Source organism: Archocentrus centrarchus, chromosome 4, assembly GCF_007364275.1.
Source record: "Archocentrus centrarchus isolate MPI-CPG fArcCen1 chromosome 4, fArcCen1, whole genome shotgun sequence".
NCBI classification, from domain to species: Eukaryota; Metazoa; Chordata; class Actinopteri; order Cichliformes; family Cichlidae; genus Archocentrus; species Archocentrus centrarchus.
Genome location: NC_044349.1, coordinates 16,811,701 through 16,883,789, shown reverse-complemented (window position 1 = coordinate 16,883,789; position 72,089 = coordinate 16,811,701). Strand labels below are relative to the sequence as shown.

Below are 72,089 nucleotides of genomic sequence, written 5' to 3'. Positions count from 1 at the left end.
TACCCACAGTTGCCGGAGGGGTTAGAGGTGCAAGAGAGTGTAACCCATTTACAGCAAGGCACTAGGTCCCGTATCACCCTTCCCGTCACTAATAACACAGCTTATGAGATCAGACTACTACCAAGAACAGTGCTAGGACAGACTCAGAGGATTCGAACCATTTACCCAGCCAACATGAGACCGCTGGAGTTAAGACATGTTGAAACCAGACCACCCACTGAAAAAACAGCGGCCCCACTCACAGAGCAGGTGCTAGGGCAGGAAAACAAAACAGATCGTGGTCATGCAGGTGCATGGGACCCGCCAGTCCCCCTGGATCACCTTTCTCCAGCACAGCAGCAGCAGGTCAAACAGCTGCTAAGGGAGGAGAGTAATGCTTTCGCTCAGGATGAAAAGGATGTGGGTACCATTCCCTCACTGCAACTCAAGATCCGCCTGAGCGATCCCACACCTGTAAAAAGGACCTACATATCCATTCCAAAACCACTTCATAAAGAAGTAAAGGAGTATCTGGAGGATTTGTTGAATAGAGGGTGGATAAAAAAATCAAGATCTTCTTACTCCAGCCCAATTGTATGTGTGCGAAAAAAAGATGGCAGTCTCCGCCTGTGTTGCGACTACAGAGAGCTGAATATGAAGTCAATTCCGGACCGCCATCCCATACCCCGCATACAGGATATGCTCAACACCCTGAAAGGCAGCTCCTGGTTTTCTGTTTTAGATCAAGGGAAAGCATATCACCAGGGCTTCCTGGAAGAGTCAAGCCGCCCTCTCACGGCCTTCATCACGCCATGGGGTCTGTATGAGTGGGTAAGAATTCCTTTTGGATTATCGTCTGCACCTGCAGAATTTCAGAGGTCCATGGAAGAATGTCTGATGGGGCTGCGAGATGAGGTATGTCTGCCATACCTGGATGATAACTTGGTGCACTCGGGAACGTTTGAGGACCATCTGAGGGACCTGAGGTGTGTACTGCAGCGTTATCAGAGCCACGGAGTGAAATTAACACCCAGAAAATGTGAACTTTTTAAAAACCAGGTGAGATTCTTGGGGAAGTTAGTCACCAAGGATGGCCACACTATGGACCCTGCTGACATTGCCCTTGTGCAAGCTTTAAAACAAAGGAACCCCACCACCATTGGAGAAGTGAGGAAGCTGTTGGGATTCATCTCATACTACCGTAACTACATTCCCAACTTCTCGCGTATAGCAAAGCCGCTGTATGACCTTCTCTCCACAGGAAAGGCTGTTTCCAATGAAAAACACCCAAAAACTAAAGCTAACAAGAAGACACAAAGCAAAGGGGGTCAGTTGCCATCATCTCACACAGTGGAGTGGTCAGCCAAACATCAAGAAGTGCTATGCCAGTTGGTAGACTTTCTGATTCAGCCTCCAGTCTTAGGTTATCCTGATTTTGAGCAACTATTCATCCTGCATTGTGATGCTTCTCAGGAGGGGCTCGGGGCTGTGCTCTACCAGAGACAAAATGGAAAGTTGGTGGTAATAGCGTATGGATCCAGAACGTTAACTGCCCCAGAGAAAAATTACCACCTTCATTCAGGGAAGTTGGAGTTCCTCGCCATGAAATGGGCCATATGTGAGAGGTTCAGAGACTATCTCTACCATTCACCACCTTTCATGGTTTATACCGACAATAACCCTCTCACATATGTGCTGACAACAGCCAAGCTGAATGCCACTACCCACAGGTGGGTAGCTGAGCTGGCCGACTTCCAGTTTTGTATTAAGTATCGACCTGGCAGAGCTAACAGGGACGCGGATGGCCTCTCGCGCATGCCTTTGGACATGGAACAGTATATGCAAACCTGCACTGAGGTGGTGACATCGGAGGCCCAGAACAGTGTGACTCAGGCTCTGACAGTGCAGATGCAGGCAGGTGAGCCCTGGCTTTGTCCCCTGACTATTTCAACCGCTATAGCTGGACAAAGTAAGGAGGTGGGGACCCCGGGAGTGGAAATCCCAAAACACACGCTGAGAGAGGCTCAGAAAGAGGATCCTGTAATTGGGGAAGTGCTGGAATATGTTATCTCTAACAAATGGCCAAAAGTTGGAAAGCGGACACACAGTAAGGCTATGGCTGCTCTGATAAGGGAAAAACAGAAACTGCATCTTGATGAGGAGGGGTTACTGTACAGGAAAACTTCCAGCCGAACACAGCTACTCCTGCCCAAGAGGTTCCACAAGCTGGTGTATAGAGAACTTCATGAGGAGATGGGTCATCTGGGAGTAGAGAGAGTCCTGGCCCTCATCCGGGATCGCTTTTACTGGCCTCATATGCAGAGGGACGTGGAACACTACATAACACAGGTGTGTAGCTGTCTGAAAAACAAGCGCCCTAACAAGCCAACCAGAGCACCCCTGACCAACATCGTTACAACTTACCCGTTTGAGCTGGTCTCCATCGATTTCTTGCATTTGGAGAAATGTAAGGGGGGATATGAATATATCCTGGTAGCAATGGACCACTTTACACGGTTTGCTCAAGCTTATCCATGCAGAGATAAAAGTGCCAAAACAGCCGCAGAAAAGATATTTGGAGATTTTGTTTTGAAGTTTGGGTTTCCAACGCGGCTCCACCATGACCAGGGGAGGGAGTTTGAAAACAAACTGTTTGCTAAACTTGAAGAATATAGTGGAGTTAAAAGGTCCAGGACCACCCCATATCACCCCCAGGGAAACGGCCAGGTGGAAAGATTTAACAGGACACTGCTGGCTATGCTCCGAAACCTGCCGGAGGGAGCAAAAGCAGACTGGAAGGCATCCTTGGCTAAAGTGGTTCATGCTTACAATTGTACGCGCAGTGAAGCCACGGGGTATGCACCTTATTTTCTGTTGTTTGGGAGACACTCCAGACTCCCTATTGACCTGATGTTTGGTCTCACAGCAAAGGATCAAGGCTCATCTCACAAAGATTATGCAGAGCAGTGGAAGGCTCGCATGGAGGATGCTTATAGGCTGGCTTCAGCAACAGCCCAAAAGGAGAGAAAAAGGGGGAAAGTGCTTTATGACAGGAAAGTTCATGGGGCAGAGCTACACCCGGGATGCAGAGTGCTGGTCCGAAATTTCAGTGAAAAGGGAGGACCAGGGAAGCTGAGGTCATTTTGGGAGGATCAAGTGTTTGTGGTGACACAAAGAAAGCAAAATGACAGCCCAGTGTATGAAATTAAGCCAGAGAATGCTCAGGGGAGGGTCAGGATCGTCCACAGGAACCTCCTGCTACCATGCGACTTCTTGCCGGTGGAAAAGGACAACTTACCTGCAAAACTGAGAAAGAAAAAACGGACACACAACAAAGACAGTCACGAGCAACCAGCACGAGAGTACAGTTCGGAGGATGAGAGTGAATGGAGAGGAATCGTTGGACTACCAGTGGAGCAGAGAGAGCAGGGAGAACAGCGTTGGGGGACAGAGACACCAGAGGTCGACTCAGAAAGAGGAGCAGGGGCTGTAGAGAATCTCAGTGAGGAGTATCAGAGTGATCAAGAGGGGGAGATGACAGCGACCGTGGAGAAAAACAAAGATGCTCAACACACTCCTCTACTTGAAAATGAAGGCAGTGACCAGGAGGATGCTGAACAGTCACATGTCAACGTGAGAAAGTATCCTTCTAGAATGAGAAAACAAAAGTTAACATTCACCTACCATAAGTTAGGACAGCCGATGATGGCGCAGGAATAGGTAGTTCAGGCAAAATTACCACAAAACTAAAGTTAAGTATGACATTTAAGTTGTTTACAAGTAAAGGAAAAGTTTAGAAATGTTATTGTTATTTGTTAAATGGGTAGAAATTCTGTTGGAAATGTTGTTCCTAATAGGGTGGAAAACACATAATTGGGGATGGTAACCTGTCATGTAGATTGCAGTCTTTGTTGTTTAGTTAAGAGGCTACGTCTAAGTGGTAATGCCTTACTCAGAAAAGATGCAGATGCCCATCATAACGATGGAAGAGGGCAGTGGACTGTTATCGTGCACAAGATAAGATAAGATAAGATAGTGTTTATTTGTCACATGCACAGTTATACACAGTACAATGCACAGTGAAATGTATTTTGTACCTGCAACCTAATAAACACACACATATAAATAAGAAGAATAAAAAAAAAAAAAAAAAAAAAAAAAAAAAAAAAAAAAAAAAAAAAGTAATTCACACTATACACTATACTCTATATACTATACACTATACACACTTTTTAAATTATAATATTTACACTGTGCAATAATGGTCCAGTTAGGGCTCAGAGTTGAGCAGACGGATGGCTTGTGGGTAAAAACTCTTCTTCAACCTTTCAGTCTTAGTCCTCAGGCAGCGGTAGCGCCGGCCTGATGGGAGCAGGGAGAAGAGAGAGTGTCCAGGGTGGCTGGGCTGTTTTAGGATCTTCATGGCCCTCAGCCTGCACTGCTTGGTGTAAATGTCCTGCAGGTTGGGGAGGGTGGTTCTGATGGTCCGTTCAGCTGAACGAACCACCCTTTTTAGGGCCATGAAGTCCTGCTTGGTGCAGTTTCCCATCCAGGTGGTGATGCTCCCACGCATGATGCTCTCGATGGTGCAGGTGTAAAAGTTCCTGAGCACCTTGAGTGGGAGCTTGAAGTCTCTCAGCCGCCTGAGGAGGTAGAGACGCTGTCTGGCCTTCTTCACAGTGATGTTTATGTGATGAGTCCAGGACAGGTCCTGTGAGATGGTCACTCCCAGGTATTTGAAGGTGTCCACTCTTTCCACCTCAGCACCACTGATGACAAGTGGATGGTAGTCCCTCTGCTGCTTCCTGCTGAAGTCCACGATCAGTTCCTTTGTTTTGCTGACGTTGAGCAGGAGGTGGTTCTCCTGGCACCAGTTCTCCAGGCGGGAGACCTCTCTCCTGTAGGCTGTCTCCTCATTGTGAGAGATTAGTCCCACAACAGCAGTGTCGTCAGCAAACTTGATGATGACGTTGGACTCTGACGTGGCCTCGCAGTCATGGGTGTACAGTGAGTACAGCAGAGGGCTGAGCACACAGCCTTGGGGGGATCCAGTGTTGAGGGTGAGGGAGGATGAGGTGAGGTGACCCACTCGTACCACCTGTGGTCTGCTGGTCAGGAAGCTGTGAACCCACCTGCACAGGGATGGGCCCAGGCCCAGGTCCAGCAGCTTAGAGACCAGCCTGGAGGGAACTATGGTGTTGAATGCTGAGCTGTAATCTACAAACAGCACTCTCACATAGTTCCCCTTACCAGTGTCTATGTGTGAAAGGGTCTTGTGGAGGAGGAAGGATATGGCGTCGTCTGTGGATCTGTCTGGCCGGTATGCAAACTGTAGTGGGTCGAGGGTGGTGGGCAGTGAGGAGGTGATGAATGTCTTGATGAGTCTCTCAAAACACTTCATCACCACAGAGGTGAGCGCTATGGGCCTGAAGTCATTGGGGCTGCTGGGGTGTGGTTTCTTTGGGACAGGGACTATGATGGACTTTTTAAAGCAGGTGGGAATCACACACAGTTTCAGTGAGAGGTTGAATATCACTGTAAACACAGGTGCCAGCTGGTCAGCGCAGGTCTTAAGGACACGTCCACTAATACCGTCTGGTCCAGCCGCTTTCCTGGTGTTTACACGTCTAAACGCCCTCCTCACGTCGCGCTCCGTCACAGTGAGTGTCTCCGCCCCTCCGGCCGGGAGCGCAGCGGGCTGTCGGCTTCCCGACTCAAAGCGCGCAAAGAAGATGTTGAGTTCATCAGCCAGAGAAGCGTCGGCACTCACCGGGTGTGTGTGTGGTGCTTTGTAGTCCGTGATGGTGCGTAGTCCCTGCCACAGTCCCCTGGGGTCAGACTGTTGTAGTTGCTGTTCCAGTCTGCGGCCGTAGCGATGTTTTGCCTCTTTCACCGCTCTGCGGACGTTGTATGATGCAACCTTGTAGTCCTCCATGTTCCCAGAGGCGAGGCCGGAGTTGTAGGCAACGGTGCGGGACCTCAGGGTGTCGCGGACAGATTTATCCACCCACGGCTTCTGGTTGGGAAAAGTCCTGATGGTCCTCCTAAGTGAAGTGTCTTCAACAACTTTCCCAATAAATCCCACAACAGTTTCCGTAAACTCCTCGATGTCTCCGCCCGCGCTGCTGCGAAACATGTCCCAGTCGGTTGAATCCAACGCACCCTGCAGAGCGGCCTCTGTTTGATCAGACCACCGTGTCACTTCTCTCACAGCAGGGGGTTCCTGCCTGAGCCGTTGTTTGTATTTCGGCATGAGAAGTACAGAGGTGTGGTCAGACTTCCCAAAAGGCGGAAGAGGCTTTGCTTTGTAGCCATCTTTGAATGGAGAATAGCAGTGGTCTAGGGTCCTCTCTCCTCTGGTGGGGCAGTCGATGTGTTGAATCAACTCCGGTATCAGCTTTTTCAAGTTTGCACTGTTAAAGTCCCCGGCTACGATGAGAGCCGCATCACGCTGGTTAGCCTGATAGGTGGAAATCGCCTCATGTAGCTCGGATAGTGCAGTGTTTGTGTCCGCCTGAGGTGGAATATAGACGGCGCTGAAGATGACTGACGTAAACTCGCGGGGCAGGTAGTGGGGACGGCATTTCAGGGTTAGGAGCTCCAGGTTAGGTGAACATGATTGTTTCAGAAGGACAACATTCCTACTGTCACACCAGTTGTTATTAATCATTAGGCACACACCTCCTCCTCTTGATTTTCCAGACTCACTCGTTCTGTCCGTGCGATGAACACTGAAGAACTCCGACGGCTGTACGGCGTGGTCCGGTATGAGGGGAGTCAGCCATGTCTCCGTGAGACAGATGATGTTGCAGTCCCTTATGTCCCTCTGAAACTGTATCCTGGCCCTGAGTTCGTCCAGCTTGTTATCCAGTGACTGGACATTAGCCAACAGGATGCTCGGCAGTGGCGTTTGGTGCGCTCTACGCCTCAGCCTCTCTCTTACGCCGGCTCTTTTCCCTCGGGGCCTTGTCCGTGACCTGGTCCGTCCTTTGTTTGAGCTGGCCCACTGGAAACGCAGTATGTCCTGAGGCCAAGTCGGGTCGGGAGAAAAAGGTGTCAGAATACAGCCAGAGTGCTGTATTCTGATATTAAAAAGAGTCTGTCTGTCATACGTGATATGACACAGAGCAGGCGGAATTATAAAGTCCAAAATTAGAGCTAAACCTAATATATACAAACAAAGCGTAGGAGCAGGTACGACGGCTGCTGACCTCACCAGCGCCATCTTGGAAAAATGACAATGACACCTACTGCAAGTATATGGCATGAAAGGGAGATACATGTCATGTATTTCACTGTGATCAGCAGCGATGCAACTTCATGGACTTTACCAGACTCTGACTCCTGTAGAGATGTAACCTTTCTAGATGCAATGTTGTATTGCCATACAGAGACTGACAGTATTATACTGGCGGGACGCCATTACAATTTGGAGGGGAGAGTGTGAGGGAGCGTAGGTAAAGGAAGCCACCCCCCCCTCAAAATTATTTGACTTTATTATAAATGTTGTAGGAGAACAGATGTTGGGTCTCTTGGCTGTATACAAACAAACTGTGTTCCAGCATCAGACATGGTACGACGCAAGCAGCTATTCTCCTGCTGTGCCACAAGGGGGAGCATCCTCATGGCGAGCAAGTTACGCAGGGGAAAGAGGGCTGGGCCACTCCATGTAGGCAGTACGCCTAGAGTGAACCCAGAGGGAATGTGAGCTGCAAGTAACTGTGCTGTGTCTGTGTGTTTACAGGTAAATCTGTACAAGTCAATGTAGTTTTATGGTGTTGTTATGTTTGTCCATAAAATTGCGTAAAAGGTGGGAATGTTGGCCGTGGTATCCCCGAATGTATATCTATGGATCGAGGCGAGTAATGGTGTAAAGCGGCCGTGGAGCTAACGATTAGCTGCATCTGCTACTTCACCACCTCGCCGACTTAGATAGAGGCCTGAGGGCACGGTAATGATCTTGTACGAGTACCTGACTGTGATTACAGCAAACTGAGAGAATTGCAGTGATGATTTGTGTACAGTTGTTCTTGTGTTTTTGGTTATCTGATGTTTGAGGGTAAAGAGGGCTGGGCCACTCCATGTAGGCAGTACGCCTAGAGTGAACCCAGAGGGAATGTGAGCTGCAAGTAACTGTGCTGTGTCTGTGTGTTTACAGCATTAAAGATGGGCGTACTACAAAACACACTGTTTTATGGACTTTAATTCAAGTGTGCAACACTATGACCAGTTCTTTTGTTTTGGAGGAGTTCAGGGAGAGATTGTTTTCTGCACACCACTCAGCCAGTCCCTGGACTTCATCCCTGTAGGTGGTCTGGTCTCCACCAGATATGAGTCACAGCACAGTCGTGGCATCTGCGAACTTAATGATTGTGTTGCTGGAGTGGGTGGGGGTACAGTCATGGGTGTAGAGTGTGTAGAGGAGAGGACTCAGCACGCAGCCCTGTGGAGCTCCAGTGCTGAGTGTTAACCTGGATGAATGATGGTGACCTGAGTGATGGTGTAATCTATCAGACTGGGTGTGGTTTGTTAAAATGTTCTTAATCCAGATACAGGTGGGTTGGGAAAGATCAAGGTCTGTGAGTTTGGTCACCAGTCTGCTGGGGATGACCGTATTAAAGGCAGAGCTAAAGTCTATAAATAGCATTCTCACATAACTTCCCTGGTGTTTCAGGTGTGTGAGTGCTGTATGAAGGGCAGTATTGATGGCATCCTCAGTGGACCTGTTTGCTTTGTAGGCAAACTGATGCGGGTTGAAGCTGGGTGGGAGAATGGTTCTAATGTGCTGTAGAACCAGTCTCTCGAAACACTTCATTATGACTGGTGTGAGTGCGACTGGACTGCAGTCATTGAGGTCACTGATGGTGTTCTTTTTTGGCAGTGGGATGATGGTGGCAGACTTCAGACATGGATTTTGAAAAGGACAGGTTAGGAAATTTCTGTTATTACAACAGTAAGAAAATAAAAATTAAAAATTAAAAAATTATATAGAGCAGGAATAAAATAAATAGAAAAAACCTATAACAATAATACTATACAGCAATAGAAGAAAAATGTACACTATAAGGTAGAATGTTAAATATAAGTAAATATATATGCATGTATATATGATACAAAAGATACAGTTAGTGTGGAAAAGACTGGAAACTTGTCTGCCGGTGCATCAAAGGCTGATCTGGAACATCATTGGCCGGCTCGCCTGCCAATCATAATCAGCATCGACCAATCAGCGCTTCAGGATTCCGGGACTTAGCAGAGCAGCAGCACAGGACGGCGATGGAGTGCAGGAGGACTGTGAGCGAGCAAAACCGGACTTTCCAGTAGCTTTAAGTTGTTTAGGCCACTCAAGAGAGCTTTGTGTGTGCGTGCAGCTAACTGTAAGTAGATGACATTTAAGAGTTGATATTATTTGGTAGCGTTGAATTGGTAATAACTGAGTTCAGTGGTAATTAGCTAATTTTGTGTAAGACATTGCATGTTTACCTAGCGAATGTGGAAATAAGCTAACGGTAGGCGCCTGCAGACGCCATAGTCATGTATGTAGCCGTTAATTATCTTCTTTATCTGACCTACTGAAGTTACTTTGGCATTTAGGATGTAGCTTGCTACTTATTATCTGTTTGAACTGTATATAAGTGATGGAAGAAGATTACTGAGCATATTGTGCAGGTTTATAATTTGAATCCTGATTAGTGTATTTTCTTGTTGTGTACTTTATAGAAACCATGCACAAAGGAACTGTAATGTGAGCAGAACTAAAATAAACGACAAAAGACAAGTAACGCCTCATCCTTGACCGGATGCCCGCAGCCTTTCCCCCTAAGAGTAACCAAGCCTTTAGTACAATTTGGTCCTTCGAGCCGGATTAAGGGAAAGACTGCAGGAAATGGCAACCAGTGCTCAAAGTGGAGATGAAGATCGGCCTGTAGTGAGGCCCAGACGAGTTATATGCCAACCAAGCTATCTGTCAGATTATCAGATGGATGTTAGACAGCCCGGGCGTCAGTCTGCTTCTAGAGCACAGATACCTCCTTCTGATTTCAGTGATTCAGATGCTGAAGATCGTTATAGTGCACCCGTCAGCCAGCTACTTAGTCCTCCCGATTGGAGAGTGATGGATCAGTGGGAGCATTCTGATGATGAGAGAGAAAAGGAGCGTTTACGCTATGAAAATCAGAACCAACGGCAAGCTATTTTGGAGCTCACAAGAGATAGAGATGAATTATATCACTACAACAGTGAGATGAGGAGAGAGTTGCAGGAGCTGCGGAGAACAGCATCACAGTTGCCTACAGTACTGGAGTCGTTAAAGGTGATGGAACACAAAATGGAGAAACTTATGGCTAGTGAGGCCGAGGATAAGTTTTCTGCTCCATCACCACACCGAGTACACTCAGCTGAATTTCCTGTCCCAAAGCCCAGGATTCGCACACTACAGAAAGCTCGGAGGGAAGACGTAGAGCATCATTCACTTTCAGCAAGGATACGAGATGAGACGGCAGTCCCTCACAACGTTGAGCGTGTGCAACATGCAGACCAAGGCTATACATATGGGAACAGAACATACCAGGAAAGTGCATCAGCGAGTCTACCAGAGTCTCTAAGTCCTGCACCACGACGTTCAGTGGAGGCAAAGATCTCCACACATCCAGTGCCAGCTCCTAGAAGGTTAGTCCCTCCCGGATCATCCAGGTTGAACTGCACAGACACTGATGTGCATTTGGGAAGAGAAGATCCTTGTGCCTCCAGAATGATTCCTAGCTCGCCGTCTGCACCTAAACCTAAGCATGAGGGCACATATAGTGGTCCCGCTCCAACTATTCCCTATTTTGTGCATCCCGATCCACGGGAGTTCTCCAGGCTTAGGATTGCTCTTGACAACATCCTACCTGGGGGTGCCTCTGAACATTTTAAGTATCAGGTTCTCACAGACCATCTTAAATTAGAGGAAGCTCAGCTGATAGCAGATTCCTTTTGCAACTCTCCACATCCATTTACAGACACAATGGATGCCCTGTTCAGGCAGCTTGGCCAGCCACACCAGCTTGCCTTGGCCCGCATAGCTGAACTGATGGATGGACCAGACATCCGCAGTGGGGATGGAGAAGCGTTCCACATGTTTGCTTTACGAGTGCGTTCCCTGTTAGGCATGTTAGAGCAGCTAGGAAGAGAAGGCAACATTGAACTCCAGTGTGGATCTCATGTTTCTAGGTTGCTAAGTAAGCTTCCACAGGAACTCAGAAGCAGTTTCAGAAGGAGAGTTCATCCCACTGAGGTCCCCATTCCAACGCTGTATGATCTTGGAGAGTGGCTGGATTTTGAGATGCAAGTGTATGAAGACAACACCAGGTTCTTGACTCCTACCAGAGACAACCAAAGGAAAAGAGGCATGGATAAGGATAAGAAACTGGCTTCAAGAACTACAGCATTACTTCTTAGTGCTGGGAAATCAGGAGACATCAAAGTTTCGGAGCTGCCACAGACTGCCAATACTTCTGAGAAAACTAAGAGTAAAATGTACTGTTCCTACTGTGACCACTCTACTCATTTCTTGAATGGCTGTCAGGACTTTCAGCAGCTCACAAAGGAACAGAAAGTGCTGTGGATAAGAACAAATAACCGCTGCTGGCGCTGTGGTAGAGGACATCAGTCTGCCAAATGTACTCTCAGAGTAACCTGTAAAACCTGTGGTCGTAGACACCTGCTGATATTACATGATGTTAATGAGAAGTGGCAGGGGAAGGGGGACACACCGGAAAAGGGGAAACCTCCAGAACAAGGAACCATTGTGGGTGCCTGTCTGACAAGCACTCTGGACGATAGTTTTTATGTTGGACGTTCCCTAACGAAGCGCAAAGTGTTACTCAAGATAGCCAAGGTCCGACTGAGTAATGGAAGCAAAAGCATGGACGCCTTTGCCGTTCTGGATGATGGTTCAGAACGATCCATTCTGCTTCACAGCGCTGCACGTGAGCTTGGTTTGGAAGGTGAGCCTGAAGCCCTTGTACTCCACACAGTGAAAAGGGACTCACGGGTCATTCATGGCAGCGCAGTCTCATTCTCGGTCTCCCCCATAACTCAACCAGCGAAGACATTTGGGATCAATCGAGCCTTCACAGCTAAATCTCTGCACCTTGCTGAACATAGTCAACCCACTGAGGCTCTTCAGAGAAAATACAAACATCTGCAGGATCTTCCACTTCAACCAATAAACACGGTGCAACCACTCCTCCTGATTGGATCTGACTTCCCACATTTAATCACTCCTACCGAACCTGTCCGCTTGGGAAATACAAGTGGACCAGCAGCAGTCAGGACTCGTCTAGGTTGGACATTACAAGGTCCTGCGGAAGGAATAAAACCAGGATCAGATGAACAACAATGTCACTTCATTTCATTTCAGTCTCCCGACACTGAGTTGCATCAACAGATTGAAAGACTCTGGCAACTGGATGTTCTTCCATATCGAAGCTCCAAGGTAGTAACAAGGTCCCGCCAAGATAGTGAGGCTTTGCGTATCCTGGAAGAGAAAACCGTCAGAGTCGAGGTTAGCGGGATACGCAGATATGCCACTCCAATGCTTCGCATTAAGGGCGCAGAACCACTGCATACAACTCCCGAAGCAACTCTCCCCCTTCTCAGAAATATCGAAAGGAGACTGGTGAAAACTCCTGATCAAGGGGAAGCATATAAGTCTGAGATTAAGAAACTGGAGGATGCTGGATACATACTTAAACTGCAACCTGGAGATGTGGAGAAGTCTGAGGAAGCTTGGTACATTCCACATCACATGGTTCAGCATAACAATAAGAAGAGAGTGGTATTCAACTGTTCATTCCAGCATCAAGGGAAAAACTTGAACAAACTGCTTCTACCTGGTCCTACTTTAGACCCATCCTTGTTGGCTGTACTTCTTCGCTTCCGCGAACATACAGTGGCCATCTCCAGTGACATTAAGGCGATGTTTCATCAGGTGAGACTCCTCCCTGAAGACAAATCATTGCTGCGGTTCCTTTGGAGAGACTTGAAGAGAGAGGAACCTCCAAGTGTCTACGAGTGGCAGGTGCTCCCTTTTGGGACGACCTGCAGTCCGTGCTGTGCCACCTATGCCCTGCAAAAGCACATTCGAGATCGCAGCCAGCCTGGAGAGGACATCCGTGAGGCAGTTGAAAAGAGCTTCTATGTGGATAATTGTTTGCACAGTTTCAGCACCGAAGTGGAAGCCAAGATGTTAGTCGACAAGCTACAAGCTATCCTTGCTGATGGAGGATTTGATTTAAGACAATGGGCCAGCAACGTACCTTCAGTGATCAGTCACCTCCCAGAAGATGCCAGGTCCACCAGCAGCAATTTGTGGATAAATCAAAATCAGCTTGACTCATTCGAATCCACACTTGGTCTCCACTGGCATTGAATCAGAATCAGAATCTTTATTGTCATTGTACACAGAAGTTGCACAACGAAATTTAAAATGCATTCCTTTTTAGGTGCCTCAGACAATAAATAATAAAATAATAAAAATATGAGTGATAAAAATGATTACTAAAATACAGTGCACAATAGTAAATTAAATTAACAGACGAATCTAGCCCCAATACACACACCAACGCACGCACACAGTCGGCACTACCACCCCACATCACTGTCCAAACCACACAGAGTTCAGTTCAATGATAGCCCTGGCATAAAAGCTGTTCCTCAGTCTGTTTGTTCTGGCCTTCACTGTCCTGAAACGTCTGCCTGATGGCAGTAGCTGAAACAAGGAGTGTCCAGGGTGTGAGGGGTCCTGGAGGATGTTCTGTGCCCTCCTCTGGCAGCGGGCATTGAACAGTTCCTGGAGGGAGGGCAGGGGACAGCCTATGATCTTTTGAGCCGTGTTGATGATTCGCTGGAGTGTTTTCCTGTCTGCTGCTGTGCAGCTGTTGAACCACACATTGTCCTACAGATCTGCTGCACTACAAGCATCTTCCAACTAGGGACCACTCAGTGACAATGCGAAGTATTTACAGAACTTTGGCTAGCTTGTATGACCCCTTGGGTTACATTATCCCTTTCACCACCCGAGCTAAGGTTGTCATTCAGCGTCTTTGGGACAAGAAAAGAGAGTGGGACGACCCAAGACTCCCTGAAGACCTGCTGCAGACATGGGAAATCTGGCAAGCAGAGTTGCCTGATTTGGAGAAGATTTCTTTACCCCGATGCTACACCACAGCAGCGTTAGATATGCCGGACAGCAAAAGGGACATTCATGTGTTCTGTGACGCATCTGAGCAGGCATATGGCTCAGTTGCCTATCTAGTCACAGAAGCTCCAGACGGGCTCAAGGAAGTCGCCTTTCTAGCAGCAAGGTCACGAGTTGCTCCACGAAAGCAGCTGTCCATTCCAAGGCTGGAATTGTGTGCAGCTCTTACTGGTGCCCAGTTAGCTCATGTGCTAAAGACTGAACTCAACGTACCTATCCAGAGAGTTTTTCTGTGGTCAGACTCCACCACTGTTCTAACTTGGTTGCAGTCTGAGTCATGCCACTTTAAAGTGTTTGTTGGAACCCGAGTGGCAGAAATCCAAGAGCTGACATCACCTCACGACTGGCATTTTGTGCCGTCGAGGGAGAATCCGGCAGATGACATCACCAGGGGAAAAACTCTAACGGAATTATCGTTCATCTCCAGATGGTCACAAGGACCACCCTTTCTTCAAGATCCTGTTGACAAATGGCCGCTCAGGCCCTCACTTCCAACACTAGATGGCGAAGATGAGTTAAAACGTTCGGCGTTTTGTGGAACCATGTCAGACATTCCAAGATCCACCATCCCTGATGTCACACAGTATCCAACGTTCAAGGATCTTGTCGAGGCCATGGTGAGACGCGTTCATGGGGCGGCTTACATTCCTGGCACCTCCACAGCAGATGATTATCGGAAGGCTGAAATGGAAATATTGCGTCAAACTCAAGAAGAGAGCTTTCCTACTGAGTTTCCCAAACTCAAGTCAAATCAGAGGGTTGGACCTAGCAGTCGCTTATACCTCTTAGATCCACAGTTTGACCAATCTATAGAGCTCATTCGTGTGGGAGGCCGGCTGCGACGTGCCACTGAGCTGGAAGAGGATTCTGTACACCCCATAGTCCTTGATTCCCGTCATCCCGTGACAGGGTTAATTATTAAAGATGTGGATGAACAACTTCACCACCCAGGACCAGAGAGAGTATTCGCTGAAATAAGGAGAAGATTCTGGATCCTCCGGGGCAGGGAGGCGGTTCGACGCTATCAGCGACATTGTGTTGGCTGCAAACGATGGAGGGGAAAACCAGTCGCTCCTCAAATGGCTGATTTACCACCATCCAGACTCAGAACATTTAAACCACCGTTCTACTCCACCGGAGTGGATTGCTTCGGACCCTACGTCATCAAGGTTGGTAGACGACATGAAAAGAGGTGGGGCGTCATTTTCAAATGTATGACCACCAGGGCCGTACATACAGATGTGATGTCAAGTCTTGATGCTGACTCATTCTTGTTGGCCCTCAGACGTCTGATATCACGCCGAGGGAAGCCCTTTGAAGTTCTCTGTGACCGAGGCACAAATTTTAAAGCTGGAGAACGTGAACTTAAAGAGGCATTCCAAACCCTTCAGCCACAGATCCAGGAGCAGTTGGCAAGTCAACAAATTGACTTCAGATTCAACCCTCCAGGATCACCACATTTTGGTGGATGTTGGGAAAGGGAGATTAAATCACTGAAATTGGCACTCACTACGACTTTGGGAGTTCAGAGCGTGACGGAGGAGGTTCTACGGACACTCTTGGTGGAAGTTGAAGGAATACTCAATTCGAAACCACTTGGCTATGTTTCAACAGATGTAGCTGACCCAGATCCCATCACCCCTAACATCTTATTGATGGGGCGGCTGGACCCATCTCTTCCCCAAGTCAAGTACCCAGAGGTGGAGCTCACTGGTCGGAGGAGATGGAGACATAGTCAAGTGTTAGCCGACCACTTTTGGAAACATTTCCTAAAATTCTACCTTCCAGGCCTTCAGGCCCGCAACAAGTGGCAAGAGAACGCTGAAGACCTACAGATTGGGACCGTTGTAATGATAGTAGACCCACAGTTGCCACGGGCTCTTTGGCCGATTGGCACAATCAAAACAGTTTTTCCTGGAACAGATGGAAGGATTCGCACTGCTGAAGTCCAAGTGAAGGAACGCAGCTATATTCGCCCAGTAGTCCGTCTAGTGAAACTGCCAGAAGTCCCAGATTAAATGGTCCGTCTTGACCGTGAACAGTTTCCCAAGTTGCAAATTATCATAGACAATTTGGGGGCGGCTGTGGAAAAGACTGGAAACTTGTCTGCCGGTGCATCAAAGGCTGATCTGGAACATCATTGGCCGGCTCGCCTGCCAATCATAATCAGCATCGACCAATCAGCGCTTCAGGATTCCGGGACTTAGCAGAGCAGCAGCACAGGACGGCGATGGAGTGCAGGAGGACTGTGAGCGAGCAAAACCGGACTTTCCAGTAGCTTTAAGTTGTTTAGGCCACTCAAGAGAGCTTTGTGTGTGCGTGCAGCTAACTGTAAGTAGATGACATTTAAGAGTTGATATTATTTGGTAGCGTTGAATTGGTAATAACTGAGTTCAGTGGTAATTAGCTAATTTTGTGTAAGACATTGCATGTTTACCTAGCGAATGTGGAAATAAGCTAACGGTAGGCGCCTGCAGACGCCATAGTCATGTATGTAGCCGTTAATTATCTTCTTTATCTGACCTACTGAAGTTACTTTGGCATTTAGGATGTAGCTTGCTACTTATTATCTGTTTGAACTGTATATAAGTGATGGAAGAAGATTACTGAGCATATTGTGCAGGTTTATAATTTGAATCCTGATTAGTGTATTTTCTTGTTGTGTACTTTATAGAAACCATGCACAAAGGAACTGTAATGTGAGCAGAACTAAAATAAACGACAAAAGACAAGTAACGCCTCATCCTTGACCGGATGCCCGCAGCCTTTCCCCCTAAGAGTAACCAAGCCTTTAGTACAGTTAGATATTTTCAGATGACTAGTAGCAGTAAAGTGGAATGGAATACATAGTGCAGTGGTTGAATGTTAATAGGAAAATGGAGTATAGAGGATTGCACAGTCTGATTGAAAACTATTGTGCACTGAGATATATCAGACCCCAGTGTGTACATATGTGTATACACGTATGCATTAAAGAAAGATCAAATTAAGAATTGTCAGAACAAAGTAAGAATTCTACCAACACATTGAGAATTCTAATGAGACAGTAAACATTTTAAAGATAAAAATTCAATGAAAGTAACAGTTCTAAAATGAAACTAAGAATTCAGAGGTTAAAATCAGAATTCTGATGACACAAGCAGTTTCCTAAAATGACAAAGAAATAGAACTGTGAGAACAAAGTCAGAATTCTACCAACACATTGAGAATTCTAAGCTCAAAGCCAGTATTCAAAGATCATATTGAGAATTGTGAGAACAATGTCTTAATTCTAGCAGCACACTGAGAATTCTAATATCAAAGCTAGTATTAAAGAAAGCTCAAATTAAAAGTTGTCAGAACAAAGCAAGAATTCTACCAACACATTGAGAATTCTAATGAGACAGTGAACATTTTAAGAATTAAAAATTCTAAGAAATTGAGAGTTCTAAAATGAAACTAAGAATTCAGAGGTTGAAATCAGAATTCTGATGACACAAGCAGTTTTCTAAACTGGCAAATTCCATGAAATAATTGAAAACTGAAATAAATAAATTAGAAACTTCTGATATCAAAATCAAAATTGTGAGAATAAAGTCAGAAGTCTAGCAACACATTGAGATTTCAAAGATCAAAGCCAGTATTCAAAGATCCATTTCAGTATATTGACATTACAGTCAGAATTCTAGCAACACATTGAGAATTGGTAGATCAAGCCAGATATAACTATATGATTTCAGTATACGTGACTGTATGGTATCAATATAAGTGACTATATGCTGTCATTATATGTGACTTTATGGTGATGTTATAAGTGACTCTATGATGTCATCACATGTGACTAAATGATGTCATTATAATGTGATTATATGTGACCATGGGATTTCATTATGTGTGATTATATATAACTATATGACGTTGTCACAGGCTGGCTCATGGCCTGTAACAACAAATGAGGGGAGGCAAAGGTATAGGCAATCAGATTAGTTTTATTGAAAAGTAAACAAATCAAAAAGAAAGATAAATATGGGATGTGAATATGTCAGTATGTCCTGTGTATGCAGTGTATGAGTGATTGGACATGTATGTGGAAATCTGAATGAATATTGCAACCCAAAACCAAACCAGAACAAAAGATAAACCAAGGTTACCTGGAGGAGCAGAGAGGGGAGAATGATTAGTAGAGCCCTGCTTAAATTAGTGAGCCCAGGTGGCTCCAATTACTCAAGGCCCACCTCTGCCTGCAGGAGCACTGCCCCTGCAGGTCAGAGGAGGGGCCGCGACAATGTCATTATATATAACTATATGATGTCATTAAAAGTGATTATATGATGTCATTTCATGTGATTATATGTCATTATATATAACTATATGATGTCTTTATATACAACTGTATGATGTAATTATATATAACTGTATGATGGCATTATATGTGACTATATGATGTCATTATATGTAACTATATGATGTCAGTATATATAACTACATGATGTCATTATAGGTGACTATATTGTACGATCAAGGCCGGTATTCCAAGATTGAATTCAGTATATTGACAACAAAGGCAGTATTCAACTAACACATTGAGAATTCTAATGAGACAGTAAACATTTTAAGCATAAAAATTCAATGAAAGTTAGAGTTCTAAAATGAAGCTAAGAATTCAGAGATTAAAATCAGAATTCTGATGACACAAGCAGTTTTCTAAAATGACAAAGAAATAGAACTGTGAGAACAAAGTCAGAATTCTACCAACACATTGAGAATTCTAAGCTCAAAGCCAGTGTTCAAAGATCATATTCAGAATTGTGAGAACAATGTCTTAATTCTAGCAGCACACTGAGAATTCTAATATCAAAGCTAGTATTAATAGATGGTGTGGGAGTTGTTTTCTAATGTTGATGACAGCTTAGCCACCGTTCTCCTGTTGCTCAGTACCTTTGGCCAAGAGGGTATCCCAGAATAGATTTAGCTTTCTTGATCAACCTGTTTCAGTTTCTTTCTGTCCCTAGCAGACCACACCATAAAAGATGGCTGATGCCACCACAGAGTCATAAAAGGACTTCAGGAACTCCCCCTGTAGTACAAAAGGCTCTCCAGGGGTAGCACCCTGGGAATGTTGTGGAAGCGTGAGGAGGAGATGAGGTAGTGGTAGGGCATTCCCCAAGTGGCCCATGTGATGGTGGCTGTAGATCCAGGTAGCAGGGGAAGGTATGGGAGGGGATGGATGATGACTTAAACCTGCAGCTGGTTTTCCAACCTCCATCTCTAGCTGTTTTTCCCCTCCCTGATCACTCTCCTCATCTCTGTGTGTGCACTCTTCTGTTCCTCCTTATTTCCTGATATGAAGGTTCTCCTTTTCTGCTTGAGGACAGCTTTGATGTCAGAAGTGATCCACTATTTATGGTTTCAAGAAATAGCGTAAAGTTTTGGTGGAAATTAATATAGCTCGTTATGCAATTCACCAGCCCATCAGTGTCCTCCCCATGCTAATCACAAAGCACTCAACAATAGCTGAGCTAAAGCAGTCCTTTAGCGCCTCTTCAGTCTCATCAGGCCATCATTTCACAGTGCAGGTGACTGCTGGTTAGCAGCATGATGCTACAGTCCTGGTAATTTGGCATACCTCAGCCTTTTCTCCCTATTTCCTGAAGGAAATGAGTTTTTATGAAGTTTCAAATACACTCATGGTATTTGTTTGCGGTTGCCATATCTACATTTATTTGCCTTTGTCTTAGACTGGAAGATAAACATAACTGATTATTAAAAATACACAAGTACATAATGTTTGGTGTCTTTGGGAACTTGGTGTTCTCACTGGGCAACGGTCAGCCACTCATGGAGACTACACAATGATAGAAATGGAGACTTTGAGGTCATCTGAGGAAGCAGCTGTTGAAATTCTCTGTTTTCCACATTTTGTTTTGTATAATGATGTAACCAAGATTGATAAGCTTTGACTATATGAAGCTGTGAGCTGAAAAATAATGTGTGAGTTCTTCATGTCATATCCAGTAACACAATGGCATGGCATGCGGTTCTGACCCAGATTAATCTGTATACTGTGATAAATGGCTAATTAAATTTAATAACTGTGTCATGGTCCTGGGCCGTCTGCCCAGCATTTTGTGTTTAGTTCTGTTTTCCCATGAGTTTTTTTTATATTTTTCAGTTGTTCTGATACGTGTGTTCCCTTCGTCCCTGTTTCCCCTGCTCCATGGTCTTGTCTGTTTTTGTCATGATGTCTGAACACTGACCTCCTGTGTTTTCATGTTGAGTTTATTCCTAGTGTTGTGACTAGTCTGCGGCTCTGCCCCATGTCTGTGTGCCAGTCCCCCGTTTGTAGTCTGCGTGCACCTTGGTTAGTCACTTCCTGTATTATTTTGGCAGTCTTGTGTTCCCTGTGCTTTGTGTTTAGTTTTGCTTCCCCTGTTATTAGTTTCATTTGCTTCACCTGTTGCTCCCTGCTGTTTCCTGTTGCCCTGATTACCTGCTGTGTATTTAAGCCCTCAGTTTGCCTCTGTTCTTTGTCGTGTTGTCGTGTTGTCGTCTTGCCTCCATCGTGCGTGTGATCCATTTCTTGCAGTTTAGTTCTGGCTTCAGCCCAGTTTTTGTTATCACCTTTCTGTTAATAAAACCACTAAATTCATCACCCCTGAGTCCTGCGTTTTGGGGTCTCCCTGCTTCAGCCACACGGCCCGACATGACAAATTGGACTCCCTATTCCGTTGTGTTGTCTCATTCCTGTTCGTTAAATGAACACGCAGAAACCTAAAAGGCTTATGCAGCAACTCATATTTTTTAAATTTCTTCATTCCTTACCTTGACAATGACCTCTTGACATCCACCCTTGCTCACCAAGTGAGACCTGCTAGTTTGACAGGATAGGAAAAGCGATAAGTATATGACAGGGCAGCATATGGCTGAAAGGCTACTGCTGTTCCAGAGGCATCCCCTGTGTGAACAATTTTATTACATTCCACAACCGAAGAGATCTTCTCAGACAACATCAGGTCCACCTAAACTATGTGGGATCATGCCTTCTGTCCATGAATATAAAGTCAGTTCTGCAGTCCTGCACAGCCTTCACCCTATGGCATCCAACTCCAAGGCCACTTTCTCATTTCAGGGTAATAACTGACAACAGACCACACACCAACAACAAGCCACTAAGCTAACCTCAAAGACCCACTGCTCTTGTACACATTGAGCCCATTTTGTCTCAATCCAGTAATGCCACTATACTATTTTATTTATGTCAAACTGTCTATGTCATTTTTTTTATATATTCAACTAAATAATTGGGAACAAATATGAATTTTTGTGACAGGCTGTTGGTAACAAAGTGCTTAAAGCAGTCAATGTCCAAAGAAAAAGTTAAACGACCTCCAGAAGCCTTGAGAACTTCAAGGCCACTTAAATATAAGAAAGTTTGAATCCTTGGAAGTAAAACAGAGAAATGTGGGGTGTCTCAAGACTTTTGCACAGCACTGTAGTTCGAGTAAACAAACAGTATACAACAAAATTATCATGCCCCACTACTGAGAAATTGAGTTAAATGTTGTAACACTAATGCATTAGGCTTTGCTTGTGGGTATGAAGGCTACAAGGAAGCTAACTATTGCACTTAGAGTCTTGTTTTTCTAGCAAACTTGTCACAAGACTTTTCCCCCTTAATGTTCACTGTCACATTCCAGTGGAGCCATGGCTTGATTACTATAGGGGCAATATTTGTATTTCACTGTACTTGTGTAGTCTTAGTTTTTAATCTATCTTTATGTGTATCTGTCAAGTCAATAAAAGTCAATAAAAGGCATCATTATTATTATGCATTATGCAATCTAACTTAATTTTACATTTCTAAGATGCAACATAGCCTCCCAAAAACTCAGTCTAAGAAGATAGCAAAGAGGAAACCAGACTTTCTGTTGTTTTGCAATATAAATTATTCCATAGTTAAACATAAAGGTGTTGTAATAATAATTATTTATTGTGTCTGTGTCTGATTCTGACCAGGGGTGGTTTCAGTATCCCTCATGTAGACATTCTGACATTTGTCACAGCCTGCACTCAGGGACCCAACATGTGTCCACTTGACACTGAAATCTCGAAAGAAGGACAGAAAAATTAGCCCTTACAATGATTTAACAAATTATCTCTTTTTTTGGCCCTGATGCACCAGACATTATTATGGCTTCTTAGCTCTCAGTGTGTCATTCTCATACTTCTGCCTTTTGTTCCTAACTGCTGTCTTAGATTATAATGACATCTTTACAGTACAAAAGGGGATTCAAATGAGCCCGTAATGGACTGTGTGTCCATCTTATTTTCATTTATGAACTCAAACAAGATATAGGCTTGTGTCAGCTGTGTGAGATTAATGTTGTTCCTATTTGACACGATAATCTTAGCCAAGAGTTCATCTTCTGTTTGCACACTCCCAGAAGGGTTTAAATGGTGTGTTTAAGATTGTGCGTTTGCATTTTACATTCTACTGATGGACTCTGTTGAGAGTTGTGGCGGTGAATTCGTCAGGCCTTGTTTTCCTTGTCTTCACCTCTTCCCCCGAGGATAGCTGCCTATTGTCATTTTCACACATGCATGGGAGCCTTGAACTTTTCTAGACATCACCTGGCAGAACTGCGTGTGTTGATGAATATGTCTGAGCAGTCCTTGCAGCACCAGCTCACGAGTACAAGGTCTGTTTGACTGAACCCGTATGGTAGCATAGCAGATAATATATTCAGAAAATTCACAGCTGGCAGGTGTCATGTCCTGCCTCCTGCGTGCTCTAACCTTGGCTAAATCAAACAGAGGATTCCAGTAGTGAGAACGTCCCTGATGTCAATCTTCTCTTGTGTTTGACAAGAACCAGTACCCAGATCTGTCTCAACATTAGGTTTTCACCCATTTTGATGTGTTGAAACAGCTAATGACTTGATTTCCAGTGTTTATCTACAATAGAATTTCAGTGATATCTATTAAAAAGTCCTAATGTGGCATATTGTACCTTTTAAGCAATCGTGGCATGTGATTTTATTTGAAAGAGTCTGTGGGCATTTTAGTGAATATGCTGTTAGATATATGTTATAGTCTGTATACATACTCACCAACTACTTAATTAGGGACACCTGATCAGCTGCTTGATAATACATCAATTATCTAATCAACAAATCACATGGCAGCAACTCAGTGCATTTAGGCATGTAGACATGGTCAAGACAACCTGCTGATGTACTCTCAGCTGAGTCTATTGGCAGGTTAAACTGAGCATCAGACTGGGGAAGAGGTGATTTAAGAGACTTTGAATGTGGCATGATTATTGGTGTCAGACAGTCTTGTCTGAGTGTACTGGGATTTTCCCACACAACCATCTCTAGGGTTTAGAGAGAATGGTCTGACAAGGATAAAATATCCAGTGAGAAGCAGTTCTCTGGGTGAAAATGCTTCGTTGATGCCAGAGGTCAGAGGAGAATGGCCAGACTGCTTTGAGCTGACAGGAAAGCAACACTCAAATACCCACTTGTTACAATCAAGGTAGTCAGAACAGGATCTCTAAACCCCGAACACGTCAAACTTTAGAGCAGATGGGCTACAGCAGCAGAAGACCACACCGGATACCATTCTGAATACACATTTAGAACATTTGGAGTAGTCAGCAGTTAGCACTGTCACTTCATAGCAAGAAAGTCCCAGGTTCAAATCCACTGGCAGGCTGGGGGCCCCTGTGTGTGAAGTTTGCATGTTTTCTCTGTGCCTGTGCGGGCTCTTTCTGGGTACTTGGAGTTCCTCCCATAGCCCAAATACATGCGTGTTGGCTTAATTATTAAATCTAACTGGCCTGAGACAGACTGGCGATCTATATAGGGTGTGCCCTTCCTCTCGGCCTATGGCATGTGGGTTCGGAAATTTATAGTAAAAACAAAAAAGAACATTAAAGAAAAAAGAACAGCAGTTTTAGGCAGACAGCTGGTGCTTTAAATGGGCCGTGCAAGGTCCGTAGAATAATAGAACAATTGTGTTTCCTTTGATGGCTCATCCAAGTTGACCTCACGTCCTGTTGAGATTTCATTTTCAGTGATTTTCACACATTTTCACTGAGAGGAAGGTGAAAACCTGACATAACTAAAATACATAATTTGAGGTCTTTGCAAGCTTCTCAGGCATTAAAGCTACATCCTTCAGAAAAGAGTCCTCATTAGTCACCTCGCCAGGGGCAAGAAGATAAAGCATGCTTCCTCCGAGATTCAGTATTTGTGCCACGGAAATGTCCTGCATCAACCCACTGTTTGTTTTTGGAAGCATGTGCAATAGAATAAGAAATAAAATAATAATAAATGAAATATTTATTAGAAAAAGAAATGCATTGTTTAAGACTGAGTTCTGTGTGTTTTTTCAAGGTTATATCTTTGAGGTGAAACATTAAGCATAGCAAGACTGCAGCTTCACCGCTGATGTGGATAAATTATTACTACCTCTAGTTGGTTGTACCTACATCGACTCATCAAGGTAAAATTCCTGGTTCTCAACTTATTTAATAGCCATGCAGTCAAGCTTTGGGATGACTGAGAACTTCAAACATTTACTGTACATCAGTCTCATGAAGATTCACTCACCAAGTAAAGCTCACAGAGAAATTTAACTGTTTAGTTGTGTTGGACTCTGCAGTCTGTAACACCTTGTAATTGTGTCCAAGGAGTTCAATTTTTGTCTTGTTAGTTTCTAGTAGTTGTTTAATTGGTTAGAATTTTTGGAACCAGATATACGTATGTAATTTTTGCCAAGAAACATTTAATACTATTCCCACACTCATTGTCCTCATTTAGGGTTAATTCTAAGTTTAGTATGATTATGGAAACAAAGGCTAAGAAACACACATTCGGAGGAAAAAGTGTAAAGTGTCAGCAAAACCAGTAACAAACATGGATTTATCCAATCATGAATGTTGAAAAGATGAATATAACATCCTAATTATGTGAAGATGCCATCTTCTTAATTAATACATTGTCAGGCAGGTTTTTGTTGCCAAGGAAATGAGATTGAAGTGGTCGTTATTTCCAGAGAGCTTTTGATGTCCATCCATTATTATGTTCACATTAGACTTAGGCTTATCATTAGACTTTTCTTTTTTGTTTAGTGTGTGCTTCAACTGGCTTTATACCCTAGTGAGAGAAGAGCACACGTGCTTCTGTCAACTTCTTAACCGCTTTTCTCTGATTTTCTTACACAAAACTAGTTTCAGCACCATTAGACGTGCTACTTTAGCTCCTTTGTTTGTAAAGGTTGTACTAAAGCATTTGTTCTATGATTGATGTAAATGTAAATGATCATATTGAAACTATAGATATTTATACATAAGGACTGAAGATTTACCTCTAGAGGTGACCTTTGCCTGAATCTCCAACAAGTTAGATTTGTATACATTGTGTGATTGAATCCCTTCAGGAAGAAGGTGCGTTTGAAAACTGCAATTGCTCCAGGGTATTTTGCGGCCAATATTGGCGATGATGATGATGATAAGACCTGTGGTCTAATAGAACATTAGGAAGAGAGGTAATGTGGCTGACTGCTGGCCAGTTAAAATGAAAAGCCAATAAGATGCAGGAGACAAAACACAGCAGAAAACCTACAACATTAACACAATAGAATCTGAGATTGCACTAGCAGTTCCTTTCAATGTGGTATTTTCCTGTCGTACTGCAAAGGAAGAAAAATGGCTCAGTCCACTGAAAAACTGCAGTTAGTAAAAATTATCACTGCTGATCTCACTCTGTCTCTCCAAGATGCTCAAATCAAGTAAAGCGAACAGATGAATGCACCAACTATTCACTGAGAGACACACTTATCAACCAAGCACAAATGCAGTGTGCAAACCAGCACATGACTATTAAAGAAAGCAACATGTTATTTACTTCGTATACAGTAAGTACAGTTTTGCACGACGGCCAGAAAAAAAACTAAAAAGACTGTGGACTTGAAGACACAAAATTAGTCCTATGTGGAGCCTCCTTACAGAATATTATATATTTAACTTTTTTTTTAGTGTCTTCCAATGATTGATGTGCGGTTGGAGCCAAAACTCCCACTTGTCCATTTTCTTAATTGCTTATCAAATTCTGGGGCACATAGGGGGCTAGGGCCTAGCCCAGCTGTCAAAGGGCAAGAGGCGGGGTACAACCTGGACTGACAACCATTCACGCTCACCCATTCTCACCCATGGCCTCTTTAACCTGATAACCACAGGGAGAACATGCAAACGCCCCAGAGAAACTAAAACTTCTAATCCTTTCTTCAATAGCATCAGTCTTAATGTTTAATAAATACTTTGTTATTCCATGCCTCACACCTGGTCCACACAGCTGTATTCATGTATCTGTTTTCACACCTCCACTTGAAGTTTGTGCTGGGTCCCACGCACAGTAAGCACAGTTTACTGTAACCAGGGTTACAGGGTTACATGGCATCACTTGATCAATAAAGAGTGCAATCAAACATCTGATCACTCTGCTTTGCATCACACTGGTGTAAGGGGAGACCCCAACAACACAAACTAAAGTCAAAAGTTTGGACACACTTATCCAATGGGTAAGTAAGTGTGAGGTATTTTATGAGAAATACCTCACAAAATTGCAAGGAAAAACCTCTCTCGCTATTCTCACCCTTACCCTCCCTTAAGATTTACTTCAAAAAGTGGCCTGACCTTGCACACAGTGTTATGTTGACAGAAAAGCCTTGGCAGCTCAAATCAAGGGGGCACGAAAGTGCCAATGTTAAGGAGCATCTTGTGGCTGATGGTACCTGCTGCTAATGATTATGCTGATAATGCCTGTGGTCTAGAAAGCCCTCAGTAGTAACAGTTGTTTACTTATTACATTCTGCCCGAAGATCAGATATTAGATTAACATCAGCTAAAGCTACTCTGCCTCCAGCACTTTGATTTGATTATTTTCAAAATCCTTTACCAGGGCCCTTCCAGTTTTAAGAAAGAGGCACCCACTAGTTAATACCTATAAATACACGTCACTTGTGTGAAGTGCCTTCAGTGGACTTCTGGTCGTAAGCACAAATAGCTTGCAAAACAAAGCCAGATATAGATGATGTTTAATAGTATGCTGTCATGTCATCCTGTTATTGCAGCAAAACAACAGGCAGTATCTTGAAGGAAAAATGCCAGTCTTTTGGGACGTCACTAAAAATCCAGGTTGTCTGAGTCTGAGTGATGATGCTGTAAACAAATCTGCATCCCTTAAGTTTTTAGTGAACAGGTTTACAGTTTTTCAGGGATATCATAATTAAATAATTCCTACTGTTTGTATTAGTCATTAGAAGCTCTTGCCTTGATTGCTTACACTGATCCACAGTCCTCGTGTATGATAAAACGTTTGACTGATTATATTTTCCATTTTCTAAATAATCCTTTCTGCGATAAGATTTCCTGTAAACATACCCTGTGATAGTTTTCCTTCTGAGCTACGATGAATAGATGTAAACAGAAGGATTTAATTTTAGGAGGTGGACTGTGAAATTTGTTTCCTGCTGCTGTTTGTCCCCACTGCTTCAGCGTTGTCATGAAAAGTGTCGAGCATGTTTATTGTCATTGGTTCTGCCTTTTGATTTCTTTAACTTTCATTACTTTTCCTGTTATGCTGCAGCAGCCTGAAAACTAATTTGCAGTGGGGTTGCTTGCCTATAAGAAAAACAAACTAATCACTATGTTGTTGTTCTGTGTGGAGTTTGCATGTTCTCGTTGTGTCTGCATGGGTTCTCTCCGGGTACAGTCCAAAAGCATGCAGTTAGTGGGGTTAGGCTAATTGGTGATTCTAAATTGCCCAAAGGTGTGAATTTGAGTGCAAATGGTTGTCTGTGTCTCTGTGTTAGCCCTGTCCAGGGTGTACCTTCTTCTTGCCCTATGGGAGCTGGGATGGGCTCCACTTCTCACTACTACTGATCTTTTGACCTCTGGACTTGTTAAGTCTTCATTCTAAAAATCTGGCTCATCTTTAACTAGTAAAACCAAAGCGAAGCCTGCCAAAATGTCAAAGCAACCCCACACTGCTGCCAGCTACGCATGTGGTGTTTTGCAAACCAGCAAAACACTCAGCATCCCAGAAGGATGCAGCACTTGCTAAAAGAGTCCTCTGTGGACAAACTGTGATGTTAACAAGCTGAAATCTGGACTGCAGCTTTTTCTTTTAATGTAGACATTTGAAAAAAAAATGTGAAATGTAGCCCTCTGGGTGCTTTGTTGTGTGGTGTGCTTTTCTGACACAAAGTGTTTACAACAGCTTTTTTTAGGGGGGATTAAAATGTTAAATGCTTGACTAAGCTACTAATTTCACTGAGAGTGCCATGTGGCACGTACCAGCACACACTGACTTGAAAAACATGTATGAACTTCCACCTCTTCATTAGTGATATCTCCCCTGAAGAAAAAGTCTCCAGTCAGTACATGTCTCTCCGGGCAATGCTGTTTTAGCCATTGTCTCTGTAAGGATTGTGGATCCTATCATTTTCTTGACCACAACAATTAGTTTCTCCTTTTCCTTGTTTTTTATTACACTCGGGCGACTGCAGGAAATGAGGCAAGTTGAAGTGAGGAGATAAAACTTTACAGAGCAGGGAAGAGAAAATGATTTTGTTTTTATGTTTGTTTGTTTCAGGGGTGGCGAGGCTGAAACAAGGACAGAGACGTGAAGTGTGGCAGCGTATCAACACTCACCTATTCGCTGTCATTGGGGGTCACATAAGTAATATCAAGAAAAACAGAAAAGTGTGCAGGTGTGTTTTAACAGGTTGATGAGAGGGGAACACATTAGGTTTATTTTAGCCTCCCATGCTAGATAAGTTAAGCTACAATAGTCAAGAGTCAAGCTTTGCCATCACTGCCATATCAAAGGTACTTTTGAAAGTAACATTTGCTTCACGATACAAAAATAAATAAGTAAATAAAGGCTAGACTCATGGTAAAAATAATTTTAAATGTGTATTTTTTTGTTGTTGTTTTTTTACAGTTTGCAACCAGTGTAAAGTATGTTTTTTATTCAACATAATATAAAAAAAAAAAATCCACTCAAAAGGTGCCATTTAAAGTTTACATTACATTTTTGAGACTTTGTATGACCACAGTAAGCAAAGAACACTTAGATTTAAACTATAAAGAGTACACAAAGCATACAAACACAATATAAACAGTACATGAACACAGTTTACGTATGCTGATCAAAGTAGTTTGTGATTATAGAAAGAACCAGTAATTAGATATACATATAGTGTAGATTACCTCTTACATCAAGAGTGATGAGTAGTTTACATTCAAAAAGGTATTTTCTAAACTTCTTTTTAAAACACATTTATTCTACTCTACAAAGAAATATGGCTTCTTTCAGACTTTCACATTCAACGGTTCACTTGGTAATGTCTACATTTGGGCAGTTATTTTGAAGGCCCTCCATATCCCACTGTGAAATAACAACTGCTTGCAAAGACACCATCAAATGTGATAAATTTTTGCTGTTAAGAATCCTGCCATAGATTTCAGGATTAGTTGAGTGCCATGTTTCTCTCTTGTAATGCAAGTTGAGAATGCATGTTGTCAACTTATCAGTACATCATTTAAGCAGGAATGGCATCACTAAAAAGCATGTTTTAATTTAAATATACTTTTGATATTACACATCAGATGTCCTTCGCTCTAAAGGGGCACAGGAAACACACAGAAAACACACAGGAAACAACTAGAAGTGACATGGTGACCAGGAACCATTATAATTACACTCAAGGACTTCAAGCAATGATGGGCAAAATAACCACTGGCAATGTGAAGTGGGCAGGTCCTGAGTTAAACTTTTCTCAAGTTTGAGGCAAGCGACCGAAAAAAACTGCCAGTGGCAGAGCAGAATAATAGATACAGATATCTAATAGTAGATATAGATAGTAAATACATTGATTTCCTAAGCAACCACAGTCTGGAATGTATGGTAGCAACTTATATTGAGCACTTTATATGCGGATGATGCTTAAGGAAACTCGAGTTGACATTCTAGTGTACATTCATGAAACATATTTCATATCTTGATTGACATCAGCCTCCCCTCTTTAAAGCAAGTTTAATTTGCTGAGTTATGGGTTAAGTTTCCAAACAGACAGCAGTCTGACAGCTTCAGCAGAAGAGTGCACATTTTTTCTGCAACTCTTCCACTTAAGACTATTTTAGATATTTTGCTGATGCAGCTGTGCAGAGCGGATGTTGATGACAGCTGATGGATGCACTGACTCAGAACAAGCTAGTGTCTCTTTACACCATGTGTCCCCATAACATAACATAACAAAGTGTTTTTTTTTTTTAAGAAGAAAAATTGGTTTCATATTTCATTCTCACTTCCTCGTCTTCTACCTCAACAGCAGCAGCTCCATTGCTGAGCGGCGCATCACTCAGGGTGCTGCGAAGCGTCACCCGGGTGACACTGAGTGAGTGTTTTCTCGGAGTGATGGGATGTGGCCGGTGGCACATGACCTCCTTGAACATTTCTCTAAAGCGTGTTGACATGAGATTATACAAGATTGGGTTGACTGCTGAGCTGAGGTAGAAAAACACTCCGGAGGTGATGTGCACATACTGGAAGATTTCAAAGTGGGTGTCAGTCCAGTCGCTGATGAAACTCCACATTAACCGGTCAGTGTGAAATGGGGCCCAGCAGATTCCAAAAACAACTACCAAGACAACTGAAAAACAGCAGGAGAGAAAATGACACAATGAGAACATGTGGAGAGAATCTTAACAGCCGTTTATGTGTGTGTTGCCAGTATATGTTACAGTACACATGACATTAATGTTTCCAGCATGTTTTCTCATGCCTAATTAAATTCTCAGTGATGTAATATATGAATATTTGAGCCATAATTTAGGTGTCTGTGTTCATCTTTAATTTGCAGTCTTAACTGCATGTCTTTGGACTGTACCCGGAGAGAACTCACGCAGACACGAGGAGAACATGCAAACTCCACACAGAACAACAACATAGTGATTAGTTTGTTTTTCTTATAGGCAAGCAACCCCCACTTTAACCCTTTTCCCTGGTTTTCAAAAAACAGAATTAAGACAAAATGATAGTCCTTTCAAAAGTCAGATCTGTCCAGCCTAGATGCCGAGAAGGCGTATGATACGGTTGGATGGGAGTTCCTGTTTCAGGTAATGAGGAGATTTGGGTTAAGCGAGAGATTTGTTCAATGTATAAAAATGATTTACTCTTCCCCAACAGCAAGAATTAAAATTAATGGAAGCCTTTCAAATTGAATAGCACTACAACGAGGATGTAGGCAGGGCTGTCCATTAAGCCCACTACTGTTTAACCTCTTTATTGAGCCATTGGCTCAGGCTATCAGAGAGGAGACAGGGCTGGAGGGGGTGACAATAGGGGCTGTGGAAAACAAAATATGTCTTTACGCAGATGATGTCTTGGTGACAATTAAAAACCCTGAATCTGGTATCCCACTGCTTATGAACATCCTGGAATCTTATGGTAGACTTTCCGGTTATAGACTCAACATACAAAAGACTCAAGTCATGACATTTTCTTTTGTCCCCTCAAAACAATTAACAGCTAGCTATCGATTCAATTGGCACCAACCACAAATAGAGTATTTGGGTGTTTTATTAACAAAAAATCTCGCTCAATTATACGATGTTAATTACAAATGGATAAATAAGAAAATATATGAGGACCTGGATAGGTGGAGCCTGCTTCCCCTCGACCTCGGCAGCAGAATTCGAACAATAAAGATAAATGTTCTACCAAGACTGCTATATATGTTTGCAGCACTCCCGGTAGAGGTCCCGGCAAAACAATTCAGGGAGTGGGATAAGCATTTTTCAAGATTTATATGGAGTAATAAAAGGCCAAGAGTAAGATATTCAACTCTGCAGCTGCCTGGGGAGAGGGGAGGGATGGCCCTCCCTTGCTTTTTGGATTACTATTTGTCTGCCCAACTCAGACCACTAGTGTACTGGTGTAACCCAGTCTATGAGGCAAAATGGAAGGACATTGAGCTTTCCTTGCTGGACTTCCCTATACAGTCTGTTTTGGGCTGCTTGGACAGGCTACCCCAAGTATATCAGTTACAAAATCTGTGTGTAAGTTCCTCCTTGAAAAAGTGGGCAGAGGTGGTTAAAAAATTTCATCTCAGCAAGCAGATAAGGGTGTTAAGTTGGCCTGCATACCACCCTTGCTTCCTTCCAGCATTGATAGATCACAAGTTTAGAACTTGGGTAAAACAGGGAATCACCTCATTCTGTAAAATAATAGAAAACGGGGAGCTACTAAATTTTGAGGATCTGTGCCGGACTTACGAAGTGGGCAGAGAAGACTTCTATCGCTACTTACAGATCCGGAGTTTATTTGAGAGGGAAATCAAGTCCCATGATTTGGTTGTAAATCCAGGAATAATACAATTATTCATGGATGCATATGCTGCCAAGAGTGCAAAAGGCATCATTGGTAAACTTTACAGAAATTTCTCATCTATGAATAGGAACTCAACAGATTATATTAGGCAACGGTGGGAAAAAGAAGCAAACATAACAATTTTACAGGAAGTCTGGGGACAAATCTGGAAGAATGCACTATCCACCACAAACTCTTTAACATGGCGTGATTTTTGCTGGAAGAATTTAATCAGATTTTTTATTACACCAAAACAGAAATCAAGAATAGGTGGCTCACAAGCTGCGTGCTGGAGGGAGTGTGGGGAGGTCTGTGCGGACTGCTTTCATGTCTTTTGGGCCTGTCCGAAGTTGAAGATGTTCTGGAACGCCATAAAGCAAGTAATCTATGAAACTCTGGGTATAACTTTAGCTTTTTCTTTTACTACTATGTACCTTGGAGAATCTCCTGAAGGTCTTAGTGTAAGCGATATATACTTGCTGAGGATATTTATGATTGCAAGCAAGAAGGCAATTACTAAATGTTGGCTCCAGCTAAGCCCTCCTACCCTGAACCTCTTCATGAATATTGTAAACCTGATTCATAACATGGAGATGCTGACTTTTTCAATACGTCTTCAAAGGGAGAAAGGAGAGAGACTCTGGGAAAAATGGCACTGTTACACGTGCAAAGGCTTGGAATAGTTAACTGGTGTGAATTGGGAGTATTTTGCCCCTCTGGTTGATTTGTAACCTGTTCCTAGTGTATATATAGAATAGTAATGTGCCTGTAAAATATGATGAATAATGTGATCGCCTGGTACCTGCCCTAGCCCTCTTGTTTGTTTGGTTGTATGTTATTTTTCTAAAACAAAAAAAATAAAACCTTGTAAAAAAAAAAAAAAAAAAAAAAAAGTCAGATCTGTCAACATAGCTTGCAGCTGGTCAATAATGTTTATGTGTTAATATTTACTATACAGAACATTTATATCATCTCCTCAAGTGAATTCACTGAAAATATTTCTTTAAGTGCTGCTTTGTTCAGGACAACAGTCCATTCCAAGGCTTTCTTGGTCAATTGATGACTTATGCTGCGCAGTGTGTAGATCTCACCTTTTGCACAGACAGTGAATGGACATGAACCCTTCCTGAATTTGAATTTCAGCTGAACAAATGCACATGTGCTGTACACTGCTGACTGTGAGACAAAGCTCATCTGACTGTACATATTAGATGTGTGGTATTCAATTGTGGCACTACATGAATGTCATGTTATGAGCTGTTCTTAATTTTATGTGATACAGAAGATTGACATTGAAAAAAAAATAGTAAAAATGAATTAATAAATAAACTGAAAGACCTAGTTTGTTGTATTTGGCTTGAACTATTCAGAACATTGTTTGCTTGACAGAACATGAAGCTCGTTGTTGTTCAGAATTATGCAGTTCAACAAGTTTTCTCACAGAATCTGACTCAAAGTTCCTCCTGGTTATTAAAAGCTGAAGCTGTTTCTGGTGCTTTCATCAAAAGCATCCAGTGACTTTTCTTGACAGTCAGACATGAACTGCCTACCTTTTTCTGAGCCTCTTTGATCGTTGCCTTTCAGGCATATTGATGAAAATCTTCCAGGAATACTCTGACCTTTTAAAAGTCACAAAGATTGTTTCTGTATTTTGCACTATGCTGAAGAAATATGACCTGAGATGAGAATGATGATAACCGCAGAGGTGTCACTGTCATGCAGCCAAATGGTGTTTTTGAAATAGTGGTCAGTAAATTATTTGAATCAATTTAACTTCACTTTCACCCCCGAGTGATGCAGAAGCACATGTGAGCAATGAATGAATGAATGAATGAATGAAGTTTTATTGCCATGTGGGTGAACAAGTTCACACAATGCCGTTAAGCTTACATGAAAGACTGACAAACTCTGTTAGAGCTGCATTTATGATAGATAAAAATAATGTATCTGATATTACGCGCACACTTGATTTCACCTTTTCTTCTTGTTCTCCTTCGTCTTACTCATTTTATTGATTTATGTCAGACTACAGACTTAAAGCCATAATGACAAATGGCAAAAGAGAATGGGATCACACCAGCAAGTAAGTCTACAGCTTCCTGACCAGCAGAACACAGGTGATCCAAGTGGGCCACGTCACCAGATCCCCCCCGGACTGTGTGCTCAGCCACCTGCTGTACTTGCTGTACACCCATGACTGCAAGACCATGTCAGAGTCCAGTGTCATCATAAAATTTGCTGATGACACTGCTGTTGTGGGACTAATCTCCCACAACAATGAGACAGCCAACAAAGTCCCCCAACTGGAGGACTCGTGCTTGGAGAACCACCTTCTGCTAAATGTCAGCAAAACAAACGAACTGATTGTGGACTTCAGCAGGAAGCAGCAGAGGAACTACCATCCACTTCTCATCAGCAGTGCTGAGGTGGAAAGAGTGGAGACTTTTAAATACCTGGGAGTGACCATCTCACAGGACCTGTCCTGGACTCATCACATTAATGCCACTGTGAAGAAGGCCAGACAGCGTCTCTACCTACCCAGGTAGACCTACCTCCTGAGGGACTTTAAGGTTCCTCTCAAGGTGCTCAGGAACTTTTACACCTGCAACACTGAGAGCATCTTGCATGGGAGCATCACCATCTGGATGGGAAACTGCACCAAACAGGACTTAATGGCCTTTAAAAGGGTGGTTTCTTCAGCCGAATGGACCATCAGAACCACCATCTCCAATCTGCAGGACATTTACACCAAGCAGTGGAGGTTATAGTCTAAGAACAGCCCAGCCACCCCGGACACTCTCTCTTCTCCCTGCTCCCATCAGGCCGGAGTTACTGCTGCCTGAGGACTAAGACTGAAAGGTTGAAGAAGAGTTTTTATCCACTGTTCAACTCTGAACCCCAAACTTGACTGTTATGCACAATATAAATTATTCTATTCTGTTATGTTTGATTTGCACTATAACATGCACTTATTGACAAAGCTGCAATAACATGCCCTCATGTAAATATCAGTGACTAGAATTTAATATTTTTACCCCTTATATATTTATATCTTTTTATCTTGTATGCTGTGATGCATGAATTACTTATTTTTATTTATGTATTTTTACTATTTTACTATTGGCTGCAGGTACAAAATGCATTTCATTGTGCACTGTATTGTGTATAACTGTGCACGTGACAAATAAATAAATCTCACCTCACCTCACCCCACCCTACCCCACCCCATCCCACCCCATCCCCTGTAAAGTAGCTCATCCCAGGTTTGCTTACAGGCCTGTAAAGCAGTCAAGTCTGCAACTCTTACATAACAAAACTGTGAACTAGAAGGTAAAAGTTACAGCATTAGCTGATCAGTATACTTACACAACATTTTAGTGACCTGCCGGCGACGTGCCTTCTGCTGCTGTGTGCGGATGTTACAAAAGCTGTCTTGTCCAAAACCAGATTTTGCCTCCAGCTCTTGGTGTATCTTTTCACGCTTCAGTTGCAGTCCAATGAGCATGTAAAGAACACTGATTGTGAGCATGGGCAGAATAAAAAATAGCAAGGTGGTCACCTGGATGGTCAGGTTGTACATCCAGCGTGGTTTCACCAACATACACATGGCTGAGTCAGCAATCTCCACATTTGTGGTTCCAGCAGTACCGGTGGAACGACTGTGCAGAAAAACAATCCCATGCAGACTTGTATTGGGCACAGCACACAGCACCGATACACCCCACACAGTGAGAATGACTCTCTTAGCGTGAGTACGTGTCACAACGTACTTTGCGCGCAGTGGGTGGACCACAGCAATGTAACGCTCTACGCTCAATGCCGTCACGTTTAGGATGGATGCCAAGCAGACAGTCTCAAATAAGAAGGTCTTAAAGTAGCAGCCTCCTGTTCCCAGGAGAAAGGGGTAGTTTTGCCACAGCTCATAGAGCTCTAATGGCATGCCAAACAGTAGCACTAACAGGTCTGACACTGCCAAGCTGAACAAGTAGTAGTTTGTTGGAGTCCACATGACTTTGTTGCGTGCAATGACAGTGCAAGTCAGCACATTCCCCACAACGCCCACCAGGAAGATGACAAGATAGATCAGGCAGATGGGGAGGAACAGAGGTGATCGACGAGGACCCAGATATTTTTCTAGGTACCCTTCCTCTGTCAGACATGTATGATCATAATCAATATGGCTCCCATTCATGCCATGAGTAATATTAGTACACTCTTCTCCTTTAGGACAAAGCCACTCTCCATTTTCAGTCATTAGATCAAAAGAGCAGTTGAAAGCTGACATCTTGCTGAAGTATTCAGGCTCACTATCTGGAAAAAAGCAGAGGAAACAGTTATTAGCCAGTTGGAAACACCTTAAAATACACAAAACTGTGAATAGTGTGTAACAACTGTTTAACAGCTGGCAACAGCTTCATTTTTCAACATGACAGTGATCCCAAACACACTGCCAATGCAGTAAAAGCATACGTGGATAGAAAAACACACAGTGGAACACCATCTGTCATGGACTGGCCTCCCCAGAGCCCAGAGTTCAACATTACTGAAGCAGTGTGGGATCATTTTGACAGAGAACAAAACAAAAGGCAGCCAACAGAAGAGCTTTGAAGAAGACCGGAAAACGATTCCTGAAGACTACTTAAAAAAAAAGACAAGAAAGCTGCTTAAGAGAGTTCAGGCTGTGTGGAAGAATAAAGGTGGCCACATCAAATACTGACTTTCAAGATCACTGGAATTGTACAAACTCTGTTTTTGCCTTATTGTCTGTATTTCTATGCATGTTTGCATGCATTTTGATAAATCACTGCACCTATTTCCTTATATTTTGCTATTTTTCAAGCAAAATATAAATAATTGAACTAACAAAACTAGCAAATAATCATTGCTCAAATGTTTGTACAGAAACAATAAACATATACTGAGTAGTTACATATTACTTTATGCAAGTAATTCCTTGGCTTGATTAGCTTCAAAAACTCTGATGAGCCCACATTATGTTACATCAGTTATTAAAAGTGTTTATTATAATCTTTTTTTGTATATTTCTCTCTCTCTTCTGGTGTGGTTGAGCCCAGCTACACACAGGACATCTATTAAGAGACATTTCTCATTGACTGATGTTACTGTACCTCCCTTTCACTGAATAAGTATCTATATTCATTTTTTCTACCACTCCAATTATTATGCAAGACAGGAATATTAATCTTAGTCATTTAAGCAAATTTGTGATGACATCTAAAATAGATTGCAATTTAACAGAGATCAAAATATTGGTGATGACTGCAAATGTGGATGCGTCATCTATAAACATAAAATGAGTTTTTTTCCCCCTCATCTTACATTCATCTTTCTCCATCTTTCCTCACCAGTTCCCTCAGATCTGAATTAGATCAGCCATTACTGTTGTTTCAGTGGGTTTTGTGTTCACTTCTGACAGTGAACAGAAGACTGAGTGATTGAATAAGCTGAAATTGCCATCTGTTTCCTGCACATATAGATCTTTAAAAGCTTTATGTTGGTGCTTCAGTGTATACAAATATGCAGAATTTTCTGGAAACTAATTTGAAAGGTAACCTCATTAGAGAGATCGCTTTATTGACCTCAGACACTGCTCTGTAAAATACAGTCAAACACAATTCTTCTATGAGAGGAGCTTTACAGGAGGACAAACAGTCACTAAACCTGCAGTTTCAAGGAAAAGACTGTTTCTAGTCTGCATTTTTGGTGTTTGGTCACATTTTTTTCAATATAATAACAGATTTGAGGCTTTCAGAAATTTGTTCCTGTTATATTCATTATTTGTTTTGACTTACTCTAACCACTCTTCTCTCTTTGTGCCATTTTCAGCAGCAGTATGCAGCTCTGTTCATTGATAATGTTCCATTAAGCATCCTGTCTGCGAAGGACCAAAAAAAACCAAAACAAAAAAAAAAACAGCAGAGATGAAAAAGTATGTGATGAACAAACTTGTACATTTACCAGTTACCATTTACCTGTTACCCCTAATGCACATGTTTCCAATTTGCTGCAGATTTATAATTCTATTTTTGGGAACAGCCTCTAAAATGTTTGAACACTTCAGTTATTAGCAAACAGTCAAACAGGCAAAGGATTCAGGTTGTAGTTAGCAACACTTGTATAAATTCATTGCTACTTTGTGTCTTTTCATGGAATTTGTTGACATTCAGAAAATATAAAAGATAAAATTAGTCTCTTTATCATTTCTCTGAATTTATTTCACTTGCAGGAGTACAGCCTACACTAAGGAGACTGCAATAAAAGAAATATCTGATCTGGTATTTTTCTTTCTTTCTTTTTTTCATCACATTTGTTCTTTGATTTTAGGTGGGTGGAAAAGAGGAGCGTTAGTGCAAGAGGTGGGGCACTCCACCTGTGAATATCCATATAATGGTAAACGATGAATCACACAAATTTTATTTATTTTTTTGTTAGTGGGGAGTCATTTAACATTGAGTGTACTGTACGTAATTGCAGCACATATCAAATGCTGAGACTGAGACATTTTATTGAATTTAAAAATAGATGCTAATTTTGAATTTCCTGCCAGCAACACATTTCAAAGGCCACAGCCATTATTTACGTTACAATATCTTTCTTTTAATAAGCTTGCAATGTGTCTTGTGCTACATTTAAACACACTGCACTTTGTCACTAAATCCATGCATGTAGCTTTGCAGCAGCATATGCTGCTATTAAAAGATTTTTTTTTCAGGGAACTTGCTGAAATAAGCAAGCCCAATTCTGCATTCTCACTGCCAGCAATATATCAGTGTGAAGCTCTCTTCATGCTGTTCCAGGGAGCGCAAATCAATAAACTTCATCATCTGTATGTGAGTGTGTGTTTGTGTATGAGATTATGTCAAACTACAACCTTGAGATGCACAGTGTAGCAGGAACTGCTAAAATGAGTACTTTGACAGGTATTTATATGGTTCTGACACACACACACACACACACACACACACACACACACACACACACACACACCCACACACACACACACACACACACACACACACACACACACACACACACACACACACAGTAAATACACTAACATGACTTTACACAACTACTTTGCAGACAAAATCAAAATAAAGATTGACTTCAAAATGGGTCTAGACTGAGTACTGTGTAAAGTACTTTTCCAAAATTGCTCTTTAATTTCCGGTGTATTTGTTGCTCCTCGTGTGAAATACCTTTTTTTCTGGTGCATAAACATGGAATATTTTCATAGTCTGCACAATATAGACTCTGCTTATATACTAGCTGATATAGTAGCTAAGGCACTTGACACAGCAGCTGAATTTAAATGTCTGAGATTGAGGTAAAAAATGTAATATTTCTATTTTCCAAGTGAAAAGTGGATAATAATAATGAAAGTAAATGCTGTCTTTCCCAGATTCATATGAATTACACTTGAAAACACTACAAGGATTTTCAGAGCAGTTATATGTGATGCAGAAGACCACTATACTTGCAGCACAGTTTCTGTATTGTGCTTTTCATCAGGTTGCATTTTTTTACTTGTTGACTGAAACCTTTTGGGACATCTGGACAGAAAAAAGCTCAGAACAGTCAGTGATACGGCATGTTTACTGCACACTTCTCCATTGTGCCCGCCCAGTGCATTATAATGAATTGTATACAACAAACTATTCCCCCGTGATAACAGAGTGTACTACCCTGCCATAAATTAGTTCTAGTGTCAGAAGTATCTCCATACTCTAGTCCCTGATGTCCGAGTTAGTTCTACTTTGTTGGAAAAAAATGCTAAAGTACTTTATTATATTTGCATTTTTAAAATGAAGTCTCAGAGAGAAGCTTGTGGTATATAATGAGACAGAATATATTGATTCTGCTTCTACTCCAAGAAATAACTCAGTGTAGCAATAACAAACCCATCTTGCATCCATATAAATTTGGATCCAGTATGAGAATAGCTTTGATGTAGATGGACATATTATATTATCCTAAGAATTTTGTAAGTTATATATCTGGAAGACTAGTTGGATTACTGTTTTGACAATTAACTTTTGTATGATGTGCTGTCCATCCATCCATCCATCCATCCATCCATCCAATTCATGATCAGTAGGGGGGCTGAATGAGTCTAACTTCATGCATGGCTTTAACAAAAAAAAAATAAATAAAAGCTTGGATGACCCTTAATCTTCTTTAATCTTCCTTTAATCTTCTTTCTACAATATTTATGAAATTTCTTCCATTTTATGAAATCTTATTGATCCAAAGCCATAAAAATAACCTGTCCTCTCTTCTGTCTTTCTCCATCTTCGAGATTGACGTTGTCACACTTTAATATTAATAATATTCTTTATAAATGGAAAATACAGCTAACATATTGCCATCTACCCAGCCAAGCTGCATACTGAAAGCATCTTGTGTGCGTTCCATGTTATTTGCTGAGCTCCTTGAAGTGCTGCATTTAAAATTACCTCCTACTTGAGAAAAAAAAAAAATATGTTTACCTTTATTACCCTCCAGCTATGCTGGATATGAGTACAGTGATTTGAGTTTACTGTGATCTAAATGCAAGAATGCACAGACAAGGATGAAAAGGGAAAACGTTTGTGGTTTGACTACAGAGGAAAGACCTTGGAGTGACATTTCTTTCTGACTCTTTGAGTGAATGTCTGCCTGGAAAAAGCTGGAAAAAGTGAACCTCCCTGACATTGTTATGTATGAATCTTGCAATTAGATTTATTTACTTTGGTGCCACAAGACTGGCATAACACCTGTGTGTACACTGCCCCGAACTTTATTTTTTTAACCTGTCCTGTCTGGAAGCTGTAGCAAAGATTAACAAAGATTAATTAAGCTGTTTAATTAAATTTAATCCAATTCAGTTCAATTAAATACAGCCCTGAACTGTATTCAGTCGAACTGAATTGCATCAAACTTAATTAATTATTCAAATTTGAAATAGTAAAAATTTAGAAATTGTACTTTTTCACAAAGTTGGATAATTTTCATTTCCACCTGAGAGAAGATGTGTTTCCATGGAAATCTCTGAGATAAGTTATTGGATTATATTTTTTGGTATCAAATGGAAACAGATCCCCTATATTTGAATGTTGATTGCTCACTCTTCTAGGCCAGTGAGCAAAGAAATCAATGATCTAGTTTGCAACTGTTAACACAGCACCACAATCCATATGTTACCCAGAAGCTTTTGCCACTCTGCAAGTTGTCAGAGTTGCAGTTGTCATGGTTTTTGTCTCTAGAGTAGAGACTATACTTATCACTTTTCTAGCATGATGTCACAAATGATCAAAATCATGAGTCCAAATCACGAGCATCTGCCTTCAGAAAAGTCAACAGACAAAAATAACATTCTGCCTCAGCAAAGTCATCATGACACCGTCTCTTACGAAAGTCAAAAATGTCATTTCTTGGTGGACTGGAGTGTTTTTACAAGCATAAAAAAATAAAACTTAAATGCTGAATTTGGATTCCCTAGCTATGAGTCATTTTAAACCATCTCTTTTATAACACATATTAATCCACATAGAACATGTCTCTCTCTATCTTTTCCACACGAGAATCTTGCAATGTTTATGATTTATTGTACCACTATTTTGACCCTTTTCCACATGTTTTTCTTTCTAAACAAGTCAAATAACTTATTCGTCTCTAATGGAGTTAATGCCACAAAAAAGAACCTATAAGAGTTTGAGCATCACATATCTAATTTACAGTATGTGAAGATGGACTAAATTATTGCTGATGCACCAGGAAAAAAAAAACCACATCATTTTGTATTCATAAAAACACTTGTATGTAGCGCTTGTAAAACAAATGTTAGGCTGATTTTTTTTTTTTAACTAACCTTTTGTGCTTTTAATTCAGTGATGCTTTCCCCTGCAACCAAGCTCAATTTGAAAGAAAGGGACCTAGACAAATGAAGACTACAGCAACACTCGATTTAAACTGTAGCTTCAGTTTCAGCCATTTTCATGCAAAAAGCATTTATCGCTGATAGAAAAACATATTTAGTTTCATCACAATTAAGTGCTGAAATTGAACGATGCAGTAGTATGAATACATATTACTGCATCGTTCAATTTCAGCACTTAATTGTGTCTGCAAATGAGACATCTCTAATCCTAAAAAGTGACACTGTTAAAATACTGTTACTATGGTACTGAAAAAAAAAAAAACTACAGGTAATTTCAAAGAATTGTAGATTTATTATCTGGTTGACAACATAATGACACCCAAGATTTTTAAAGCTTGAGTAGTGAAGGGATTCCTATAACAGATAGTGGCTGAACATTACACTGATTTAGCTTCAGATGGCAGAATATAAGCTTTATAGCGAGTATAATTTTTCTTACCTCCAGTGTGTGTTGGTATTGTTGTTGGTAATCCTTTGCGTAAACCCAGACTGGAGTCTTGAGTCTGAACAACGTGCGGCTCTTTTAGTCCACTCTCCTCCTGGTCTGTCGTTCTCTCCTCCAGCCTCACTCGCAGTTACACACATACATACAGCACACACACACACACACACACAGACACAGGCACACACACGCACACACACGTGTGCTCCCTTTTTTCTGTCATCCTTCCGGCACATCAGACTCCCAGAAATGAATGTTCAAAACACAGTCAGACATTTAAAACCGCATGTATAGTTCTTTCCAATGCAAACGCTATTAAAAATGACTATGATTATATTAAAGTAGTAATACAAGCTGTGCTCCCTTCAATTCACACTCAGACATCAATCAGAAATTCAGCTTTCATTACAGCTTCTGTAGGCTGTAAAATATACTTACACACAATTCCCTTGGACCACATGTAGATGGTAGTTTTCTTTAAACCTTGTTAGGAGTTGGGCATGGTTTTGGTTACATGTCTGTGAAGGAAGAGGCATTGGCTCCTACAGCGCTGCAGTCAGTCGGAAATTTTTTTTTTTTAGCTCCTCTGCAGGGAGCTTGGCGGACACATCTTATCACTAAAAGGTGGTGTGTAGAAGCATTTTTTAAGGCCATTCATCTTGTGACTCTACAGGTTGTCTGCTACTAAGCTGCACAGTGCTTGAAAATTTAACTAGGTGCTGGTTTTCTGCACTGAATGTTTTTTGAATGTACTGTATTCCTAATCCTTGGTTTTATTACTCTTAAATTTTGCACACACCATTTTATTGATTATTACTCAGCTGAAAGCAATGGAAGCATGGAACCCCTTTACTATATATATATATATATGCAATTCCACCCATAAAAAGGCCCAAATCTTACTGTTTTAACCGAATTTATCTTCTATTTGTTTAAATTTGTCTTCTGACACTTCTTAGTATCACTTCCAGCAAGCCAAACATTCAGACATGGACAAAATTGTTGGTATCCTTCCATTAAAGAAACAAAGACCCCACAATTTGAAATTTGAAAATCAGACATTGCTTTTGAATTATGGTTCAACAGAATTATTTTTAAGAAACAAACTAATGAAATGATGGATTCCACTAGAAAAGACTGAAAGTGACCATAGGGACATGTTAAACTAAGGTTTGTCCTGTAATTAGCATCACAGGTGTTTTCAAAGGGTGGAAAGTAGCCACTGTGGTGTTTGCATCATGGTGTGTACCACACTGAGTATGGATCACAGAAAGCTAAAGAGAGAGCTGTCTCAGGAGATGAGAAAGACAATTATTGACCAGCATGTTAAAGGTAAAGGCTATAAGACCATCTCCAAGTAACTTGATGTTCCTGTGACTATAGTTGCACATATTATTCAGAGGTTTAAGGTCCACAGGACTGTAGCCAACCTCTCTGGATGTGGCTGCAACAGAAAAATAGATGACAAATTGAAGAGATAGATAATATGAATGGCTCGTAGCCCATTGCACTCACCTCTGTGGTGAGAGACTCATCAAGATGCTCATCACCTCCTCACTGCCCACCAGCCTTGACCCACAGTTTGCATACTGATCCACATTGCTGGACAGATCCACAGACAGCACCACAGCCTTCCTTCTCTACAAGACCCTTTCCTATGTGGACACTGGTAAGCGAACTATGTGAGAGTACTGTTTGTACACTATAGCTTCAAGCTGTTCAACCTGGGCCTGGATACCTCCCTGTGCAGGTGGGTTTTACAGCTTCCTGACCAGGAGACCATAAGTTGTACGAGTGGGTCACCTTACCTCATCCCCCTCACCCTCAACACCAGATCCCCCCAGGGCTGTGTGCTCAGCCCTCTGCTGTGCTCGCTGTATAGCCATGACTGGGAGGCAACGTCAGAGTCCAGAGTCATTGTAAAATGTGCTGATGACACCGCTGTTGTGGGACTAATCTCTCACATAAATAAGACAGCCTAGGGAAGGCCCCACCTGGAGGACTGGTGCTGGGAGAACCACCTCTTGCTGAACATCAGCAAAACAAAGGAACATCTGGAGTTCAGCAGGAAGCTGCAGAGGGACTACTATCAAGCATCTTAAGTGTTAGCATCATCACCTGGATGAGAAACAGCACCAAACAGGACTTCATGGCCCTTAAAAGGGTGGTTCGTTCAGCTGAATGGGCCACCCTCTCCAACCTGCAGGACCTTTAGACCAAGCAGTGCAGGCTAAAGACTAAGAAGATCCTTAAACAGCCCAGCCAGACACTTTCTTCTCCCTGCTCCCATCAGGTTGCTTTGCTGCATCTGGCACAGGGTGTCTTGAATCTGTGTAGGGTACCATGAAATCTCAAGGCTATCAAGGCATTCTGGGGTGAAAATGTGCTGCCCACTGTCAGAAAGCTCTGTCTTAGTGGCAAGTCATGGGTCCTCCAACAGGATAATGACCCAAACGCAGCTAAAAACACCAAAGGAATGGCTAAGAACAAAACATTGGACTATTCTGAAGTGGCCTTTGATGAGGCCTGATCTAATTGCTATTGGACATCTGTGGAAGGAGCTGAAAAATGCAGTCTGCAGAAGGTACCCTTCAAAAAAAAGGTTGTGCAACAAAATATTAAGTTAAGGGTTCCATCATTTTTGTCTAGGCCAGTTTCATTAGTTTGTTTTTAAAAATAATTCTATTGAGCCACAATTCAAATGCAATGTCTCATTTTCATTAGTTAATTTTCAGTACATTTTTACTTATTACTTTTGTCAGTTTCAAGTTTCAGTGATCGTCGTGGGGTTTTCTTTCTTTAACTGAAGGGTACAATTTTGTCCATGTCTGTAGCTCTCTGAAAGTCCTGTGCTGCCTGGTTACACACTGTGATGGCTATGATTTCATCATGGTCTTCAGACCTGCACAGAGAACAAATATCAACTTTCGTGACAAACAGACACATTTTCATGTTTCCCTACAAATCAGACAACAGTCAGCAGTCTTTAGTGAAAGAGTCTGCAGTATCCCCAAAAACGACACAACAGGAGACAAGCATGGCCAAGAACATGCTTCTTTTTATTTATTTACTTATGACATTTACAGCGGGACACAGTGAAATTATCCCCCTGGATCAGACTGTCAGTGTAGTGTTATAATTTTTTGAGGTGTCTGAGGTACAACAAGCACCCAAAACAACTGAACTGTGGCTCATCTCACTGTGCCATCAAAAGTGTAAAAACATGCACATTTAATTTAAAATCTTTTTATTTTTCCACACTAAAACAATCATTGCTACCATCTGACATACTCACCATCTTTCTAGTGCAAAATTAATTTTAACTTCAAGGCTCTCTCTCTCTCTCTCTCTCTCTGTGAGTGTGTGTGTGTGTGTGTGTGTGTGTGTGTGTGTGTGTGTGTGTGTGTGTGTGTGTGTGTGTGTGTGTGTGTGATGAGCAATCCACACATGTGTCTAGATCTGTCCTGGAGTATAATCAATACTTAAATGTACCAGCCTTTGTAACTTCTTCAGCACACTGTGCAACTAGGGACATTGTTGAAGGTTCAGTACTGTTGGGTGGAGGCAAAATGTATGCACACTTGAACTTTCATATTATTTGTGCATGCACCAAACACTTATCCAAAACCACAGTTAGCTCCAACTGTGATCACCCTCTAAGGCCATGGGAATGAAAGTATTAGATTACTGTCCACTGCCCGCATATCTAAATCGCTTCCGCCAGAATATTTCATGATTCAGAAGAAAATTCATTGTTTGAACGAAAATCTACTGGCAGTCCTAGTAAGGTGCAAAAACACAGTAAAATGTATGATGTACAGGGGACTGATGATTGTCAAGCATCCCCAGCAATGACTGATGCCAGTTTGGGTTGGCTTTTTTTGCCCACTATGCCTGTGACTACAAGCCAGTCTGCATTCACTGTGGTGAATACATTGAGGGAGTTGATCCCAATGATGAAACATACCCCCCCGGTGCAGGGACAAGCAAAGATGAATTCATTTCTGAGTTGATTTGAGCAGTTCTGATCTTTCCACACAACCAGGTTTCATGGCATTTACACCACGCTAGTGATGCCTCTCTGAAGATCACAGGGAGTGAGGGTCAAGAAGTGTATTGGACTGAGTTGTGTTTTGTTTACATATGGGTTGTGATAAGAAAAACTAAGAGAAGTCTTTGTGTAAGCAATTTCCTAATGCTTACACAAATTTTTACACAGCAATTTCCTAATGCTGTGAACCTGTTCACCCATATGGCAATAAAAACCTTCTGATTCTGATTCTGATTCTGTGTAAAGTCTTTCAAGGTGTTAAAATCCTGTGTATTCAGTGGTTGAGTACAGGCCTGTTTCTGCTAGCTTCTCCCAAACATGTTATACACCTAGGCCCAGTTTCCCGTACAGGGATTATGTCTAATCCTGGACTAAATACTTTTTCCTATTTTGGTCTTCATTGACTTTTTCTTTTTAGTCTAGGACCATTATTAATCCATAACTGGGAACCGGGCTGATAATGTTTAACTTAATGGGAGATAAAGAGGGCCACCCACAATCTCTTAAATACACAATTAAAATTACACAAATACATTTTGTGACAATAAATAACGATAGACATGTCAGCTGAGACTACACAGAGTGTCTCATTACTTGAAAGAAATTAAATGCCACCATCTTGAACTGCAGCACACAACAGCAGCCTACTCCACGTACTGCTGTGCAGCCCAGTAAACCAGCAGTGTAACAGGACACTTTCTCAGTCAGCTGCAGCTTCTGGTGGGGGAGTATAATTTCCAGCTTTTTCCAGACTGACCAGGCCACAGGAAGAGAGGTGCTAACTGGTGAGCTGACATTGAACCTTCAAAATAAGAGCACAGGCTCGCGCTTGTTTTCTGTCTATTTATTTATATTTAATATTTTAATACATATTCATGAATGTGGCCATATATGTGTTCATAATTTGTATCTTTGAATGTTTATTTTGAATGTTTATCAAGTCACTGATTCAGATATGAATTATGATTTATAATTACACAGGATTAAGCATTTAGGCTGACGATACATGAAATTTTATATTTTCCAATAGAAATTGTATTCTTGTTATTTCACAGATTTAAACAAGCAGTCATTTGTGAGCTACTGTGGTACAGCAAAGGCTTTTTTTTAATGTAAATCTTTAAAACATTAAAAATGACTTTTGATGCAGCAGTTACAGTTCTTACTTTTGATGCAGCTGGGGTAATAATTTTCCCACAGTCATTTTGTACTGGACAGAGTGGTAATTTGGCACTGTAAAAGGTTATTTTTACCTTAACCAGGATGCAGCCTGTGGTTTCTCTTAAGTTACCTCGAAAGATTGATGCCATTTTTATTAATATCTACCCATGTTAATGTGTTTAATGTGTTTTTTTTTAATGTACCGATTCAAACAATCCCTAGGCTAAGTGTAGAAGACAGAAGCAGACACTGCTAGAGCAGAGAGGTTATCCAACAACCAACCTGCATGGTGATTCCTGGTGGTTTGGGAAAGCTAGTTGACCTCTCCTTGCATGTCATAATGACACAACTGGTTTACATACTAACTTAACTAAACATCTCTGCAAAACTACGCTGATTACAGTGATACTGGACGCAACATCACAGCTGTTACTTCTATTCATTCAGTTTTAAGCTGTTTAAAAACTAACAGTTGTACAGAGTGAATTTTTAGGGTCAGATGTCTCAATCAAAAGGAAGGGTCTGTGAAGGAATATTTTCTTTGCTGAGTGAGTGGTAATTAAAAGGTAAGTAATTGTTCATTGTTGAATACCATAATCTGAGTCACTGGTGACAATGAATTATGTCGTTCCCAAGCATGATGATAAAGGGTACCAATTCTCTGGGGAAGTACAGTCCAAACAATAATATAATGTCTTGACTTCAGAGAGTGATGGCATGAAAGGAATTTCTATATGATGTGTGTTTTTTTACACAACCTGAAGAGACACTTGGGATCAGGGTTATATCGCACAGTTCTACTGTGTTTTGTATATTAAATTCAATTAATTTTATTTATATAGCTCCAAATCACAACAAACAGTTGCCTCAAGGTGCTTTATATTGTATGGTAAAGACTATACAATAATTACAGAGAAAACCCAACAACCAAAACTACCCCCTATGAGCAAGCACTTGGCAACAGTGGGAAGGAAAAGTACTTTTTAACAAGAAGAACCCTCCTGCAGAACCAGGCTCAGGGAGGGGCAGTCATCTGCTGTGATCAGCTGGGGGTGAGGGAAGGGTATCATGACAAAAAACACAGTACGGAAGAGAGCCAGAGATTAATAATAACCAATGATTAAATGCAGAATTGTGTATACATGCACAGACTGAATAGAGATGAGTGAAAAAGTAATGCGCAGTGCATCATGTGAACCTCCCCCAGCAGCCCAAGCCTATTGCAGCATAACTAAGGGACGGTTCAGGGTCACCTGATCCAACCCCAACTATAAGCTTTATCAAAAAGGAAAGCTTTAAGCCTAATCTTAAACATATAGAGGGTGTCTGATCATGGAAATCCCATCATAGTGCTCTAAGGTAAAATACAAATACACTAAGTCTTAAAGCTTTTTGTAAACTGTGAGATTGCTCCTCTAAAATTGCAGAATAACCAATTTTAAAGCAGCAGGTAATTACATCAGCAACTTTAAATTGTTCCATTTTATTCAGGTCAAATAGCAGGAATGTGGCTGCTTTGAAAAATAAGATTTTACTGCTGTTGCAATAAGTTAGGACGTGTAAAAGACCAGACAAAAGACCAGGAAAACATGAGGTCCAGATGGTGTGTCACCGTCCTGGCAATCAGTGTCTGCACTGATCAGCTGGCCACAATCTTCACAGTGATCTACACTCCGCAATCATCCCAGTCTCCAAGAAACCCTGTGTCACTGGGTTAAATGACTACAGATCTGTCGCCCTGATGTCTGTAGTCTCCACTGTCCCCCCTCACCTTACTCTGTGTTTGCTGTGGAAACCTTCAGTTTTCTGGGTTCCACAATCATCTGAAAGGCCCAGCAGGGGATGCACTTCCTGCACCAACTGAGGAAGTTCAATCTGGCTCAGGACCTATCGATCCATTTCTACATTGCAATAATCCAGTCTGTTCTCTGCACATCCATCACTCTGTAAAATGGTATGAAAGAGAAGAATTTAGAAATTATATTTATTGGAACATTATTATCTGGCAGCTGAATCACACTGCTTTCCAGATTCAGTGAACAACTGGCCTTTGGAAAGTAATTTCATTACCAGGCATTTTAATGAACTCATATCCCTCATTTTAGGAGGCAAAATAAATGATTCAGTAGCAGGCAGGTATCTCATGGCATTTTGGTTTTTCATGAATGGCAAATCTTCACTGAACAGATGTTTACCTGCACCAGACAGGACAGATGCATATTAAGTGATCACCCTTACCTTTTGCTTGTCCTTAGCATGGTCTGGAGAAAAACCAAGAAACAAACAAAAAGACAATAAAATAAAACGAACAAACAAAAAAGATCTTTGTCTATTTTTTTTTAAAAATAATGGTTAAAATAAATCATCAGATGACAGAAAGAATAGCAATGTGTAAAGTGGAGATTACAGACAAATCAGGGGTGTTTTATTTAGGCCAAAACATTTAAATAAAAATGTGCTCCTGTTGTCAACATGATTTACTTCTCAGAGCCAAGATTTTATCCTTTTAATTCTGCATGCTTTCCAAGCAAGTCCCTCCAGTGAGACTGAAAAGATAGACATGCTGAGCTGGATTGTCAGATTTCTTGTTTTAGGCACTGTGGTGTCAGTGTAGATTGTGTTATAACCATGACAGTATGATAGCTTGTCCTTTCAGTGAAATCCACCAGTTTTTGACATTGTTTGACATGCCAGCTGGCTGAGATGCCTAGAGGTTATAAGCCAGGCTAAACAGCTGATGACAAGTGCTTTTCATCGTAAAACACTAACTACAAATCTAGACTTCCAATTCCAGAAAGAACAAAAAGGCCAAAGAACAGTTACATATTAATTTCTATATCTCTTAATTACCGCTTTCTTAGAAAAACATGTTTATTACTTTGTTGTTTGAAAAACAGAAAATTCAGTTTTTGGCATGAGAAAGTTGGATTTTTGGCACAGGTTGTACTGCAAGTTCTGGATGCAGTGTAGGCCAGTTATACAGTTACATGTATTCGAACCTGTATTCATATGCAGTATACCACTGCTGTCTATCACACATGTGTTTTTCAGGACAAGCCAAAGGCCAAATCATGAATACACACAGAATGACAGATGGAGCATAATGCATTTTTAATTTGAACAACATCATGAGACATCAAGATAATGAGGCAGACGTAAACTATTTAAATCTCTGGATAAACCTTTTGATCATCTACAAATAAATTTCACTAAACTCGTACCATGTGAAGTTAAAAAGTGTTGCTTGGTGTTTGTTAATGTGCTCTCAAAATGGGTGGAAGTGCTCCATTCTAGCACATAGAGTGCAGGTGGAGTGGAGTGCATAGGACTGGGACGGAAGAATATCTTTATTGCTCTAAAATTCTTTCCATTGTTACATACGCTATATTGCCAAAAGTATTCGCTCATCTGGCTTCACACCCATTCTTAATATGGGTGGGTTTAATATGATGTCGGCCCACCCCTTCCAGCTATAACAGCTTCAATGCTTGTGGGAAGGCTTTCCACAAGGTTTAGGTGTGTGTTTATGGGGATTTTTTGATCTTCCAGAAGCACATTTGTGAGGTCAGACACTGATGTTGGATGAGAAGGCTTGGCTCGCAGTCTCTGTTCAAATTCATCCCAAAGGTGTTCTGCCGGGATGAGGTCAGGACTGTGCAGGCCAGTCAAGTTCTTCCACACCAAACTTGTTCTTCCATGTCTTCATGGAGCTTGCTTTGTGCACTGGTGCACAGTCATGTCGGAACATCCCCAACCAGGGCTGGACTGGGACAAAAAATCGGCCCTGGCATTTTTGGCTTAGACCATGGTAACAGACTCTGTGACCCTAACCTGGCAGGTTTTATCCAACAAACTCTGAGTGTCTCTCTGACTCCGCCCCTCCTGCTGCACCTGAACCACCTGTCTGACACTCCCATTCATTTCCTCCTTCATAAAGTTGCTGCAAAGCAGTCTGAGGACCGAATTCATCTGCAGACATTTATGTTTCTACAAGCACTGAAAGCCCAGTTAGACGTTAGTTCATTATTTTTGTACGTAACCTGAAGCTTTTACAGTCGTTCACTCGTCAACAGGCTGTAAGGACGGAGACAGTGATGATGTCACGGATTTATAATGAGCGCAGCTGTCAGACTGTCAGTCAGTTCCTCTGAAACATTTACTGTAGTTACTGTAGCATCACTGTTACATCACACTGATCTGGATGAAGCTTTAGACGCAGAACACACCGTGGATGGAAAAATGTCCGGATCCTGGAGATGATGTGAATGAGTGAAGATGAGGCTGAAATATTTGAAGACTTGAAAACTGAACTTAATTGATTTAAAGTGACTTAAATTATGTCATTTTGAAGGTTACGTTGTCTGAAATTCAGAGTGTGAATTTCCACATATTTTCCACTGAAAATCACCAAAATCGCTGATCATAGGCTCTATAACGCATCCGCAAACTGTGTCCGAGTCCACCCGCGCAGCAGGAGGATCCAAATGGATCAGGTCCAGATCCAGTTCAGGCTCCAGTTATTTTGCAGCTCATCCAGTCTGGATCTGCTCATAATGGCTTCATCTTCCCGACACGATCTGCATTCTTTAATTAAAATGCCTCATCCTCTCAAAATGTACTGAAATATTTAAAATGTATAAAGCTGAGACATTTGTCATAGCATGTTTGCCAGCTGTTCTGGAACGGGAAACGGGAGAACGAGTTGATCAACTCAGAGTAGGTTTATAAACTCAAGAGTTTGTTGAACATGCTTTCTGGAATAGGCCCCTGATCTTCACTATTTCTCACGTCTGTTTTTTGTCTGTGTTTGATTATAGATTGCTCCATTTTGCGCAGTGACTATATTGCACTAGCTAGCTTGTAGAATCACCGCTGCCGTGTAGCGCTCTGCTGTCCCGGTGTGGCTGCGGCAGCGTGCTGTTGGAAACAGTGTCTATGTTGCCAGTTTCCACAGTATCCCCCATTTGGAACCAACTTTAATTGAGGCCAAATGAGAAATAGAATGCAAGTGCATGGAATGTAGAGTGCATTACATCATTCTGTAGCGTGCTTTAAAAATGTATCGGTTCTGCAGTATTGCTGTAACCGGTCACGAGAGCCACCAACAAAGCATGGCGAGCCGCATGTGGCTCGGGAGCCGCTCGATGAGTATCCCTGCTTTAAGGTGAGCGTTTTTTTTTTTTTTTTTTTTTTTTTGGGCCGCTTCTATTCTGAAAGGAGCAGGAAGGAGAAATTTTGTAGCTTTGTGGTTGTTCTGAAGGGCTAGCTGTGGTATCGCTAGGAAATCGTGATCTTTTTTTCAGGCAGCTAACAGCAACCTGAGGTAGGTCTACCAACATGTTTCCGACTTTGTTTTACATGTATTTATTTACTGCATAGAAATGCATATCAGCAAGTTATGAACTGGTAAAAAGACTTTGTGTATGTGTGTGCGTGGCGTGTATACTACTTGACGCAGCACTTGCTAAGTTTTTATTTTTCTGTTTATACTCTGTGCAGTATCTCTCGAACTGCTGCTATTGTTGATGATATCCAACACATATCTTTACTCACATCATATTCAGTACCAGTCAAACGTTTGGACACACCGTATTCTTGATAAGTGTATTTATTCACTGTGATATTTGTCCATTACTGTGTAAATATAATTCTTTAGCTTTGTAAATATAACTTAAACAGATGTGTACAAAGTATTTTATTTATTGTCTTATTGTATTTCTGTATACTTCTATATACTATAACTATATGCTTATGCGCAATGGGTGAAGCAACTGTAATTTCATTATATATGACGTAAAATGACAATAAAGCTATTTTATTTTTCTGTTCTATTTTTACTTTTAAACTTATGCTCACTTAGTTTATTTGAATTATTTGAATTGTTTCAAAGACTTAGTGTGTCATGGTCCTGGCCCAGCAGTTTGTGTTTTAATGTACTGTTTCTTTAGTTTTGCTCCTTGCCAAGGTTTAGACTGGACTGGTGTCTGGTTTTGTGCTTAATGGTTTCCCTCTGTTCTCATGTCAAGTTCTTGTGTCTTAGTCTTGGTTTCCAATTCCTGTCTTATTTTGGTAGTGTCTTGTTTCTTGTCTAGTGTGTTTAGTTTTCCTTCCTGTGTCTCCCTCCCAGGTGTTCCTCATCCCCTCCTTACCTAGTGTGTATATATTGTCTGCATTCTTGTCAGTTCTTTGTCGCATTGTTGGTGTTGTCATGGTGGAGTGCTCGCGTGTTCCTGTCTTGCCTCGTCTTGTTTTGGATTATGCTCCTTGCCTGCCTCCCAAGAGGATTTTTGCATATCTTGTTTTGGTGACTCAATAAAGACATTTTAAGTTCTATCTATCTATGGAGTCCTGCAATTGGGTCCGTCTCTGCCTGTCACACTGCCCACTATGATATAGTGTCATGGTTGTGGGCTAGTTGCCCAGTGTTTGGAGTTCTGGACTCTGAGTTTATTTTGTTATACTGAGATTCTTGAGCATATGTTATTGGTATATCTTCCTGTGTATGTATGTTTTCAGTTCTTAGTTCTTTAGTTTAGTTCTCCGTCTGTCCTAATCAATATAGTGTTCCCTCCCTCTCGTGTCTTGTCTCTCATGTTATGTTCATTAATGTCTGTTTCCTGAGTTTCCTGCATCCTTTGTGTTTCTCTGTCTCTGTGCCCCCGTGTCTGTCTTGTCTCTCTTCTGTGTCCTATTCCCATGGCTGTCTGGTTTGTTGTTTAGTTCTTTCAAGTTCACGTCTGAGTCCTGCTCTGTGTTTTTTACTTCCTGTCTTATTTTGACAGTCTCTAATTTTTTGTGTTTTGTTTTGCATCCCTGGTCTTGTCTTCAGTGATTAGCTTCAGGTGTGGTCCCTGGTGTGTCTTATCTCCCTGATTATCTCATGTATATTGTTTGAATCCTCCTCTGATCTTTGTCATGTCATTGAGAGCAGCAGCTTCCTGCTTCACTGTGTGTTCCTGCATATTCCCATGCGGTTTCCTAATTTCTTAGTCTCCTCAGAGTATTTTGCAGGATTTCCATAGTAGCTCAGGGGGGAGGTGAAGGAGCTCGATTTTTTTTTTTTTTTTTTTTTTTTTTTTTTTTTTCTGTTTTTTTTTGTTGTTTTTTCACAGATTATCTGTCTCATACTGTCACAACATGGTGACAGTTTTAATAAATATGTAAAAAAAAAAAAAAGGTTAGAATACCATCTGGAAGGCCTGGGTTCGATTCCACCTTGGCCCAGGCCTCTCCCTCTCTCTGTGTGGAGTTTGCATGTTCTCCCCGTGCTTGCGTGGGTTTCCTCCGGGTACTCCGGTTTCCTCCCACATTCCAAAGACATGCACTTACTGGGGTTAGGTTAATTGGCTAATCTAAATTGCCCATAGGTGTGACTGAGTGCGTGAATGTGAGTGTGAAAGGTTGTCTGTCACTCCGTGTTGGCCCTGCAACAGGCTGGCGACCTGTTCAGGGTGTACCCTGCCTCTCGCCCTATGACAGCTGGGATAGGCTCCAGCCCCCCCGCAACCCTTAACAGGATGTGCGGAAGCGAATGGATGGATGGATGGTTTTTTTTTTTTTTTTTTTTTAAATATAAAATTTACATACCGCAGCTTCAATCTGTATAAGAGAAACTTGTGGCTTTAGTTCTTAGTGTTGATGATCGTTTGCCATTTTTTCAGTTTTACACATTTAGCTATGTGGTTTTGAAATCGCACCCAGTTTTACAAAGTTTGTTGTTGGTTTATAAACAACATAACTTTATGTATTGTTTATGAAAGGCAGAGAAAAGGAGACTATTGTGATGAACTATGAATAATTGTTTTAAATTCTGTGATAAATGATGGAAGTCACCCAGGAGTATTAAATAAAGCTGGTAAATTAATTTCAGCACTGAGTGTTTAATATCTAGGTGTTTTTATGGGAATGTGGATCTTTCAGATCAATTTGAGAAGTGATTTTGAACATGTTTCACATTTTATTATGTCATGTAGTGTGAGGCACTGGTCTTGGTCTTGACTCGGTCTTGGTCTCGGGGCCTAAAAGTATTGGTTTTGTCTCAGTTTCCGGTTAGGTGGTCTTGACCTAATGCTGCTTTTGAATGCATGTAGAGGATCTGTCAGTATGCTGTGACACTAAAATGAGAGCAAATTTATTATTAGTTGTGATAACTGGCACTACCTTTATATTTATTTATGTTTATTATTTGTGTTTCATTTATAATGCAATTATGTACATATTTTGTTTCTTTGACACCTCTGCTATGTAAGGGATGACAATGTTGTTCCATTTCTCATTCTCTTTGATGAAGGACCAGTTGGGATAAACATGTTTTAAGAGCTTTATTTACATGTGAGTTTTCCTTATCTTTCCCTTCTGCCTTAGAGGGAATGTTTTCCGCTCGGTGTTGTAGGGTCCTGATCAACCCGAGTTTGTGTTCCAGTGGGTGGTGGGAGTCAAAGAGTAGGTACTGGTCTGCGTGTTTGTGGGCTTCTGGTAAACTTCAATATTAAGGTTTCCATCTTTCTCAGTGAGCACAGCACAGTCCAGGAACTGTAACCTATTATCCTCGGTATCCTCCATGGTGAACTTTGTTTTTAAACCACTGAGTTGATGTGCCAACTGAAGGATTCCCAGACCAGGAAGACAAATGGTATGAAAGAGATGTAAAAGAGGCCATCTATGTCCACTGTACTGCATTGGCAGCATGCATTGTCATGCTAAAAAATTAATCTGCTGCCAATTAGGCACATGGTACTTAATGGTGGATCAAAACCTGAATGTACAGTGGGCATGGAAAGTATTCAGACCCCTTTAAATTTTTCACTCTTTGTTTCATTGCAGCCATTTGCTAAAATCAAAAAAGTTGATTTTATTTCTCATTAATGTACACTCAGCACACCATCTTGACAGAAAAAACAAATGTAGAAATTTTTGCAAATTTATTAAAAAAAAAAAGAAAAACTGAAATATCACATGGTCATAAGTATTTTTTTGCTCAGTATTGAGTAAAAGCACTCTTTTGAGCTAGTACAGCCATGAGTATTCTTGGGAATTATGTTTTTCACACCTGGATTTGGGGATCCTCTGCCATTCTTCCTTGCAGATCCTCTCCAGTTCCGTCAGGTTGGATGGTGAACGTTGGTGGACAGCCATTTTCAGGTCTCTCCAGAGATGCTGAATTGGGTTTAGGTCAGGGCTCTGGCTGGGCCAGTCAAGAATGGTCACAGAGTTGTTCCGTAGCCACTCCTTTGTTATTTTAGCTGGGTGCTTAGGGGTCATTGTCTTGTTGGAAGGTGAACCTTCGGCCCAGTCTGTGGTCCTTAGCACTCTGGAAGAGTATTTCTTCCAGGATATCTCTGTACTTGGCCGCATTCATCTTTCCTTCAATTGCAACCAGTCGTCCTGCTCAGTTTGGCTGGATGGCCAGGTCTAGGAAGAGTTCTGGTCGTCCCAAACTTCTTCCATTTAAGGATTATGGAGGCCACTGTGCTCTTAGGAACCTTGAGTGCTGCAGAAATCCTGTTGTAACTTTGGACAGATCTGTGCCTTGCCACAGTTCTGTCTCTGAGCTCCTTGGGCAGTTCCTTCCTCATGATTCTCATTTGCTCTGACATGCACTGTGAGTTGTGAGGTCTTATATAGACAGGTGTGTGCCTTTCCTAATCAAGTCCAATCAGTTTAATTAAACACGGCCGGTCTCCAACGAAGGAGTGGAACCATCTCAAGGAGGATCAGACGAAATGGACAGCATGTGAGTTAAATATGAGTGTCACAGCAAAGGGTCTGAATACTAAAAACAAAATGTTATCTATAACTGGGAACAGCTTATGTTCATCTAGCAAACTCTTACATCCAGTGGCAGAAAAGAGCCTAACTAAAGCCATTAGCTTAAAAAAAAAAAAAAAAAAGAAGAAAATCATGAACATCACCATCTAACAGCATCTAGCTAGAGGCCAGAGTGATGTGCCTGCAAACTGGAAGATTGTTTGAATACGTTTTGAGCCTGCACAGCTCTGGCTCATATAGCTGCAGCAGCATTACTGTCAGTTTTTTTTTAAAAAGTGCCACCTACTTGCCTTTAAGCCCAGACAGTCTGTTTCTGAGAAGGAAAAGAACATTTGTGCACCCTCCACATTTGTCAGGCCGATATTCCAGCTGCAGTTTTATTTCCTCCCTTCTCCTGCAACTGTGACTTCAACAGAAGTTGAAGGGCTCACTGTGATCAGGTCAGGTATAGTACAATTTCTTGCAAAACTTGCAAATCCTGACGCAGTTTCCACAGCATAACTGGCTGCAAACACAGTGGGCCATTTGCAAGAACCTCTCACATGAACAGCATCTTGTCAATTTACAGGCTTAAGTGATTTAAAAGAATGTCACAATCTCATATCCAACTGTGCCAAACCAAAATTTCTGTTATGAAAATGGCCTTAATTGCTGCCGCTACCTAAGGGATTGGTCAAAATGGTCAAAGAAAATTATAAAAAGCTTTTTCCAAGGGGCCCTCTGTCACATTAAATGAGTTTGTCACAATCAGCAGTAACTTCACAAACAATGTTGTATCATAATTTCATACATTCAGACAGAAAAAATTTGCCTTCACACTTTTTTTTTTTCAACAGGAACTGCAAGTACCAGAAATTCAGTCCAGTGGAGTTCATGCTGACTGCAGACCTAGAATCCAGGTTTGTCCACACAGTCCTCCTCTTCACAGAACTGACTTGCTGAGATGTTTGAAGATTCATTTCAGCAACTCTCCCTAAATCAAATGTTGGGCTACAATTAGTAACACCACTGACATACTGATCTGGTCAGTTAAGTAGCAGAGGGGGTTGTTAATCAGTTTCAGCTGCTTTGGTGTTAATGAAATTAACAACACTAGAGGGCTGACAATGAGACAACTTGTTTTTTTTCATTTTTTCATGGTTTGAAGGATTTAGATGAAACCTTGCATGATTATTCTCCTTATCAAGACTTTTATGCAGAGATCAACTCTTGGACGTCAAGGTCAAAAGTCAAGGTCACAAAACTATTAAATCTTTGTTTTGTTGTCCTAACACATTACCCAGGCCATATCAGTATAGATATCAGCATGATTTCTTTCCACTGAGATCTGATGCACTCTCAAAGGGTTCTTTTAATATTTTTTGAGCAGTGAGTGACTGTAGGTTTTAGTTTAGCTTTCACAGGGAAGAATTTGACTGAGCTGTACAAAGTCTGAATATTCCAGTGAAGTCATTAATTACTCATGTGATGCGATGCCAACTTCATTAAGCAGAAGTAAACAGACGTAGGCAAATCGTTTAAATCATAAAGACACGAATTACTATTGTTTACTTAAGAAAAACTACATGTGATGGTTTTGTGCCTTCAGCTTTGATCTGTAAATTGTAAACTGGCTGTAATGTACAAGACAGTCGACTTAATAAATGTGGGTGGAAAAACTGAGACATATTGTTGAAACTGCTTGTATTTTTCTAAAGACATCTGAGGCGGTTCATCTTTTTTCTTTCTTTCTCTTTTTTTTTTTTTTTAAGGGGTCGCTCATTAAATGAGAAAATGTGAATGTTTCCAGATTATGCAGTGGGTTTCCTGGTTTGGCCCACTTGAAATCAAATTGTACGTATGTATTGAAAAGCTGGCTGACTTGTAACTGGGTGGCTGTATTTTCAGTGCTTCCAGCAACAAACTAAATAGTTTGAATCAGGTTATTAAATGCATTTAAAAACAGCTTTGTGTATTTACTTGGATTATCTTTGTCTAACATTAAAATGTGTTTGATGATCTCAAAGTGTGACGAATGTGCAAAAAAAGAAAGGCAAGCAGGCAGGAAGGAGGAGGCAAATAGTTTTTCAAAGCACTGCAGAACTTCAGAAATATGGAATCGTCTCTAACCCAGTCAAGCTTGCGAGTGCCTGTACTGTGTGAAGCTCAACTGAGTTATAACAGTAAAATAGCAGCATCACTACTGAGGACTAGAAATGTGCCGGGCTCAGTGGTAAACGTTCATTATGAGGACTCAAATAGACAACATTGTTACATAATGCATGAAAGATCTTATTTAAGATGTTTATCACTGCAATGATTTCGTATATTGAAAATAAACAAAACACTGAGTGTTACAGTATTAATTAGGCACAATAAGTTGTACAAACATCCACCTGTGCGTTGCAAAGGTAGATGAAATCAGGTAGTTGACTGGAGATGGAGAATGGACTCCATGTGCAAACATTTCTTTCACTCTTACTCTTCTTTTGTAGATGTTTTTGTTATAATATGTTAAGATGAGATCTTATAATATTGCATTTCATAGAAAGCAACCATGTTTTGATTTTATAAATTACTGTGACCTTTTCTCTAATGACTTGTTGTTTTCCTTCAGACATAATGGCACAGAAACACGCCAAGCCCAACTTAAGCCATTCCCAGGCATCTGAGATCGTGAAGAGGCTCTACAGGCTGACTGCATCAGCCATTCAGTCGCTGCCCAGTTATGATGACCAGAACTTCTATGTGGCACCCATTGAGGGGGGCGAGTATATCCTAAAGATAATGAACTCAGAGGACAGCAAGAATGTCTTCCTGATTGAGGTGCAGACATATGCCATGTCCTTCCTCCAGCAGAATGGAATTCCTGCTCAAACAGCTCTGCCCACCGCCTCAGGAGAGCTAATGAGTCTGGAAGAAATAGGTATGTGACCAGCCACGTTGTTTAGATCTGAGAGATGTCATCTGACTTGACATAAAGTTTCATTCATGCACAGTGAAGCTCGTATCACAGCAGCAGAACACTCAGTGTTCAGTCAGTCAGGCTTATCTCAAATTCATCCTGACTGATGTCCAAATGCTTCAAAGCATTTTCTCTGTCAGAATTCACTTGTGGATCACAATTAATACCTCTGCCAAGGAGGTTGTGTTTTTGGTAGCGTTTACGTGCATGCGTGTCACTCTGTCTGTAAACACAAAAGCTCAAAAGGTTTTGAATGAATTCTGATAAAACTTTGTAGGGGTGCAGAGTGGGATCATGTTAATAGCCTATTTAAAATTTGGCTTACATCCACCAAGGTCTTCAAGGTCAACTTAATGATTTATTTCTATATAGAGCTATTTAAAAGTATGTTTCTTAGCTATTATCATTAGTGCTCCTATATAATGTTTGTGTAATCAAAGTAAACGACTGACAAAGAAAACAAAATGAACATATACAAAGTAGCATTCCCTTAAACGTCTTCTTTATGGTCAGGGAATAAAAATCTGACCTATCTGGCTTTATGTGAAAAAGTAATGACATAGGGCCAGGAAGGTTTGAGTAGCTCCTGATATTTGATGGAAACGGATTTATAGTCATATAATTTATAATCTATAAACACTCTCTGCTTTACCTGTCTGTTACACCCCGATCTAGGGGTAAGGAAGTGCAATATAAAGTAACATACACTTGGTCAAGAGCAATGCATCAGTAATTGAGAGCAAACTACTCAAGGGTTAAGGGTGAGAATATTGAATAAAAACTTGGCATGTCTCTACATGTTGTGGAGTGCGTCCTTAAAAATTTTGAGGAACCTGGACAAGTGAAGGACAAAAGGGAAAAGTGGCAGGCAATTTTTTTGTATATTTAACCAAACAAATCGGAGCAAATTATGTGTTATTGCAACAGGCTGGTAATAACAATGTGTCTAAAGATACAATTTAAAATTGATTCTTTGTTGTCCGTTATGTGTTTAAAAAAAAATCCTGAAAATGAGTGAAAAAAGAACAAATGCCAAAAGAAGAACTTCTGAAAGATCTTCAGAAAGCCCGGAGAACTATTTTCAAAACCACTTTAAAAAAATGATAAGAAAGCCTGGCTCCTTGAATCAAAATATTAAAAAAAAAATTAGGGGTGACTCAAAACTTTGCACAGTACAGTGGTATATGGGAGTACTTCATATGTTCCTGAGTACTGTGTGCCTTTAACTTTGCGTAAATGTTCCACGTAGTTAAAATTGACCTTTGGCTTGTTGTATTTTCAGATAATCTGTAAAGTTAAGGTACAGACAATCTGACCTGTGCAGGAGGTAGAGTAACACATCCTGACTCAAGGCAAAAGGGCAGTCTTACACAATAAAGTTCAAATAATTAGTAATATTATCACTCACACACTATATTAGTGATTAATGTGCCCTTGAGCAGGGCTTTGTCATACATGTTCAAGTTTAATGAAGCCTAAGAATAATCATATCCTTATGTTTGGCAGATTGTGGTTATGGCAATCAGAAGTACCTGGTGAGACTGTTGACTTATCTGCCTGGGACAACCATCTCCAAGGTTCCAGTAACGCCCCAGCTGCTGTATGAAACAGGAAAAACAGCAGCTAGAATGGACACAATCCTCCAAAAGGTATGATATCTTGTGAACTCTTTTAGGAAAGCATCCACTCTGATTTAGAAATCACTGAATTTTAGTGAAAAGTGCTGCAAGGCAAAAGATGATTTCATGAAATTGCCCAAAGTAAATATGTCTATCAGTTTTTTTAAATCTTTGCTATGCAGAGTAAAGCAAGAAGTGGTAGTTTATTTTACATGTGTCTTGCATTTTTGGCTTACTTTAAGATGGAACACCCTCATCTTAACATTCTGAAAAGGGAGAAGTTTGTATGGAGTCTGTCAAATGTTGTCCTCCTGGAAGATTACCTCTACGTGTTAGATGGAGATCCTCTACTGGAGGTTGTGAAGTCTGTAATCAAGGCGTACAAGGTCTTCGTGGATCCCAAGCGCTCTAGTTTTCGCAAGTGTGAGTGTACAGTATTTACTCATTACATTCATCTATGACATGCTTTGTTTTATTTAATCACCACTTTGATATCCGGTTAAATGTCATAAACACATAGAGGTGAACTTTAAAGGTCTTTTTATTATTTCTGTTTATCAAATATTTATGCTTGTGGACCAGAGAGCTGCTCATGCAGCATGCACAAGGCTACTTGCCTTCCTTGACACAGCTTGGAACTTGCTCATAGGCTTCTCATTGGCTGATTGTATACAGTCGGTGTCAATGTGTCACTCGTGTGCTGCATTTTGATTCTGCAACAGAACTATTTAAATTTCCTTTCAAAGGCATTAACCATGGAGACTTCAATGACCTCAATATCCTCGTGCAGCCTGATGAGAAAGAAGGCTACAGGATAACTGGAATTCTGGACTTTGGAGACATGAATTGTGGCTACTACGTCCATGAGCTCGCAATCACTATCATGTACATGATGACTGAGCACCCTAAACCCATTGAGGTGGGTGGACCCATCCTTGCTGGCTGGGAAAGTGTCCTTCCTCTCAATGAGGCGGAGAAAGATTGTCTGTATTTGCTGGTGTTGTCCCGCTATTGCCAGTCCTTGGTTTTAGCTCGTTACTCTGTGACCTTGCATCCAGAAAACACAGAGTATCTAATGATCTCAACCAGGAAGGGTGTTAAGATTCTCCAGCAACTCTGGGAGTTAGGAAAGGAGCAGGTCGAGAAGGTTTGGCTGCAGACTGCCGCTCAGTTCAGTGACAGCAAGTGAGAAACAGTGTAGTGAATCCACTTGGCCATAATTTGTTCTAATTTAATTTGATTTTAAGATCACTAGTTAAAAATGTAGACTGTGTTTCCAAAGTTAAAGCAATACACATTTTAACCTTCCGATTCAGACACAAAGAATGAGGAATACTGAAGTGTCCTAATTAAGCTGGAAAAGTGCACAAAGTGTATGCAAGAAAAAAAATGTTGATACTGTATAAGAACTCTGAAGGAAGTACTGTAAAAGCAAAGATAGTTATTAGCAAACACATAGAAAGGAAATCGAAAGTGTTTACAAATTCCGCAGTGCAGTGCTTCACATTTTATAGATGCAGAAGTAAACAGTGAAGTGCCACAGAGCTACTTGAAAATGAAAAGTTCCTGAATTCTCATTGTACGCTTTACAATAAATGTCAGAGTGGTTCTATGATCAGATATGCGAATATGTAAATACATTCCTCTACACATTGACAAATCTCTGGATACATTTCCAGATTTGTTCACACATTTACAAATCTAATTACAGACACACACAGATCTGAATAAGCCCATGCCAATCACACAAATCCAAAAATGCAACGCACACATTGAGATACACGCACAAATAATTTTGCAGCAATAATAGCCCCATTCTATGCAGTCCTGAGAAAAACTAAGTACACCCTTTCTGCTTCTCTAGCAATTAAGATGGAAAATGCACCTTAAGGGAGCTGTGCATAAATAAAGGCCTGAAAACTTTAATGAGCTGAAGCAACGCTGTAAAGAAGAGTGGGGCAAAACTCCTGCACAGCGATGTGAGAGACTGATAGTCATACAGAGAACAATTACTTCGAGTTATTGCTGCTAAAGGTGGTTCTATAAACTGTTGAAGCGTGGGATAGTGCTTCACAGGAACGCAGAGAGTCCCGTGGAAGCTTTTTTTTTTTGACTGTAGTAATCATTAAGTGTAATTACAAAAACGATTAATGTGAGCCTGCGAGCTACTTCATGCAGGCAACTCTGGCTGCACACTAATGTAATACACACTAACATGCCGCGTTCTCCTCACGTAATTTACCAAACACACTCTCGATCTGTTGGCTTACTGAAGCTGCAGAATTTCTCATCTCTCTCTCTCTGATATGCTACTGCTGCCAGTTAGTGCAGGAGTAATGGCACCTGGGCTTAAGCAGCAGCTCAGTAAGCTCCACTGTCTACTCTGCAGCAGATGTTTCATGCCAAAGAAGTGTCACCCAGATTTTCAAGCAATGGGGCAAATTTCACATCCAAGGTGTACATTAACTTGTGTGCTCACTTACTCAGTTATTCATTTTGCTATGCTAATACAATCAGTGCCTCTCACTGACACCCTTAGAATCAGATTATAATTTTTTTTGTACAATAACTTTAGAATATTTAATGAAGCCACACAATTTTTCAGATTTGTTCAATTTTGTATGGAATAGCCCTTTAATATTCCCTCTCCAGTGATTGTGTGTGTGAGAGATTCAACTTTTCAAATTATGTTTGGTGTTTTAACTGGAACCAAGTGTTAATAAATATACACTTTTCACTTTTTCTACTTTTCTACTGTTTCCATTACCTCCTTGTTTTACACGGTTTTCTGCTTGAGAATGTGTTGCAGCTGATCTAAGTCCAGTCAAATGATTCTGTAAAAGATCTGCTTCCATGTAACAAGAAACAGGTTCAAAGTGCAACCAGTCATTTACTGAAAAAAATTCTGTTCTATTCTAGTAGGCTGTCTGCAGAGTCCTTTTTTTTTTTACTGTCTGTTATCTGGTAAATGATTGACTTGGACTGGATTGTAAAATATGTCTCTGAAATTGCTGTAATTTTGAAAGACAAAGCACCTCTCAATTTAAAAATAAAACACTTTGCCATTTCACGTTGCATTTTATTTCACTGATTGGTGTTCTGGAGCCAAAAGAGTTCATGGCACTGACTCTACCACAATCTAACTTGAGAGAGGGAGGCCAGTCTTTGCTCTACACCACAAAATTCAAATAGATCAGATGTTGAAAAATCACATTTTAAGAAATATAATTTTGTAATAATTACTTTTTGTTTTTTTTTTTTTTTTTCCGAATTAGGGCTCTTTACATGAATTACATGCATTTCTCTTGAAGTAATTTGAACTCATAATTCATAGCATCTGATCTAGCAGGTAGTTGTGTGTGTGTTTTTATGATGAAAGTAATACCTTTACTAGCTTTAAAAAAATGCTCTCAGTTGTTTTGCTGTGATTTTTCTCCCATCCTTAAAGCTTCTGATAATAGTGTAATAGTGCCCTCATGTGGTCGTCATAAGTGCAGCCAGGTTGCTTTACTGTAAATAATAAAACACTGACTGTTAATGTGCACAACTGACACCACTGACAGTATGACCGAAAGCATATATATACTATTATTGTAACATTTATTGCGAGTTTTATTGTATAAAACATGCTTCTCCTTTGAAGAGAAAAGATTCATACACTCACACTTATTGGCCACTTTATTAGATACACTGTACCAAGCTGGACTCCTTTTACCTTCAGGGCTGCTGTAATTCTTTGTGGGAAAGCTCCCATAAAGTGCTGGAAGATTTTGTTATATATTGAAAATGCTAGCATCACACAATTGCTGCAGGTTTGTCGGCTGCACATCCATGGTGCAAAAGGGATCCTTAGGTAGGCTGTGGTATTTAAATAATGCTCTAAGGGGCCCAAAGTGTGCTAAGAAAATGTCCCACATGGTTACACAACCACCAGCAACCTGAATTGGTGATATAATCCAGGATGGATCCATACTTTCAGGTTAAATTCTGATGCTACCATCTTAATGTTGCAGCAGAAATCGAGCGGCATCAAACCAGGTAATGTTTTTCCAGTCTTCTGTTTTCCAGTTTTGGTGAGCCTGTGTGAACTGCAGCCTCAGTTTCCTGTTCTTAGCTGAAAGGAGTGGCACCTGTTGCGGTCTTCTGCTGTTGTAGCCCATCTGCTTCAAGGTTCAATGTTTTGCTCCGTACCTTGGTTGTAACAAGTGGTTATTTGAGTTATTTGAGTTGAGTTGACTTCCTTTTACCTTCAAGCAGTACTTTTCATTTCCATTCTCCTCTAACCTCTGGCATCAACAAGGCATTTTCACACAGAGAACTGCTGCTCACTGGATATTTTCTCTTTTTCAGACCATTCTTTATAAACCTTAGAGATGGTTGTGTGGGTTCTGATGCTCAGCTTGAACTCCAGCAGGCCATCCTGACCACGTCTACATGCCTAAATGCACTCAGTTGGTGTCATTTGAATTTTGTTTGTGTATTTGTAATAATAGGCAGTATGGAAGAGAGTAGAGCTTAACAAATAATATCTGAATTTTAATTTTTGAGCTAGTACGAGATTTGCTAACATGTATTTGGTTTTGTTAGATATTTTTTTTTAATAATTTTTTAAATGAATTAATTAAATAAAAATGAATTCATACATTTGCATTTTTAAGCAAGAATTGATTATCCAGTTAGCATGGATCTTTCAATCATAAAGATGATTGAAAGTCTTTGAGAGGCTGTAGCTTCTTAGCGACATTCACTCCATAAAGGAAGCTGTATTGTTATACATGCTTCACCCAATAGGATCCCTGATCTGACCAATGATTACATTTATAACCACATGTCATCCATCAACTGCTAAATGTCTAGTTGGTATCTAGAACACCACCTAGACATTCAGCAACAATGCCTTGTTGATGTCAGAAATCTCGATCTAGATTAGATAAATATAGCCAAATATATTAAACCTCTGAAAACATGACTACCCAGGGTTAAGACCAGTAAGCAGGTGCAGTCTTACATGCCTTTCCTCTTCTCCTCCTTCTGACTTGATAATTGATCAAAACAATGATTTATTCTGTCTTACAGAAACCTGGTTGCAATGGGAAGGATATATAATTTTAAATAAATCAACACCCATGAGCCACTCATGGGACTCTCAGAACCCTCGAAGCACAGCCTGAAGAAGAGGAGTGGCAGCAATCACTCACTCTAGTTTTTCAATCAACCAAAGACTTACACAGAGTTATGTTTCAATTGAAAGCCCTAATCTTAGTCCTGCACACCCTAACTACATAACACAGTTTGATTCCCTTTTTATCTGGTTTCTCTGACTTTTTATCTGATAAGTGCTCAGTTTGGATAAAATAATAACAGTGGATTTACTGTGGTTTCCACTAACACTGAGAAGAGTCTTGGAGCTGTTTATTGACCAGGATGTCCTTCAGTGTTCACTTTTAACAAAAATATAGGTCTGCCTTCTTGCAAGTGCAGAATATTGCTAAAAATGAAAACATCCTGTCTCAAAGTGATGCTGAAAAAGTTTCAGGCTGTTCAAAAACCTCCCCGAAAGGGCTTAAGATGATCCAAACGCAGCAAGAGTACTGACAGGGACTACAAAGAGAAATTTCTCCCGTATTAGCTTCTTTTCATTGGTTCCCTGTTAAATCCAGAATTGAATTTAAAATCCTTCCCCACACAAAGTTCTCAGTGATCAGGCTCCATGTTAAAACATGTTTTGGTATTATGCTACCCGTGCACTTTGTTCTCAGATTATGGGCTTATTTGTAGTTTTAAAGTTCTTAAAGAAGAATGGGAGGCAGAGCCTTCACCCTATCAGGGACCTTTCCTGTGGACCAGATCCCAGTGTGACTGTGGGACTTCTCTACCACTCTACTTTTAAAGATTAGACTTAAAACTTTCCTCTTCCCTTATTTTTCCACTCATCTCTTTTCACTTCCCATGCATTTACAATTAGGTCTATGATTTATAGACAAAGACACAATTTTTGTAGTTTTGCCTCTTTGCATCACAGTAATGGACTTGAAATCACTAAATATGTGATTGAAGTGCACACTTTCAGATTTAATTGAAGGGGCTTTACAAAAAGATTTGTTTAGGACACAGGTGGGCAACATTTTTTTGTCAGAGCACCAGACTGACTTTAATGCAGTAAGCAAATAGCTGCATGTTGAACAGCCAAACAGAAAGATGTCTTGAAATCCATGAAGATACAAATTCTGAGTGTACACACAGCTGAAATCGTTAATATGAATTAAATCGTTTTCTGTTCTGTTATGACCTGCGTACCTGAGTGAGACTGATTTTTTTTTCTTGTGTAGCTAATTCAAACGGTCACAGTTCAGACCTGGATCAGTGAATGACTAACATTTATTTATGAACACATTTTACAGGATTTCCCACACATCGTTTACTTGGGTGGACTTCCCTGGTATATTACCGGCCACCAAGTAGGCTATATTTCGCTATTTGTTTTAATTTTATTTCCTCAGTCTGAGATAACATGATAAATATCTATTAGGCTTTATTGGGCAGTCACTGTACTCTGTTTATAAAAATGGCTGTAAATGAATTGGACAAATTGTCATAATTTTAAACATAAAGCTTGTTTTTAATACTTGGAAATCCTCTGCACTCAGTGACTTAAATTAAGAACCCATGGGCATGACCAAATGCTGTTTCCTCCCTTTTTTCTGCAGCCACCTTCAGTTGCCGCTTGTTTGTGGGTCTTTCTGCATTCGGTTTTGTATTTAATAGCTGAAAAGCATGTTCTATTGGACTGAGATCAGGTGACTGACTTGGCCATTGGATAGTATCCCATTTCTTTACCTTGAGTTGCTTTTGCAGTTAGTTTTGGGCTATTATTCATTTGTACTGTGAAGTGCTGTCCGATGAGTTTTGCAGCATTTGGCTGAATCCGAGTAGAGAGTATAACCCGGTACACTTCACAGTTCATCCTGCTACTTCTATCAGCACTCACATCATCAACAAACATTAGTGACCTGATTCCACTGGCAGCCGTACATGGACATGCCATAATACTGCATCCATCATGTTTGACAGGTAATGTTTGGTTCAGATCATGAGATGTTTTTCCTCCTTCTTCCCATCATTCTGATACAAATTCATTTTGGTTTCAACTGTCCAGAGTCTAATCTGGATTTCCTGTTCTTGAGTGTAACCAGTGGTTTGTACCTTGACCCTTGCAAACTTTCTGTATTTCCATTCATGAAGGCTTGATTGCAGACTTTGACACGTCAGAGTGTTCTTGACTTGGTTAGATGTGAAGGGTTTTTACTAACCATGGAAATAATTCTGTCATCATGCACCTCGGTTGTCTTCTGTGGTCTTTCAGGCCTTTTGGTGTTGCTGAGCTGGCCGGTGCGTTCATTCTTTTTAAGAATGAACCAGATTGTTGATTTGGAAACTTCTAAAGTTTTTCCTGCCTCTTGAGGTGACTGTTGTGATTTGGCACTATATAAATAAAACTGAATTGAATTGATAGGTTTATTTTGGTTTGTCAGACTAATGATGGCCTCTTTCACGTCCGTTGACATCTCTTTGGGCCTCACATTTAAAATATGGTGAAAATCTAGGTGATACAAATTCAACACTTTGAATCAACTTCAGATGTTATGCCTGCTTCATTTGTCATGAAATAATAAGGGAGCAGGCCTCGACTGGACATGAAACTGTTTGTCAGTCAATTGTCCAAGTATTTTTGAGACTGTGTCTAAACAGTTAATGCAATTTTTTTTGTTAAACCCCTTGAATTAAAGCTGAAACTCTGCATTTCGATCACATTGATTTTTTTAAATTTAAAATACACTGTAACAGCGTACAGAGGCAAAACTACTAAAATTGTGTTTTTGTCCAGCAAATTAAGGACCAGAATGTTTGCTAATATTACAGTACATGTCGTAACGGTTTGTTTACTTTCTCCCATAGTTTTCCATTTGTCTTTTTTTCTCTATGCTCTCCTTTTTTGCTTTTCTCTTTCTCCTCACCCCTCAAACCAGTTGCGACAGATGCCGCTCACTCCCTGAGCTTGGTTCTGGCAGAAGTGTCTTCCTGTTAAAAGGGAGTTCTTCTTTCCCCTAGTTGCCATGTGCTGCTCATAAGTGATTGTCTGATTTGTGATTTTCTTTCTTACATTGTAGGGTCTTTACCTTATAATGTCAGTGGCCTTGAGATCACTGTTGTTCTGAATTGGTGCTATATAAATAAAATAAAATTTAATAGATATGAACGTGTTTAACACTAGATGGAGCCATCATCCCACTCATCCCCTGTTCTGCTTAATCCCTCCTTTATGAATCAGTTCTTGAGACTTGGGGGCTTGAAAACTTTACTTTTGTTTTGACAGCCCCGTGGGGGTGGAAAGAGTTTATGACTTGTGTTGTAGCCGTATAAAATTTTTGTTTATTCAAAAGCTTATGAACTTAGGCTGATCTCTTCAAACGCTTGAAACATCCCTACATGTAAAGTAGAGCTACAGCACATTAGATGCAGATGCAATGAGGAAACGATGGTTTATGTAACAAGATGTGGCCCTAATCTTACTACCAGTCCCGTCAGCCTTAATAAGTCAGATTATAGCTTTGAGAAAAATTCACAATAGGAACACAGCATATGAAATTGTATGAAACTGATTTTGTATTTCACCTTCACGTGCTGCTGTGCTGCCCACACCTCAGCCAGAGTCTGGATTCACACACTCTCTCTCTCGCTCTCTCTCTCTCTCTCTCTCACACACACACACACACACACACACACACACACACACACACACACACACACACACACACACACACACACACACACACACACACACACACCTCCTCTACCTTCCTACATTTCAACCTCCTACCTCAAAGGCACCATCTGCCCTCTGCCCCCGCTGCAGCTAGTGATATGTACCTCCAGTCATGCAGAAAAAGTCACAGTGTGCGTCTGTGAATATCTGCCCATGTTCACGTTTGTACTCCGTCTGTTTCGCTGTAGTTCACTGTTGTTCAAGTACAGTGATCCCAAAGAGGCATGTAGCTGAACCTTAGTGCCGTATCCTTCATAAGCCTGAGTCCCTTCTTACCCTTTCTCATCTTCCCTTTCTCTTTTTTGTCTTTGTAATACTTTAATTCCATGTCCCGCAAATTATAGTTGAAACAGAAATGGCAACACTCAAAGGACTTAGCTTAATACACCAACCCCACTTATCAGTGCCATTAAATCCTCTTGGCATTTTAAAACAGAGCACTGAGTCTATGCTGAACCTTTTTATGAATTAAAGCATAGAAAATTAAATTTACACTCCAAAAATCACCAATATAGAGACTTTTTTTTTTTACTGTTTCAAAAAAAAATATGCTACCCCTGTTTTCAGGTTTGAATATTTTTCACTAGTTGCATACATTTACTCCAAGCTCTTTCAAAACAAAAGGCTCTGCAGTGAAAAAAGATGATAAAACATCAAAAGTAAAGTCAACAGGTGGAACGCAAGATCATGTACTCTAAAA

General features: G+C 41.1%; 2 protein-coding genes across 4 annotated transcripts; one reads left to right on the top strand and one right to left on the bottom strand.

The window, feature by feature from the left end:
- Positions 1-30,542: 30,542 nt before the first annotated feature.
- Positions 30,543-43,106, bottom strand: nmur1a (neuromedin U receptor 1a). Its single transcript, XM_030727212.1, has 3 exons — positions 43,020-43,106; positions 36,007-36,951; positions 30,543-30,922 (listed from the first exon to the last, which is right to left on the bottom strand). The coding sequence occupies exons 2-3, from the start codon at positions 36,923-36,925 to the stop codon at positions 30,543-30,545; spliced, it is 1,299 nt and encodes a 432-aa protein (XP_030583072.1). The 5' UTR covers positions 36,926-36,951; positions 43,020-43,106.
- A 10,219-nt stretch (positions 43,107-53,325) lies between these two features.
- Positions 53,326-65,595, top strand: hykk.2 (hydroxylysine kinase, tandem duplicate 2). 3 transcript variants are annotated; one of them, XM_030727672.1, is made up of 7 exons: positions 53,430-53,557; positions 58,839-58,901; positions 59,754-59,835; positions 60,599-60,907; positions 62,453-62,595; positions 62,808-62,988; positions 63,312-65,595. In XM_030727672.1, the coding sequence occupies exons 4-7, from the start codon at positions 60,604-60,606 to the stop codon at positions 63,752-63,754; spliced, it is 1,071 nt and encodes a 356-aa protein (XP_030583532.1). In that variant the 5' UTR covers positions 53,430-53,557; positions 58,839-58,901; positions 59,754-59,835; positions 60,599-60,603; the 3' UTR covers positions 63,755-65,595. The 3 variants fall into 3 exon arrangements, with proteins under 3 accessions (XP_030583531.1, XP_030583532.1, XP_030583530.1); XM_030727671.1 differs by lacking the exons at positions 53,430-53,557; positions 59,754-59,835 and adding an exon at positions 53,326-53,398; XM_030727670.1 differs by lacking the exon at positions 59,754-59,835.
- The last annotated feature ends 6,494 nt before the right edge of the window (positions 65,596-72,089 follow it).

Coding starts and splice junctions, on each gene's coding strand:
- nmur1a (XM_030727212.1), bottom strand. CDS start 36,925: ATGTCAGCTTTCAACTGCTCTTTTGATCTAATGACTGAAAATGGAGAG. Junction 30,923..36,006: donor GCAGGTCACTAAAATGTTGT/GTAAGTATACTG, acceptor GCTGTTTTTCAG/TTGTCTTGGTAGTTGTTTTT.
- hykk.2 (XM_030727671.1), top strand. CDS start 60,604: ATGGCACAGAAACACGCCAAGCCCAACTTAAGCCATTCCCAGGCATCT. Junction 60,908..62,452: donor AATGAGTCTGGAAGAAATAG/GTATGTGACCAG, acceptor TATGTTTGGCAG/ATTGTGGTTATGGCAATCAG. Junction 62,989..63,311: donor GCGCTCTAGTTTTCGCAAGT/GTGAGTGTACAG, acceptor TTCCTTTCAAAG/GCATTAACCATGGAGACTTC.